Raw genomic sequence first — 72,089 nt, forward strand, 5'->3', positions numbered from 1 at the left:
ATACCCTATTAACCACCCAACAACACTCTAGCAACTAATCAGAACATTGTTGCATCTACCTAGCAACCACACAGAACACACAGTTGTCTAGCAAGCACTCAGAAAACCCTATAAATGCACAAATGACCACCCAGATCAAATAGCAACCACCTATCAATGCCCCAGTAACCACCTAGAACACCCACACAACCACCCAGCAACACCCTAACAACTGTATAGCAACCACTCAGAACACACCATCAATGCGACCACTCATATCATATAGCCACCACCTATCATTGCCCCAGTAACCACCCAGAACACCCATGCAGCCACTCAGCAACAACCTAGCAACTTCCCAGAATACACTAGTGACCACCTAACAATGCCCTAACAATCACCTTTCAACTACCAAGAACACCCTTACATTGTTCTAGCGACCACCCAGAACACTATAGCAATCACCTATCGGTGCCCTAGTAAATACCCAGAAAACTCTAGCAACTGCCTAGAAACCACCCAGAACAGTGTATCAATGCACTAGTTATCACCCGGATTACCACAGCAACCACCTAGCAATGTGCTATAACGACCTCTGAATAGCAATGCCCTTCAGAAAATATAGAAATCTAGTTCTGATAATGGACATTTTCAGTTTATTATGGAAGACAGTTTTTGGACAATTTTCTTCACTCTTTTCAGTATCCTCAATTGTTCACTGGAATTCTATCACCTTGGAAGGGTTTACTCCTACATGGACCACCAAGTGTGACCTCTTTGTGCTAAATTTTATTTAAGATATTTATGTGTACCCTGTACACAGGATAAGCGGTTGACGATGGATGGATGGATGGATGGATGGATATTTATGTGTTCACACCGTATATAAAATATAACGGATTCTTTTGGAATGGTGTACAAAGCTGGACTATGACAGGCTGGCACAGATGGGAGAGGAGATGTGGTCGAGATACACTCAGAGCACATTATTAGATACACCTGTACACCTACTTAATCATGTGATTATCTAATCAGCCAATCCTGTGGCAGCAGTGCAATGCATAACATCATGCAGATACAGATCAGTTAATGTTCATTACAGCCAACAGAATGGGGAACAATTTGATCTCATTGATTTGGACCGTGGCATGGTTTGAGTATTTCTGTAACTGCTGATCTCCCGGGAGATCAGCATTTACAGAAATACTAAAAAGCCCATCTAGCACCAACAATCATGACACAGTTGAAAATTTTTCCCCATTCTGATGGTTGATGTGAACATTATCTGAAGCTCCTGACTCATATCTGCATGATTTTATGCATTGCACTGCTGCCACACGATTGGATGATTAGATAATTGCATGAATAAGTAGGTGTACAGGTGAATTTAATAAAGTGGTCACTGAGTGTATACAGGTATTTTGACTTGATATTATAGGAGACTCATGGTTACGCGGGGTCAGATATCAGATTAGCGTACAAGGAAGCCGCTATGAAACCTGTGCGAGAAAAAAAATGTACGCCCTTGAAAATCACATTGAAGGTATAAAATATGCCGCATCCCAGTCCGAATGACATAATCATGAAATCCTGTTTCAGCAACAATTCACAGCATGCATCACACCATGTATCTTCACAGGTCAGTCCAATATGCCAGTTACTGAACTAGAAACTGTGACCACAGCAGATTTCCTGGAGGTGATTGCTCACACCAAACCACGTTATCTCAATACCACATGGACTGTTATTACAACTATATGAATTTATAATGCACATCTACCAACTCTATTTTATTAGGTGATTGTGTGTTCTGTTGCATTTGTTCACTGTCTGTAAAGCAAACCTTTTGGATGGATTTTAAAAGAGAAAATATGACTGCAAGCAACAGCACTGAGGATGAGCATATTAAAAAACTATTTCAAAATAGCTTTCCATCCTGTTTACTTTTACTATTTAAATTAATTACATGTCTACTGTGCATGTACAGACATTATAGGTGCTCCAAGGAATTATTATATTTTTTTTTTTTAGTGGTCGATTCTACAACTGCACCATCATGCAAATGTTTTTGGTTTTCAGTATCATTGCAGAAATGCCTTATTTGCAGGCGTAATTGTCCTCTACAATTAATTTATTATGCAACTGAAAGTGTCCAATAATAGGAGGGTTACAGAGTTTAAGTATTCGGCTGGTCATGTGATTTCAACATGGTGACCACCATGGTGAAGACCATCATAATGTTAAATAAAATAGCTTTTCTTAGCTACTGATATGACTGGATTCTTCATGTCAACATGAGTGTACATGTTTTTCAACTGTTTTTCACAAGTACTTATTTCTACAGGGGTAAAACTATTTTAAGTGCAACAAAAAAACACGATTAACGTCACAATACCAAGAGATTGACTAAGTGTCTTAGATGGGTATGGGTACAAACAAAAGATATATATATTTATAGTTTGCAATTCAAATGCATTTTGTAAATACTTCTGCCCAAGGGTGTAGTAGGATTCATATTCAGCCAGGGACATTTCATGTCTAGGGGGGTGAACATGATAACTGTAACGTTTGGTGTGCTGGAGTGGAACAGAGGAGACGCAGGAGTAGTAGAGTCTTTGAATCACAAACACAGGAGTAGAACATTCGCTGGAGTGGAAGCAAACGCATTAACAAACATATCCATTCAAACATAACAATTCAAGGACTGACAAAATTTGAACAAATCTAGAGTGTTTATATACACATAGACACTAATAAAGGAATGGAATAACAATGAAGTTATTGGCCTGGGAGGCGGCCACAGGGCAGGGACTGGGTCAGGAGGCTTGGGACACGGCCACAGAGCAAGGACTGGGTCAGGAGGCCTGGGAGCCGAGGAAGAGTCCGAGGGTGGAGCCGAGGGAGGCCCGATGGAGGCGGAGCCGAGGGAGGTGGAGCTGTGGAAGACTCAGGGGGCAGAGCCGAGGGAGGCCGAGCCGTGAAAGACTCTGGGGACAGAGCTGTGGAAGAGGCTACAGGCTGAGAGTGGAGAATGACCTCCGTGGTCGTGAGCACTGGCAGAGTCTGGGAAACGACCTCCGTGGTCGTGAGCACTGGCAGAGACTGGGAATGAACTCCGTAGTCGTGAGCTCTGGCAGAGACTGGGGAATGACCTCCGTGGTCGTGAGCTCTGGCAGAGACTGGGGAGAAGCCACTCACTAGCTTTATCATTTCTTCTCCTAGCAAGTACTGTTGCAATAGGCTGTAACAGTAATTCGTAACAGTATTGAAACAAGCACAGCAGCTCCTCCGTAGGCTACACTAGAGCAGAAGGGCTAAAATGCATTACCTTACCGTTTATGTGCTGAAACTTTGCTTGGTACAGAACAATCTGGAATAACATGAACCAATGCAACGGTCTTCAACCTTTTTACAGCCCGACCTTGTTCAGAACGTAGAATCTTTTACATTTTTTTTAAATGAAGCATACTGTATGATCTGGCCCCTAAGAACTGCCTTAAGTGCCTCCCAAGCCATGCCCACAGAAGATTCTGAGGACCAGTTGGTCTCCATATAGACATTCATTTCAGACTTTAGCATTTGTTGGAATTCAGGATTTTGCAACAGGGAGACATTAAAGCGCCAGCTATTTGATTTATTATTCTCCATATGTGGCAACACCTCTAAATTAACCAGGGCGTGATCTGAAACTAAAATTATTCCAATTGAGCAATCAACAACAGATGAAATGAGGGACTTAAATATATGTATATATAAAATCTATTCTTAAATAAATCTTATGGACTGATGAAAAGAATGTATCTACCAGTTGGGTTCAAAAGTTGGAAAATATCTTCAAGACCAAGATTTATACACATGCTGTGCAATGTCAATGTTGCTCTAGTGGGCTTGCACACTTTTGATTCACAATGATCAATGACTGAATCCATAAATAGATTAAAGCCTCCCAATATTATACCATGAAGGGTGCCAGTGGCTTGCAACATACCTTTAAGATCTAGAAAAAAGCCCTGATCATCAGCGTTAGGTGCGTATATATTAGCAAAGATCAACCTTTGCCCCTGAATTTCGGCCAATTTCCATAATGACTCTTCCTAATTAATTATTTGAATTTTAGATGTTTATTTAACAATATAATGAATTCTCTGCTTTTACTTGAGCCAGCACTAAAGAAGACATGTCCACCCCATATCTTCCCAAATTTTTCAGCTTCCTGCGGAGAAAGGTGTGTTTCTTGAAAAAACACATTATCATAGTTCTTACACTTAAGAAAATATAGAACCTTCCTTCTTTTTATGGGGTGCCCCAAACCATTCACTTTCCATGTGGAGAGAGATAATCCACTCATATTAACATTTGACATTTTGACATACTAGAACAAATATATTGTGTGTCAAAAACAAGATTTTACAGACCATATTCCTCATTAGTGCAATAATCAAACCCCGAACTTCACCCCGAACCAAACAAAGAGAAAAAAGAAAAAATGTGCATTAACCCTGCGCACGACAGCGGCAACAGGCGTTAATCCCTCTAAACTCAAAAGGTCCATGTACGCCTACGAGAACCCCCGTGACAACTTTGCCATCGGATTGGCACAAATTAGTGAGGCAAAATTACATAACTGAAAATACTTTTAAAACTAACCCAGCCAATAGCCAAATAAACACACAGAACATGTAAGTTCATTCACAAAACTGTCTCGAAGGTGTGATCCTCCACAAAACAAATTCCAACCGATATAAAGCCGTTCAGTTTCTTCGGACAGACAAACAAGTGTTCAGTGAGATGGCTGTCCACGAGTGCAGCAGATGACATAATCATTCCAATGTCCCGCAAAAAAACTCCACAAATCAAACTCCAGCAAAAAGCAGGCATAAGCAAAAGGAACGATTCATCCACAACTGTCTCGAAGCAGTGTATTCCACAAAGCAAACTCCAGCCGTTAGGCAGAACCAACACAAAAAAAAAAAAACAGGCGTCCGGGTTCCTCGGATGGTCAAGCGTCAAATTCACTTGCTGGCTGCATAAAACAAAATAAAAATACATAATGACTTACTCAGTCCGTCCACTTTATAAAAGACATCTGTTGTGTGGGCATTTTGCGGTCATCTGTAGTGTCTATTCTCAATCTGGCCGGGAACATCAGTGTAAAAGCAGTCAATGCAAAAAATTATTTAAGGAAAAGTGTTATTCCACAAAACAAACTCCAGCCGCTAAGTCTATGCAAGAAGAAACAAAAATGGCACCCAGCGAGTCGATCCACTTACATGAGAAACACCCAATGGTTTACTCACCCATTGTTTGTAAAAAAGACAGTGCTTGTTTGGGACATGTAAATACTTTGCGACCGTCCTTCGCATCTATTCTCAATCTGCGAGCCGGGACTCTGTGAGCTTGCTCGATTTCCAGCTTATGGCCTGTTACATCAAGCAGACTCAGGAAGATCTCTTCCAGGAATTTCATTATATCTCTGCCTCATTCATGCTAAGGAATTCCAACAATCCGTATGTTGTTCCTTTGGCTCCTATTTTCTAAATCTTCCCCTTTTTCCAAAATGCTTTCCACGTCTATTTTGGTCGCAGGCGGATTAGTGGATAATTCCCTTTCCGGTGACTCCAGATAATCGATCTGTTTCTCAGCATCTGCCACTTTTGTAACCAACTCAGAGAATTTTATTTCCATCGCCGTAATCGATCGACGTTTTACAGCGAGATCCTCCAAGTCAGCAACAACCTTCGTCAGCATCACTGACATGTTGGACAGTTGACGCTAAATTTCCCCATCCAAATCGAGTCCCCGGCCTGCAGGGCCATCAGAGATTGTCTTCCAGAGCCTGAGGATTTGTACTTTTTTGCCATGATTACCCTCAAAGAGCAAATGTGTAGCTGGGTGTATCGAATTTAACCAGATTATAGCATGAAAGCAATAAAAAAAGTATGCTTCTCGTATGGCATCTGATAGACCCTCTACTTTATAGCATTAATATTTTAATACATTGTAGTTTGGTTTTCCTTATGTGTTTGTGTGAGCTGGGAGCACAGACTTTTCAAAATAAGAGTCATCAGTGTATTTTAAGGCTTATTTAAAGTTGGACCAAATCTTATTTTTTGTTTTATGGTTATTTTTGGGATTTTGGTTGCAAAATAAACTGCATCTGGGATTTTATTCATTTTGTATTCCTGTAGCCTCTCTGTCTGACTACTTGTCAAATTATGGAAATTGACCAAGACATTTATTTTTTTCACATTCAGTAAATTGGGGCCTGGGTAGCTCAGTGAGTATAGACGCTGATTACCACCCCTGGAGTCGCAAGTTCGAATCCAGGGCGTGCTGAGTGACTCCAGCAAGGTCTCCTAAGCAACCAAATTATCCTGGCTGATAAAGTCACATGAGGTAACCTCCTTGTGGTCACTATAATTTGGTTCATGCTCTCGATGGGGCGCGTGGTGTGTGGATGCCGCGGAGAATTTTGTCTGCGCAGTAACGCGCTCAATAAGCCACGTGATAAGATGCGCGGATTGAGGGTCTCAGACGCCGAGGCAACTGAGATTTGTCCTCTGCCACCAGGAAAGGGGTGAGCCAGCTTATCTATCAAATAAAAAAAATCCACTTATCGGTCAACCTCTATTTAGCATCCAATCAGATAATAGTAATACAGTAAATGAATATGTTAAAGGGGTCATATAATGGTACATGCACTTTTTCAAGTTGATTGTACTGAAATAAGTGTTGGCTGTGCCTGTACACAACCATCCTATTATGATAAAAATCCATCCAGTGTTTTTGTTTTAATCTCCTTATATATTTTCCCCTGCCTCAAATCGAGCCGTTCGACCGTGTGACGTCACACGGTCGGACGCCCCTCCCAGGATTGTTGATTGACAGCAGTGTTTCAACACAGACCCGCCCTCGCTCGTGAGCGAGCTGTCAATCATAGTCCGTCATCATTGTTGATACACTGGAGCAGAATGGCGCCTAAGCGATTGTGGTGTTCTGTTCTTCGGTGTAATAACGAACACAGCAGTCATTTTGATGTTCCTAAATCTGAACCGCTGAAGACGCAGTGGCTGAGTTTTGTTTACGATGGGAATATTCCCCACGAGCAACGTCAATGCGTTCATGTTTGCGCGAATCATTTTTCACCAGACTGCTTTATAAACGAGGGTCTATAAAGCTAGATTCATAATGCATTCATGTTTGCGCGAATCATTTTTCACCAGACTGCTTTATAAACGAGGGTCTATAAAGCTGCATATAGACCCTTTATAAGCTGGTTTTGCTAAGAAGGGGCGGGGTGACCAAAGCTCATTATCATTTAAAGTCATATGCACTGAAACAGCGTGCTGAAAAAAGAGCTGTTTTTGAGCAGGTAAAATTAGTGTTTTCTTAAAATACTAATGAGAATTTTTTATAAAAGTATATTACAAAGTTTTCATTTAGACCAGGGGTCCCCAAACTTTTTTCTATGAGGGCCACATCATTTTTCCTTTCTATAATGGAGGGCCGTAGTCTAACAGAAAATGGTATGGGCCAGAGTGATTTATTGTGGAGATTTTATTATGATTTTAAATGGATTTACAGTATTATGCCTCCTAATGCTAGATTAATTTATTATTTATGCACCATACATATCAAGTGATATATAGCCTATTAAAAGAGCATTATTACTATCGTAATGACATTTTTTCATATTCATTGCTATTGAAATCAAATTATTTACTTACTCATGCGTATTAGGCTAATCAGTGTGAACTATGTCCCTTGAGCGCCAACTATACTAGGAGCTCCGTCAGTCGTGATGCTGGCCAGCTTAGACCAGTCTAGATCCAACTCTTCTATCGTTTGGCACACTTTACCAAAAATATCCTCCCCTGTCGTAGTACCTTTGAGACTTTTTAGGGCTGCCAGCTCCTCGGACACTTCAAAGTTTGAGCTAACTCCGCGAAGAAAAATGAGCAGCTGTGCCGTGTCCTGCACGTCATTACTTTCATCCAGCGCTAATGCAAAAAAATCTAATTCTTTCACCTTTTCCTTCAGCTGGGCATATTATACCCCATTTCTTCAATTCGTCTGGTGATTGTACTTGCGGACAGACTCACCGCATTTAAGACGTCTTTCTTATCGGGGCACACCTCCTCCGCAACAGCTTTCATACATTTCTTTACGAACTCACCATCACTGAATGGCCTACTGCAGGTTGCAATCAGTTTAGCTACCTGAAAGCTAGCTCGAATGGATGACTGGTTCAACTGGGTTTGCCGTACAAACGTATTTTGCTGAGCAGATAGTCCACTTTTTAGCTTCGACACTTTGTCTGCTCTCATTTGGCCTTGTAAACTCGCATACTTGTCTCTGTGGCGGGTTTCATAGTGTCGGCGCAAATTGTATTCTTTGAACACGGAGACTGTTTCTTGACAGATGAGGCAAACAGCCATTTCTTTGCATTGAACAAAAAAATAATCACTTGTCCACTTTTGGTTAAATACCCTGCATTCTGAATCAACTTTTCTCTTTCCCAACCGTTTGGCCATTTTGTTGTCACTTTAAATTTTCTTGCTGGATCGCGTGCACCCGCTCGATCACGATGGAACATTAATCCGGGTGAATCTAAAAAAAAATTTTTTCTACTTTAATAATTATAACTAAGGGAAATTTTATTTTGAAAGCCAACATGTATTATCAAACACAAATATGATATGATTAAAACATATTTAAAATTAAATTGTAAAAATATTTCTCTGCATGGCATTGTTCAGAGGGCCGGTCCAAATGTGGGGGCGGGCCGTATTCGGCCCGCGGGCCGTAGTTTGGGGACCCCTGATTTAGACCCTAAAGATTCATATTAACTTGTACAAAAATGGCATTATATGACCCCTTTAAGACCTCTATGTATGTATGTGTGTATATATATATATATATATATATATATATATATATATATATATATATATATATATATATATACACCATCACTCCAGCAGCCATCACTCCAACACCTCATCTTTTTTTTTTCCATCCCCTTTTTCTCCAATTTGGAATGCCCAATTCCCACTACTTAGAAGGTCCTCGTGGTGGCGCGTGGTTACTCTCCTCAATCCGGGTGGTGGAGGACAAGTCTCAGTTGCATGGATCTCTTCTGAGAGGGTCAATCCATGCATTATCACGTGGCTCGCTGTGCATCACACCATGGAGACTCACAGCATGGAAGGCTCATGCTATACTCCGCGATCCACACACAACTTACCATGAACCACATTGAGAGTGAGAACCATTAATCGTGACCATGAGGAGGTTACCTCATGTGACTCTACCCTCCCTAGCAACCTTGCCAATTTGGTTGCTTAGGAGACCTGGCTGGATTCACTCAGCACACCGTGAATTCGAACTCTCGACGCCAGGGTTGGTAGTCAGTGTCAATACTCGCTGAGCTATCCAGGCCCCCCAACATTTTATCATTAAGTAATCATGCTAAATTGCTAATTTGGTAGTAGAAAATAACTTGCCATTATATAAAACACTGCTGAAAGCTATTTGTTTTGTTAAATGAAGCTTAACATTGTCTTTGTGTTTGTTTTTGAGTTGTCACAGTATGCAATAGACTGGCATGTCTTAAGGTTAATATTAGGTTCAAAAATGGCAAAAAAAGAAACAGCTTTCTTAAGAAACTCATCAGTCTGTAATTGTTTTTCGGAATGAAAGCTATACAATGCTTGAAATAGCAGAAAATACTGAAGATTTCATTCAAAGGTGTAAACTACAGTCTTCAAAGACAAAGGACAACTGGCTCTAACAAAGGCCAGATGTACAACTAAACAAGAGGATAAGTACATCACAGTATCTAGTTAAATAAATAGACGCCTCACATGTCCTCAACTGACAACTTCATTGAATTCTACCCACTCAACACCAGTTTCAAGTACAACAGTAAAGAGAAGACTCAGGGGTTCTGGCCTGATGGGTTTTGTGGGATCAACTAGACTGTAAGGTGTATGAGAAGTGCCCGACAAGACAGCCACATCAATGGCAAGTGCAACAGGAAGCGTGGGGTGAAATGTCACCTGAGTATCTGAAAAAACTGACAACTAGAATGCCAAGGATCTGCAAAGCTGTCAATGCTGCATGTGGAGGATTTTGATGAGAACTCTTTGAAGTAGTTTAAGAAGTTTTTTTCAAATAGTCATAGTAATTTTTCATGTTATTAATGTTCTGACTATACTGTAACAGTCAAGTCTGTGTACATGTTTTTGTTTTTTTTTGTTGGTTGGGGTTGTAATTGCACTACACACCTTGAGGGGGCAACAAGGAGTAATACTTTCAGGCATAAAACAGGTGTAGAGAGTAGAAGTAGCAGATTGGTAATGGAGGAATAAGCATGCCTTATGAATACAAACGATCACCAGTCCTGATTGGGAAACTAAGAGTTTGATGCTCAATCGGAAAAGGACTTCACATTCTGTGGGGTTTGTACTTCTGTCGCTTATGCCTGATTGGGTTTGTTTGAAACTACATGAAGTGAGTTTAGAAGCCATATGTCTTACTTCTGTTGATCCTGAAATTGGATTATACCCGCACAGCTGTGGATCATGAAGCTGAATATACCACCTATGTGATTTTGGATCAACAATAAGGTGGACTCTGGAAAGACGTGGAATTTGTATTCTTGGATCTGAGGTTTCCTGGACATTGAGTTTGAGACATTGGTCAATGAACTTTCAACGTGATTATCTTTGGCATCGTCACCTTCGTCATTATCATCAGTCAAAAACAGATAAGACTTTCATTTATATGTAACTGGTTATTGAGTAAAAAAAACCTGTAAGATCTTTTGTGTGTCCATAAGAGGGTTCCAAAAGATAAAAGAAAAATATAATGAATGAGAAGTATTCGTTTATTATTTTCTGCATGTCACAGATGGTTTAAGATTGGTAATAAACATTTCCTGTGTACTTAAACAACATATAGTTAGTGAAACCCACCCTATAAAAACAGATTTATAACTAATTCTTTTGTGAGGTTAAGGAGACAGTTATAATACATTGTGATCAGTTGAATGCTATATATATATATATGTATATATAAGAAATATAAAATATGCTTTGCATGGGTTTGCCCCACCCCCTTTAAATTAATTCATTAAACAGAGGGCTAACAGTGGCATTGGCTCCAGAGCCGTCACATGAGGGGACTGTGAGGTGCCACATAGGTGCACCACATTTGGACAAACTGTGCTGTCAGTAAAGGGAAGTAAATATTGGAATAGCCTACCACTTGCAATAAGGGAGTGCTCTACATTTCCCATTTTTAAGATTCATCTCACACAATGGCTTAAGGCAAACCAGATCTGTGATCACTTTTAACTTGGCACAATGTATATTGCCCCTTTCTAGTTGTGTATTTGACTTTTTACCAATATACATATCAAATGAATCGCCCATGACCCATTTCAAGTCACTTTGGCATGTTGTATAATGTATTTTGCCCTTTTCTACTTAACTATGGTGTATCTGTAACCAGTGGTGTCAAAAGTACACACTTTTGTCACTCAAGTAGAAGTATAGATACTGGTGTTTAAAAAGACTCTGGTAAAAGTGGAAGTATCAACTCAACCTCTTTACTCAAGTTAAAGTGAGAAAGTACAGGCTCTAAAACATACTTAAAGTAAAAAAGTATAAAGTAACCCTAAGAAAAAAGAAGACTCGTTGGACCTCGTATCATTGACAACTGTTAGAAATAGAAGCTTAATTTAACAACTGATTAGTGCTACATGGATCCCAAGACACGGTGAAACATATCAAACAAAAACATAATGCTATCAAAGACAACAAACTCGATGGGCATGTTTTCCTCAAACTTTATTGGAATGCAAATAGACTTTCCAACTGAGGTAGTAATATTCAAGACATACCCTGGCCGGCAAAACTATCAGAACATTATTTTAGCAGCAAATGACTGTGACTTGAGTGTCTGTGTATTAAGGAGTGTGCTTGTCAGTGTGTGTTAAGGAGAGAAATATACTGCATACATTTGAGTGTGGGTGGACAAAAAGAGAGACAAAGACTTCAATCTGAGACTTCAAACCTATGCAAAAGAAACACCTTCAAAACATGGAGTAACATGGAGTACTGTATACAGAGAAACACTACCAAAAACAAAAGCAAAGTTTTGCACATGGCACTAGGAGAATAGGAGAGTGCAAGAATGTACATTTTGTATGTGCAGTGAGTGTATTTGTGGCAGTGGTATACATCTTTGTTGTGCATTATTCCCTGAGTCCCATCAAAAACTTGGGAGTAACTTACTAAAGCGTACCCTAGGTACATATCAAAACAGTCTCTGAAGCCTGAAGTGCTTGACTTGGGACTTTGTGCAAGAACAAAAGTGTATGTCAGTCCATGTGGAACAAAAAGAGAGTGTCTGTTGGTGTGACTGTGTGTGTGTGTGTGTGTGTGTGTGTGTGTGTTACGGCCCTTAATCTAATTCAGCTCGTTTAAATCACACAAAAGACAAGGACCGAACATAACAAAAATCACAGGTGATTGGGTAGCGTTTCTGATGTTAATCACACCATAAGCTTTAATGACAGAGACAAAACACCTCATGAGATAAACAAACAATAAATCATAAGTTAACCAAATAAACAACACAGGTAGGGCAGCTACAGGAAAAACAGGAAGCCTTAACTAACCCTATAGTTCCAGGAGAGATCTTACCTAACTCCCGAAAAGAACTAAAACAGGTGAATCTTCCGGCAGCTGCTTACCTTCACTGTACTAAATAAATAACAAAAAGTGTACTAAGAAAATAACACCACTACCTGGTTTAAACAAATAAACTAAAGTCAAAGAAACAATCGTTAGGATCGCTCCAGCATGGCGAGGCAACGCGAAGAGATTCAGCTGGCAATCAGGCGAGAGGGGAGGAGAGAGAGAGCGACCGCGACATCAACGCCGTCACAGCTTAAATAGCAGGAACGCCCATGACGTCACTTCACTTCCGCTGTGCAAGGAAAATCCCTTCTCAAATCTCCACCTACGAACTCAAAAGAAATAACACACACACTAATGGTTCAATATACCCACACGTAACAGTGTGTGTGTGTGTGTGTGTGTGAGCGAGAAAGAATTATTGTAATTATGCCTGTGTGGTGTACATGTCCATAATTCCCTTAAAAACTGGCTGTAAAAGTGGACAAATGCTACATATCAAAACAGTCTCTGTAGCCAGAAGTGCTTGACTTGGGACTTTGTGCATGTCAGTCTGTGTAGAACACAAAATGAGTGTTTGTGTTGATTGTGTGTGTGTGTGTGTGTGTGTGTGTGCGTGTGTGTGAGTGAAAGAGAGAGAGAGAGAGAGAGAGAGAGAGAGAGAGAGAGAGAGAGAGAGAGAGAGAGAGAGAGAGTGTGTGTGTACGTCAGTATTCCTGTGTTTGTGTATGACAGAAAGAATACATTGACGTACCCTATATAATCACCAGAACCTTCTGTTTAGCTTCAAAAGAAGCTGGTTTTCAAAGTTCTTAGAATCAATACGTGCCCTTTTTGGTCTGAAGATCAGTCCTGCTGAACTAAACAGTCTCTCGCAGGTTGCTGAGGCTGGTAGTGCTGTGTTAAGCCTCAATGACAGGTTGCATACTGCTGGGAAAGACTTAAGTATCTCTACTGTATCACCTGGGCATCCAAGGTAAGTCTCCAGCTGTTTAGCATTTTCTTGGGAACTGCCACTGGTCTGTTTGATTGCAGAAAAGAAGTCCTCCTCCTCTGAAGAATGGGAGCTCTCACCTTGATTCTCCACAGTTTGGTCTTTCAAGTAACTTTTGATATAGTCAAGGCCTTTGAAATAGAAAAACAAAATTAGGACCAAATTGAACCAATGAAATTACAACACTGAAAGATGGCACAATGATTTTGATCAACTTCATATGGCTTACATAAGCACACAGATTGCTATTTGGATTGCTTGGTATGTTAGAGATACTTCAAATGCAGAACTTTCCTCTGTTAATATAGCATAAAGCAAACAGTACAACACTTACCAAGTTTTATGATTTGTTCATCACTTGTCCAGCACGTCTTGAATTTGGGGACTAGAATAGCCGCCCGCGGCTATCAGCTCCGGATCGTTAAGCATTTTTCCAAATCGTTTTTCAAGTCCTGCTAAAAGTGCATCAATCAATGGCCTACAGAACTTGGAAGAAATGTGAAGGTGCTGGAGCTTAGTCTTGAGTAGGGTTATTGTAGGGACCAACCATCCCATTTGCACATTGGTCTCTCCTTGAAGTACGTCAAGAGCCTTTGCAACTGGGCTCATAGTCTTTGCATATTCGGACAGAAAGGCAAGCTCAACAGGAGTAAACTTGTTCAAACAAAAAATAAAAAAAAATACAAAACATCACATTTATTTCATGGAACAGCTTCAATTGGAAGGGCCTAATTATTTAAAAAAAATCATTAGAGACTACTTTTAGGAAGTTGCACTTGTGTTACAAATAAATAACATTTGTGTTTTACAGTTTTTCATATATAGAAATAAATAAATGTTGGCAACCAGATATAGTTCAGCTTTTAAAAAATTAAAAAGGGCAGGTACATACATGGGTATCTTCAGTGCACTGCAGACAGCTGCAATGGCCCGTTCTCCATGTTCTCTGGTAATTCTCACAATCCTTTCCACTGCTAAGAAAAGGGAGTTCCATCTTGTTGCATTTGGCCTCAAGAGCTGGAGTTTGCAAATCTCCTCAATGATCTCTGCTGCTGTGGTGGATCTTGCACTTTTATTCCACAGACTCCAGCACTTTGAGAATGTTGAGCGTGAGACCCTTTTGTAAGCCGTGTTAATATTTGCCTCCTCAACATCAGTTGTTGACACCAAGTTGAGAAGGTGGCAGGCGCAGCGATTGTGTTTCGGAAGCTGATATTCCAGGGAGTCATCCTCATCCAGTATGGCTCCAGCTTCAACAAACTCCATGCTGTCAGTGCTATCCTGCTCTTTATCGTCACCACCATCATCATCTCCTTTACCACTCTCTGCTGCTAAATTGTTATTTTCATCAGTCTGACCATAAACCCTAAAAGCTGAGCCATTGTGGTGCGGGTAATCTTTTCATGGATATTAAATTCACTGTGGATATCGTTCAGAGCACTGGCAAGGACAGCAAAAGTATGTGAACCTTTAAGCTGTCTGCAGGCTAGGGCAGCGCAACATCTCGTCATAGTCTGGGGGTCTATCCAATGTGCTTTGACACCTATGAATCCACGCCTGTAAGCTGTCCAGCAGTCAGTTGTAGTGGCAATGAACTGAAGTTCACTTAGAGCGGTTTTCAGATTGTTTTTCATTTCCAGGGAAGCCTTCTCTACTTTGTTCACAACAGTGTTGTGTGAAATCACTTTAATATTGGGCTGGAGAAGATGTACAAGATCTATGAAACCCTGTTGCCTGCAACTACATTAGGTGGGTGAAGGCCTTGTATGACAAAATAGAGGACTGATTTATCCAAAATGGCCTGGGACACTCTTCTGGTTTCCCATAACTTAGCTTGCTTGGATGAGGGGCTTTCATCTGGTTCTCCTTCTGGCTTTCTTCTTAGGGCGTTTGAAGTGAAAGTTTTGTATCTCTCCAGATGATTAGGGTGTTTTCTCTGTGGAAAAATATGCATCATTGAATCATTCACAAAAACACACATTATCAACCTGATACACTTTTTTGTATTTCTGGCTACATTTCTCCCTGTGCTTTCCAATTAGGAAACCAACAGGGTCGCTCAAAACAAATGTGACAAAGGGCTGATATGAATAGCACCTAACCTAACTAACACATTTCTTGTGGGTACCACTGATACATACTAGGGGTGGAACGGTACACAGAAGTCACAGTTCGGTTCATAGCTCAGTTCAGACATCACGGTTCGGTACAATGGAGGGAAAAGAAAAACAAAAATGCAGAAAGCTTGTGCATGTCTCAGGCTGTACCACCAAAGGAAAATAATTACTTAAGCCTTGTATTTTTTAAATAAGTTTTATTAATAAAGGCATAGAACCAGTTTATTTATAGTGCACTGACAATAGTTTTATATAATTAGTTTATTAATTAAATTAATAAAAAGACCTTGAGATATGTAATTTTGTACCTGAATGAATTGAAAATTAATTTACTACATTTCAGATTAATATATTTGTTTTCCTTAAAATTAATTAACAGTAACAAACACTTTGCAGTTTGAATGATGCCCTGTATAACAAAATGACGGAGTATGTTCTTATGTTCTCTTACGAGAGGTTCACTCGTATTGTGTAAGCTAGCTTACGCTACGGGAAAGATTCATCTTTTCTGAGATATTGAAGCCAAAAAATGATCTTTAATTTTTGTATCCATTGTCAACGCAGTGCGGCAGCTGCAGACCTTGAGCGGGCTATCTAGCGAGCTCATAGGTTGCTCTGCGGCAACTGCTGCAGCCTATAGACGAGCTTGGGCGAACTCGCATCCAATGAGCGTCCGCGCGCTCACTGCATCAAAGCCCGCCAAAATGGGCGTGACTAGAGTGCATATAAGCGTAGTTCGTAGGCTGGAACCCTGATTTTCATCTCTTCAGCGAAGCTCTTCGCATCACTGAACTGGAAGCCGCGTCGCCGTTCGAGGGGCATCAAGCAAGCGTGGACAGCGCTCGAAGAAGCCAGCCGTCTTCGCCACCTTCAGCCGTCCTGCGAGCTACGCCATCCGGCGACGTATCCTTTTAAAAGCAAGCTAGTTCTTAAGAACTTCACAAAAGAGTACTGAGCGTCTTTTTAAGATGCCTCGCTCCACTTGTGCCTCATGCCGCGCTCCTCTCAGCACCGGAGACCGCCACATCATCTGCGCTCTCTGCCTGGGACTGGGGCATGCAGAGCTTGCCCTCGCCGAAGGCGGATGTGATCTCTGCGAGGAGCTGCCGATGTCGACCCTGTGGGCTCGACTCGAAGCGCTCAGGACCGAAGCCACCGCGCCGCCTTCCCGCGCAGAAAAAAGCGCCGCTCTCAAAGGCTGCCGGAAACAATGGTAGAAGCGATTGCCTCGCCGGAGCCCATCCCTCGAGCATCGCCTTCACCCTCCCCGCCCACCCGGGACGCGCAGTTGCCCCTTTCTCGGCCAGGGTCCGATTCCATGTCTCCACCTCTCTTGCTTCGGTGGACGCCGCCACTGAGAAGGGCTACTCTTCCATCCCTCTGGTCGAGGATGCGGTAGCAGCACACCTTTTGCCCGCCCTCCGCGAGATGGCGGTCTAAACCAGTGCTCCCGTCTAAGGCCTGCAGAACAACTTCCGCCTGTGTTGGCCACGCCTATTCCGCCGCCTGCCAAGCTGCATCTGCTCTGCACTCTATGGCCGTCCTACAGATCCTCCAAGTGGACCTTCTGCGGGAGTGGGATGAGGAAAGTAGGCATCCAGAGGCGGTTGCAGACATACGGAGTGCTACGGACCTCGCCCTCCGCGCTACCAAAGCTGCAGCCCAAACTATAGGGAAGTGCATGGCCGCGCTGACTGTGACCGAGAGACATCTGTGGCTAACGCTAGCCGACATGGGAGAAGCAGAGCGCTCTACGTTCCTCAACGCACTGCTCTCTCCATCCGGTCTCTTCGGCTCCGCGGTGAGTGGTATCATTGACCGGTTTTCAGAGGTCCAAAAAGCCACACAAGCCATGAATCTCTTTCTGCCTCGTCGCGCTAGCTCCTCTGCAGGCCGCTCACGTGATCAGCCTCCTGCACGAGCCTCTTCACAGCCCCCAGCTCAACAATCTCAGACTTCTCAGCATCGACAGGGCGGCCGCCCTCGATCGCGCTCAGACAGCCGCCGCAGACCGCCGCCCCACCGCGGGCCTCGATTTAAGGTAACGCTGAAACCAGAGCAACCGAAGTCTTCCTAACTTTGTTGAACAAACGACGGCTCAGTCCGCCGCGGCCGGACCACCGTCAAAGCGTTGCCCCTGTCAGTCCCCTTCTCTCAGGCTACTACAGTGGTGAATTTAGCAGCCAACAAGCCGGTGACACTGCCCGCTTGCCTGCACTCAAACGCCGTTTTCACGGCGACCCAAATAAATCTTGTAAAGAGCAAACATGTCTTATGTGTAGAAAATGTGCCCACAACCCAGTGTTCGCCCCTACACACAAGCATAACACATCCCGTGCCCCTATCAGAGCACGCTCTCATAAAGCGGTTATGAATCGCTCGAGCGTCAGAGTCAATGAAGGCGCCCACAAATGCGTGCGCGCGCCCATTCTCTGGCCGCTCTGTTACACGGCCAGCAAACATTCCTGTGTGTGTAAGTCCCATGCCCATGACTATGCTTGCGCATCACGTAACAGATGTGACTCTTTCCCCATTCATTCCAATCGGGAAGTCACTCACAAAACAGCCTGTTCATGCTGTCTGCGAGCAATCATGCATGAACACACTAAACGCGCTCACACATTTTGTTCAGCGCTCTGTGTGCGGCAATCAGAGCGAATTGGCCATTCACCCTCTAGCGTTACGCTTCAAAGCGTGGGAAGCTATTCCATAGATATCCAAGTGGGTGTTAAGCACAATACAACAGGGCTATTTGCTACAGTTCGATCGCCGCCCTCCTCGCTTCAGAGCGCGGCTCGAAACCACTGTGAAGCCTTCTGTGCAAAAGGGCCATAGAGAAAGTGCCACCCTCTCTGAGCGAGTCGGGGCTTTACAGCCGTTATTTTCTTGTTCCCAAGAAAGACGGCGGCCTCAGACCCATATTAGATCTCAGGGTTTTGAACAAGGTGCTTGCAAAAAGACCGTTCAAAATGCTTACAATCAGGAAACTCCTCGCGCATGTGCGCCAGAGGGACTGGTTTATTTCTCTCGATCTGAAAGATGCATACTTTCAGATTCAGATAAATCCCGTCATAGGCCATTCTTGAGATTTGCCTCGACGGCCAGGTTTATCAATACACCATCCTCCCGTTCGGCCTGTCCTTAGCACCCGTACTTTCACGAAGTGCATGGATGCGGCGCTCGCACCCTGTGGAGTCAGGGTTTGCGAATTTTGAACTATTTGGACGACTGGCTGATTATGGCACAGTCACATATGGAGCTTCTGTCTCACAGAGCAGTTCTCCTCAGCCATCTGAACAGTTTGGGTCTTGCAGTCAATTGGACCAAGAGCTCACTACAGCCCAGTCAGACAATTTCCTTCCTTGGAATAGAACTAGACTCCGTGGCAATGACGGCTCTCTTATCTACACAGCACGCGCGCCGTGTTCAGCGACTAGCCACATCTTTTCAGATGAACAGCCTCAGGCCTCTGAAGAAATTTCAGAGAGTGCTAGGTTACATGGCCTCAGCCACAGCAGTACTTCAGCTGGGTTTACTGCACATGCGCCCGCTTCAGCATTGGCTAAACACCAGCGCGTCTCGCCGGGCTTGGGCCACAGGCCGCCAGCCCATCAAGGTGACTCAGACCTGTATATCAGCTCTGCAGCCCTGGACAGTGGCCGAATGGTATCAGCGGGGAGTGACAATGGGAGCTGTATCTCGCCGAAAAGTCATCTCGACAGACGCGTCCAACACGGGTTGGAGCGCGGTCTGCGAGGGCTCTCCGGTTTTCGGCCTATGGTCAGTTCAGGAAAAGCTCCTTCACATAAATTGTCTGGAAATGATAGCGGTCGAGTACGCGCTCATGCGCTTTCTCCCAGTCATTCAGGGTCACCACGTCCTGGTCCATTCGGACAACAGATCTGTGGTATCCTACCTAAACCGTCAGGGCGGTGTCAGATCCAGGAACCTCTTCCATCTGACGAAACGCATACTGAGTTGGTCCCAGTGCCACCTGCGCTCGCTGAGGGTGACGCGCGTGCCAGGCCACCTGAGCGGCGGCCCGGACAGACTGTCCAGAGACAATATTCCCCAGGGGAATGGTCCCTGCACGCTCAAACAGTCCAGACGTTATGGCACCTATTCGGCAGAGCAGAAATAGACCTCTTTAGCGTCCAAAGAGAACTCTCACTGCCCAAAATTTTTCTCGAGCGAGGACGGCTGGCCCAGGACTGGCCCAGGCGCCCGCTTACGCCTTCCCTCCCGTCTCGCTATTGCCACAGGTAATGCAGAGGATCAGGAAACGCGTCACTCGGTGCTCCTCATAGCCCCGCATTGGGAGAATCAGACATGGTTCCCGGAGCTTACGCAGCTGTCACTGACAGTGCCGTGGCCCATCCCAGTGAGAGCAGATCTCCTCTCTCAAGCTCGCGGCACAATCTGGCATCCCCACCCAGAGCTGGGCACTGCATGCGTGGGTGATCAACGACTACCCGTCGCTCTGCCAGAAGGAGTAATAAACACCATCATACATGCTAGAGCCCCTTCCACGAGAAGACTCTATGCGTCAAAATGGTCTGTGTTCTCAAATTGGTGCACCGACAGAGACCTGGACCCGCGGACATGTGGGGTGTCGTCGCTGCTCGTATTCTTACAAGAGCTGCTGGATAAGGGCAGATCCCCATCCACGCTCAAAGTGTATGTGGCGGCCGTTGCGGCGTTCGCTGAACCCCTGCACGGCCAGTCATGGGGTAAAAACGAGCTGGTCATCCGCTTCCTCAGGGGAGCTAGAAGGATGAACCCCGCGCCCCCATCGGTTCCTATATGGGATCTTTCTATAGTTCTCGAAACTATGAAAGCCCCCCTTTCGAACCACTTCAATCCGTGGATTTGAAATACCTTTCACTCAAAACCGTTTTTCTGACTGCCCTGTCATCAGTCAAACGTGTGGGAGACCTTCACGCGCTGTCTGTCAGCGCTGCATGTCTTGAGTTTGGACCAAGTGACTCAAGGTCATTTTAAAGCCTAGACACGGCTATGTTCCCAAGGTGATCGGTACTCCTTTTCAGAGCACAGGTCATTTCCCTATCGGCGCTGCCAGCACCCGATAGCGAACGCGACGCCAATCTCCTTTGCCCGGTCAGAGCACTGAGATTGTATACTGCGCGCTCCGTCGCTTTCAGACGCTCTGAGCAGCTTTTTGTTTCGTTCGGAGGGCGCACCAAAGGTCTCGCCGCCTCGAAACAGACACTATCTAGATGGATAGTGGATGCTATTGCTGCTACACACGCGTCAAAAGACCTGCCATGCCCGTTGGGCATTAGGGCTCACTCCACTAGAGGCATGGCATCCTCGTGGGCATGGTCCAGCGGGATTTCCATTCACGACATATGTGTGGCAGCGGGATGGACTTCCCCCTCCACCTTTGTCAGATTTTACAATATGGAAGTGCCCGCTCTGCAGGCAAAACTACTAGCGGTTTAATACGCTACAGCTCCCCTGGTGATCTGCACTGATGGGTCACATTCCACACAGACCGGCACCGCCGCTCTGTCGTTCCCTTCCCACTATATGCTTATGTATTACACAATCAATGACCCGCATTCTTGCCGGCCAAATATTATTTCCCCACTCATAAGGGCTCCCCCTTAATTCCCTGGGGCTCATACAGTGGATGCTTGGCGCGCACGGCGTTGACAATGGGTTCCCATAGCGTAAGCTAGCTTACGCAATACGAGAGAACCTCTCGTAAGAGAACGTATCGGTTACCAGTATTGCGTAGCCGGCCGTGCTCGCGCCACGAGCGACTTTTCGCTTCAGTCAATGAAAACCAGGGTTCCAGCCTACGAACTACGCTTATATGCACTCTAGTCACGCCCATTTTGGCGGGCTTTGATGCAGTGAGCGCGTGGACGCCTCTCATTGGATGCGAGTTCGCCCAAGCTCGTCTATAGGCTGCAGCAGTTGCCGCAGAGCAACCTATGAGCTCGCTAGATAGCCCGCTCAAGGTCTGCAGCTGCCGCACTGCGTTGACAATGGATACAAAAATTAAGGATAATTTTTTGGCTTCAATATCTCAGAAAAGATGAATCTTTCCCGTAGCGTAAGCTAGCTTACGCAATACTCGTTCCCTCATCTAGAGAGAACCGAGGTTACGTTAGGTAACCGATACGTTTCCACTGTTCAATCGCGCCCGCGCCTCACGCACACACACACACACACATAAATATAAGTAAACACTTTGCGACTTTTTGATCGCGTCTCTCTCTCTCTCTCTCTCTCTCTCTTGGAGCTACAGATTAGGTGTCCCTAATGAACCCCCGTATCTAACAGTAGGTCCGCATTAGATTAATTAATTTGCACGCGAGTTTTATTTATTTTTATACCGTGTATTCTCCATGTATATTCATGCACCGAACCGTGACGCCCGTACCGTTTCGGTTCAATACGAATACATGTACCGTTCCACCCCTAATACATACTGAATATTAATAGCTTAGTATTACAGGGTTTCCCGCAGCACTTTGCAGCAACACACGCCAGCATATTTTCAAACATGACCGAACTAATACAGGCTAACTGCTAACTTGGGACACTTCAGTAGGCCCCAAAGACGGCATACTAGTCAAGCCAAAGCAAACATTGTAAATCGACCAATATTAGCCTAGGCCTACTCTAAATGAATTAATACTATAATATAATATAATATAATATAATATAATATAATAATAACAAAGAAAACAGCTACATGTTTCTTCAAATTGGAAGGGGAGTTCTTGAAAGCCAAAAGTACATGGTTCTTTGGTTCACAAAGTTTGCAGTGCATTCTCCACGAGTCGTTTTTGCTCCTGACGATTTCGAACAATTCTTTGAGGTAAGGCCAGGGATGTGGAAGGTTTTGCTGGTGACCATCACTAGAACTACTACCAACGTTCTCGCCTGTGCTTTCAGACGCTTCGGACGTTTCGCCAGACATCATGCTCTTGCCAACTGAATCTCTTTCTGACACATTTTGCCGCGACATCATGCTCTTGCCAACTGAATCTCTTTCTGACACATTTTGCCGCGGTTTGAACGTGCACTTCGTTTCGTGCCATGCGCAGAAAAGATGGACAGCCCACACACCAATGACATCTCTGAATGTTATAGGGTTTTGTGCCTTATCCAATGACGCTCGAAATAAGTCTATCTGCCGTTGAAAAAAAAATCTGAAACTAGAGTAACAAGCTTGTTTTTAAAATGTAAGGAGTAGAAAGTACAGATAATTACGTTTAAATGTAAGGAGTAGAAGTAAAAAGTTGGCAAAAAAATAAATATTAGAGTAAAGTAAAGATACCTAAAAAATCTTTACATACTTCCATTAAATAAATGTGATTAATTTAATTAAAATTAATTAATTACATTAATTAAAATGTGGAATATATAATAATTAAAAATGAGTAACTGTGACTAAACTTTTGACTGTTAGTGTGTGTTAAAATAAATTATGCACTATCTGCTATTTTTCCATAGTTTACCGGAAAGCTTTGATGATCATCTGGTGGTTGAAGTGGTCTGGTGCTAACCCATCACAACTGCGTTATGAGATGTCTCCACACCTGCACTGATGTTTCATCCTTTCATTTATTTATTTTTAATGACAAATAAAAAGTTGATGAGAGGATATTCATTTTTGGATTAACTATTCCACTAAATCTGGTATCCTAACCTTTTCATGTCCTAGAAGTCATTCATTGTGTAAATGATGAAAGTTCAGAGATAAATACAATGCATGAGGGTAATTGTATAAGGGCCAGTAAGTACTGTATATTACCTACCAAATATAAAGTGTATACTACATGGTATATTTAAAACATAATATTTTTTTTAATAAATACAGTTTTACTTTTAAAATTGCATTAAAATGTCAGTATACTAGCTAGTAAGCCATGTAATTCTGCATCCTGTCCAGTAAGCAGTACACTAGTATCCCATTCCACTATCTCCAGTGTTCTGAAAACACATGTATGTCACAGTATACTACATAATGAATGTAGCCTATTTTTTATGTGATAGAATGTTAGTTTGCTATTTTGAACACTGCATAATAATAATAATAATAATAATAATAATAATAATAAAACAGCCAATCAGCAACTGTTTTCGGATTTAGGGCAACCACTATCTAACTTATACATGCATTTGACAAACAGCCAATTAAATTGACCTGGCCAGAGCCTCTTGTGCTCCTGGAACTGCAGCATCTTCAATATGAAGAGTTCCTACTTTCTGTGTGTGGCGAGACGCCATCACTTACACAGAATGACAGAAAAAACATTTATAGCATGTTACATTTTTTAAAGAAGGCACAACATTACAGATTGTGAAGGATATAAGTATGCTTTAATCAGATAATGTAGAATGCATGAGGATTTTTTTTTTTTTTCAACAAAAATAAATAAACAAAAAACAAATTTTGTAAAACAATTGTTGAGAAGATTTCAAGACTTTTTTGATTGTTTGCTTTATCTACAATTAGTGCTCTTTTTCACCATGGACTCTGAATTAAATGCAATGCTAACAAATCAACACTTCATCTCAGCATTTGTATTTGACATTAGCATTTCAACATCTCAAATGTATTGAAATGAGTGGCCTAATAAACGGACTCTGTATGATTCATGCTTTATTCAGGTGATAGAAAATACATTGGGGGCAGAAAAACAGTATTGCCTTTTAAGTATTTTGGATTTGTATGGATCATATTTCAGCCTTTGTACGTGCAATTAATGCTCTTATATTCACCGCGAACTCTGGATTATGCACAACAGTGGCCCACAGCACTTTCATCTGTATTTGACATCATTTGGATAACTTTGGATAAGGTAAATCAGATGGGCTTAACCGCTTAATAATACAGTGATCCGCGAAACATGTAAACAAAAGGATGATTTATGTGGTCTTCAGTGAATTACACAGCGCGATGGTGTGTTTAGGTTTAAAATGCATTAATAATGACATGACAGTCAAAGCTATAAGCACAGAGCACACTCTTAAGATTCGTTTACAAACGATAGAGATATTTAATCATTTGCATTTTAAGACCACTAAAATGAATGACGCCTATTAAAGCTTTCAACATCTTTCACCAAAACAACTTTATTTTTAACATTTCATTTGGTTTGTTAGTTTTTTATTATTGTTTGCTACAGTTGTATTGTTTTTATAGTTCGTTAGTAAGGTATTTTTACTTAGTTTGTTCGTTTTTGTAGTTGTTTGCTATGTTTTATAGTCTGTTTGTTTAATATGGTTTGTCAGTTTTTTGCAAAATTTTTGTTTTTATAGTCAGTTAGTTAATTAGTTAAACTTTGTTAATTTTTTAATTGCAGCTGTTTTCTACATTTAGTTTTCATAGTTTGATTGTAGTTGTTTGCTACATTATTATTGACATAATTAGCTTTTTTAATTATTATTATTATTTACCTTTTCTTATACTATTTATTTCTTCCAAAGGGAACACTGGCTTTTCCCGAATCTGGAAATTTATAATAATTTAAGAGGGATGTCTATTGGACAGATTATTCTCTCAGTGAATAAGAACGTGCTGGATATCTGCAGATTAACCAGTATTTAACATTAATTCATATAAGTGTTACCAAATTGTGTTTTACTAGTTCCTGCCTCACTATTAACATTTATTATGATATAGTATATGAGTACTAGATATAGCATTAATGATTGAATAAAAAATAACTAATTTTTTTTTTTTTAAATACCATAACAATTCATGCCATTAACAGTTGTGAATAGCAGTCTGACCCATATTGTTGATCCTGTCAGATCCCCTTTATTTTGGGTAATGATGAAAATAGCTTTGCTGACAACATTTAAAAACTCATAATTCTTCTCTTCCAGGGGATAAACCCTGGGATTGGAGAAATATAGTCACATCATCTACGATAATAACCATTAAGCATAGATTATAAAAGGGTTAGGCTGTAATAGCTGCTATGAACATACGGTTGAAATTCAACTTATTAACTGTGGTCTGGGCTACTGCTAATAAAAAGGTACTCTAATCCTTGTGGAGTAATCTAGTGTTGCTAATGGACTCCATATGCTTCTAATCACTGAACTAAACACGTCATGTCAAACAAGCAAACTGACCTCATTTTGATTGCACATTTTATTCAATCAAACATTTGATTGAATAAATGTCAACTGACCTCAATGACAAAATACCTAGCACATTCAATGAATAGTCCTGTCCCATTACTTTTCTTTTTTAAACATTAGTGGCATTACTTAACATAACAAAGAAAAGTCAGACAAGGCAAAATAGATGGAAAGACACATTATAAGACATATTAAATGTGTTGAATGACTCACAAGAGGCTACTTCAGCCACAACACATTTTGCACATTAAAGGAATATTTCACCACGAAAATGAAAATTCTCAGATACTTCATGGCATCCCAGATGTCTATGACTTTCTTTCTTCTCCATAACACAAATGAAAATTATATTTCAGCTCTGTAGGTCTATATAATGCAAGTGAATGGTTACCAAACCTTTGAAGCTCAAAAAGCACATAAAGGGAGCATACAAATAATCCACTTTTGGATTATTCAGTGGTAAAATCCATATTTTATGAGGTGTGTGTGAGAAACAGATCAATATTTAAGTCCTTTGTACCATAAATCTGCACTTTCAAATAGCCCTCCTAAGCCTCATCTCTCCAAAGAGTTTTTCTTTTTCTCTGTGATTCACATTCTTCGTGCATATCACCACCTAGTTGGAAAGGAAAATTTATAGTAAAAAAGGACTTAAATATTGTTGTTTCTCACCCACAACTTTCATATCTCTTCTGAAGACATGGATTAAACCACTGGCGTCATATTAATTACTTTTATGCTCCATTCATGTGCTTTTTGGTCCTTTAAAGTTCGGGCCACCATTAATATGCATTGAATGGATTTACAGAGCTGAAATATTCTTCTGAAAATGTTGTGTTCTGCAGCAAACTGCACATCTGCGATGGCATGAGGGTGAGTAAATGAGGGAATTTTAGTTTTTGAGTGACCTACTTCTTTAAAGCTTGATATCTTAACAACACTGCAATTTCATCCCAGCTAGAATATCTTTATTAACTTCAGATGCTTTCCCTTCGGTCATTAAAGAATGCAGACATTTCTTTCTTAAATTAATCAGGCACAACTTTAACCTTTCAAATGGTCTTTTTTATGCTAAAATGTAAGGAAAGAAAATATATTTGAGACCAAAATAAAACCTCAAGAAGACAACTGTGCAGCTTTTGGAAACCTGCCTGGCTCATTTCATAGTTGCTTGTTCTCATGGAATCCAGATAAAGGGAAACATTTCTAGACCCTGAACATGACAAAAATAGCACATACTGATAATCACATGTGATTTTGTAACATCAGGAACTAGTTACATAACATGAAAAACTGATATTTTAATATATAACTCCCAGAGGATTTACAGTAAATTTAGAATACAATTTTGAGACATTTAGAGAGCAACATATACACATATAACACGATCGGTGTATAACCACAGATACAGAATCTTTTTTTCTTCCATTGCCGCATTCGCTGTGTTCCACATAAGATCCTGTTCCATTGCAGTCCGTTCTTTCTTCATCCAAACAATAATAGTAAGACGATACACACTAAATTGACTGCTATCAGAGGCACTGTGGAAAGAGAAAACAAATTACTGTTTTATGTTCATTTCAGTGTAATGTTCACTTGCATAAAGAACAATACATAATTTATTCCAAATCCTGATTAAGATCATTGTAAGGCTACAAATAATTAGTACATCATGAATCTTCCATGAAATAGATTAACCATGAGAAATCAGTAGAATCACTACAAATAAGCATACCTCTCATGACAGTCCTGACAGATCGAATAAGGTTGAGAAGTTGTGCTTTAACCCCGGGATCATCTCCAAAACCTCCGATTCCTTGCTCTACTCCCCAGCCAACTGGAAAATTGGTCATCCGTTAGCTACAGAGCTCTTTGTGGTAATTTCTCAAGCAATAATAGCTATATGTATTTTACACTAGATATACAGTGAAGTGCTTATATATATATATATATATGTGTGTGTGTGTGTGTGTGTGTGTGTGTATATATATATATATATATATATATATATACACACACACATACATACACACACACACACACACACACAGTATCTCACAAAAGTACACGCCTCACATTTTTGTAAATATTTGATTATATCTTTTCATGTGACAACACTGAAGAAATGACACTTTGCTACAATGTAAAGTAGTGAGTGTACAGCTTGTATAATAGTGTAAATCTGCTGTCCCCACAAAATAACTCAACACACAGCCATTAATGTCTAAACCGCTGACAACAAAAGTGAGTACAGCCCTAAGTGAAAATGTCCAAATAGGGCCCAATTAGCCATTTTCCCTCCCCGGTGTCATGTGACTCGTTAGTGTTACAAGGTCTCAAGTGTGAAAGGGGAGCAGATCAGTTAAATTTGGTGTCATCGCTCTCAAACTGGTCACTGGAAGTTCAACATGGCACCTCATGTCAAAGAACTCTCTGAGGATCTGAAAAAAAGAATTATTGCTCTACATAAAGATGGCCTAGGCTATAAGAAGATTGCCAAGACCCTGACACTGAGCTGCAGCACAGAGGCCAAGACCATACATCGGTTTAACAGGACAGGTTCCACTCGGAACAGGCCTCGCCATGGTCGACCAAAGAAGTTGAGTGCACGTGCTCGGCGTCATATCCAGAGGTTGTCTTTCAGAAATAGACGTATGCGTGCTGCCAGCATTGCTGCAGAGGTGGAAGGGTGGGGGGGGTCAGCCTGTCAGTGCTCAGACCATATGCCACACACTGCATCAAATTGGTCTGCATGGCTGTCGTCCCAGAAGGAAGCCTCTTCTAAAGATGATGCACAAGAAAGCCCGCTGAACAGTTTGCTGAAGACAAGCAGACTAAGGACATGGATTACTGGAACCATGTTCTGTGGTCTGATGAGACCAAGATAAACTTATTTGGTTCAGATGGTGTCAAGCGTGTCTGGCAGGAACCAGGTGAGAAGTACAAAGGCAAGTGTGTCTTGCCTACAGTCATGAGTGCTACCGGCACTGGGGAGCTATAGTACATTGAGGGAACCATGAATGCCAACACGTACATGTTTGCATACTGAAGTAGAGCATTATCCCCTCCCTTCGGAGACTGGGCCACAGGGCAGTATTCCAGCATGATGACGACCACTGCCATGCTAAAGAAGCTGAGGGTGAATGTGATGGACTGCCCAAGCATGTCTCCAGACCTAAATCCTATTGAGCATCTGTATAATACACTCACCTAAAGGATTATTAGGAACACCTGTTCAATTTCTCATTAATGCAATTATCTAATCAACCAATCACATGGCAGTTGCTTCAATGCATTTAGGGGTCCTGGTCAAGACAATCTCCTGAACTCCAAACTGAATGTCAGAATGGGAAAGAAAGGTGATTTAAGCAATTTTGAGCGTGGCATGGTTGTTGGTGCCAGACGGGCCGGTCTGAGTATTTCACAATCTGCTCAGTTACTGGGATTTTCACGCACAACCATTTCTAGGGTTTACAAAGAATGGTGTGAAAAGGGAAAAACATCCAGTATGCTGCAGTCCTGTGGGCAAAAATGCCTTGTTGATGCTAGAGGTCAGAGGAGAATGGGCCGACTGATTCAAGCTGATAGAAGAGCAACTTTGCCTGAAATAACCACTCGTTACAACCGAGGTATGCAGCAAAGCATTTGTGAAGCCACAACACGCACAACCTTGAGGCGGATGGGCTACAACAGCAGAAGACCCCACCGGGTACCACTCATCTCCACTACAAATAGGAAAAAGAGGCTACAATTTGCAAGAGCTCACCAAATTTGGACAGTTGAAGACTGGAAAAATGTTGCCTGGTCTGAAGAGTCTCGATTTCTGTTGAGACATTCAGATTGTAGAGTCAGAATTTGGCGTAAACAGAATGAGAACATGGATCCATCATGCCTTGTTACCACTGTGCAGGCTGGTGGTGGTGTAATGGTGTGGGGGATGTTTTCTTGGCACACTTTAGGCCCCTTAGTGCCAATTGGGCATCGTTTAAATGCCACGGCCTACCTGAGCATTGTTTCTGACCATGTCCATCCCTTTATGGCCACCATGTACCCATCCTCTGATGGCTACTTCCAGCAGGATAATGCACCATGTCACAAAGCTCGAATCATTTCAAATTGGTTTCTTGAACATGACAATGAGTTCACTGTACTAAAATGGCCCCCACAGTCACCAGATCTCAACCCAATAGAGCATCTTTGGGATGTGGTGGAACGGGAGCTTCGTGCCCTGGATGCGCATCCCACAATTCTCCATCAACTGCAAGATGCTATCCTATCAATATGGGCCAACATTTAGAAAGAATGCTTTCAGCACCTTGTTGAATCAATGCCACGTAGAATTAAGGCAGTTCTGAATGCGAAAGGGGGTCAAACACAGTATTAGTATGGTGTTCCTAATAATCCTTTAGGTGAGTGTGTGTGTATAATAATATATATATATATATATATTATTAGACTCCACTAACTCAAAATTAACATTATAAGTGCTCAGTGTCTGATCAGTGCATTTAACTGCGGCTAATTTATGTCATTAGACTAGCCCTTACAATACTCCAATTTCATAAAATGGTTAAAATTATTAAGAAAATTGTTATGTTGTTGATTTAATTAATTTTACTATGGTATTGAATCATTAAATTATTATAAACTGTTTTGAGTGGAATCCTGATGAGTTTGTCCATATTTCATATCTACTGCCTAATATAAAGGAAAGGTAAACAGTTGACTTGCAACCCTGCTGGCAATACACACAAATTACTATATGACGTAACAAAACTGTCGTCACATTTCGAGGTAAAATAAACTCGTAAGAACTCACTTTTACAAAGAAATCTCTCTTCGTGAAGAATTGCGATGGCATTAGTGAATAAAATCGCTGTTTGAATCAGTGCATACAGCGTGAACGCCATGTTGGCACTATTGTGCTGACGTAACTGCGCAACCGACGCGGAGTTATCACGTCACAACCATGTCGTCAAGAATTTGACCGTTCAACACAAATCAAAACGCCCACAGTATCCACAGCAACAGCTAATTTTATTTCGACATCTACACAATTTGAACGCCCAACAGTCAACGGATGTAGAAAAGGAAGTCCTGAATTTCATGTAAAAGAGCATATAATATTTAACATTAAGACGTTACCTGTCACTCAACTAGAGAAAACGCATGCGCATTTGCAAATTCTGTTTACATGCATGGGGCCGGATTCACGAAATTTCTTCTTAACTACCATTTTCTTCTTAATTTGTATCTTAAGAAAAAAGATAAGAATATTTTGTATTCCCGAATAAACTTCTTAAGGTTGTTCTTAAGAAAAAACTTTGAGAATTCAAATTCTCGGGATTTTTTTAAATATCGTCGCAAATAACATATTTAAATAACATATTTAAATTAGGATAACCTCACAGTTGTCTTACATCCTAAAATGTAAGATACATTTACTGGGTTTTTCATATTGAGTTTGAAGTCGCAGTGGGTTGTTTACGTAGGATTTTAGATTAAATGTTTTTTTTTATTATTTATTTTTTTTATATATATATTTTTGACTGTTGTGTAAAATTATATATTTTTTTTTCAGCTTGTAAACCATTTAAATGTTATCAGCAAATTCAAACAATACATTTTGTTTTGAAGTTTTTTAACGTGGTGACGCACTGCATAGCGCGCTCTCTCTCAGCGATCTTTCGAGTTCATAGAAACATAATAATTATAACATTAGAAAGCTGAGACTTTCTTTTTCACCCCCATCCACATCCTTATCGGAGTTGGCCACAGCGTGAAAGCCTCCGCCACCCTTTCCCATTTACCCGCCTCCTACTTTCTGGCATGATAGGCCTATTATTATCAAGCTTCCCAAGGAGAACATTTTCCTTGTTGTAATTTCCTCAACAAGAACATCCAGCTCTTGTCTACTGAATTTTTTTATTCTTTTCTTTTCCTCCAAATTAAATTAAAAAAATCAAAGTTATCAAATGTTTAGCAGCAAGTAAATTCTCGGTTAATGACGATCTCACGCACTTTACATTCAAAAACATTATCACGAGTTGTTAACAAAAAATGTTAATAGATACATTTGTTATTACGATTTGCCAGTGTTGAAGTATTTAATTTATTGTAGTATATTAGACAAGGCAACTCCATTAGCAGGCTGATCAGACAATGTCAAAGCCTGTCTTTTTATAAGATGTTCTTAAGAAAATATTTTCATTTTTTTTCAGAACATTTTCGTGAATCCGGCCCCGGATCTTTCTGCGGCCATCTTTGGAACGCTCCCGGGCAACTATTTTTATACATGTTCATCTTAACCAACCGTTTTAGATCAAACATATTTCAAATCAGCAGTAAAAATGGACTACACTGGTATTATAAAGTCTACTTTACCTCAGATAAAGCAAATAAAAAAAAGTTTTCATTTTTGAGTTAACTGTACTAAGATTTATAAGCACATATAAAGTGCCCAAGTTCAATTAACAACAAATACATTGTGCACTTAGCATATCATTTAACAGTCTACTGATCACAATTTTTTTTATTGTTTTTATGTAGTAATTTTGTTACTCAAAAAAATGAATATTTCATTCACTTCATTTTTGTTGGGGCGGCTGTGGCTCAGGTTGTGGGGTGGCTGTGTCTCAGGTGGTAGAGCAGGTCAGCCGCTAATTGCAGGGTTGGCACTTCGATTCCCAGCCCACATGACTCCACATGCCAAAGTGTCCTTGGGCAAGACACTGAACCCCAAGTTGCTCCCAATGGCAGGAGCACCTTGCATGGCAACTCTGCTGTCATTGGTGTGTGAATGGGTGAATGAGATGCAGTGTAAAGCGCTTTGAATACAGCCAAGGTTAAAAAGGTACTATATAAGTGCTGACCATTTAAAATCTAGTAGAAACAACACCTACATTTGTGTCAAGTGCTCTCAAAACTTTCATGTTACTGTACTGGACTAAACTAAAACTTTTACGTGCAAGCCATTTCCACAAAAAATGTAAGTAGAATGAGCGAGTTTGGATTACAGTGTACATGTAACAAACAAAAAACATTTAATAAATAATATATTTATACATATTATATGTAATATTTCTTTATCACCAATATATCAAATTTTGGATAATACAAAATTGTTACACTATATTGTACTAAACAGTTTTGTATTTGTTTGTGACTTCTGATAAAATGAAATATTTTTCAGTGGGCCAATAACCAATACACTTAAAATGATTTAGAAAGCATGATTAGTCCCCTATATAGATTTTCATATGATAGACTTTAATTATCCACATAAATAGTAGAGAAACTACAAGAACATATTTAAATACATTTGCATGAACAGTTAATAATAACTTTTTAAAATCTTGTGTTTATGTAAATGTTATATTTAAACAGGCAACACAAAAAGGTTTACACATTTTCAGATTGCTCTCAGACTTAAGCCACAGTACAGAGCAATCCATACCTCTCACAAACTCATTTTTCGTCCATTTACAACCTACAGCTAATATAACTGTACAGTTTGCAGTTTTTAATAAATAAATGAATGCATGGGGTAGTAAATAAACTTAAATTCATAAATAATCAAAATGGGGTAACTGTACAGGAAATATGACAAATGAATTATAAATCATTGGTATGCATTTAATTGTTCTGTATATTAGTGGAACGATGTGTCATTTGGTTTCATTGAAGAGATGGGTATCGTTTGATGTGGTCTTTTCAATGACAGCATTTTCATTCCAGCGAAGGCAGCTCATGGGGCGGAGGACGTTGTTACTTCTGTTGTGCTGAATTGCCATGACGATTTGGATGATTTGAGCATTGTTGAAATGTTGAGACTGCTTGATTTTGTTTCAGACGAAGTCACCTAAAACATAACCATTTATACTGTCAATCACCATGATAGATTTTCAGAGATCACGGTCGAAATCACTGAGATCACATTTTTTTCCCATTCTGATGGTTGATGTGAACATTAACTGAAGCTCCTGACTCAAATCTGCATGATTTTATGCATTTTACTGTGGCCACACGATTGGCTGATTAGAAAATCGCATGAATAAGTAGGTGTACAGGTGTACCTTATAAAGTGGTTGGTGAGTGTATTCTGTGCTTTAGTTTTATAATGCTTATGTTAACATTCTAGTCAACAATAGATTTTAGACAATAGACACCTAAGTCACACTTAAAAATTTACAAATATTATTACTTAAAAGACTTTTTGGGGCCATTGTGAATCTCTTTCTAATGTTATTGGATTTAATAACTAAAATACTTACCATTTAGCTTTTGTTTAGATGTGTCCCAACCTTTTCTTTTCTAAAGATGTTTGCATAGGGAATCTAAAAAACATTAAGCAATCAATCAGTTCTCATATTTATATTTACATATTTATGCTTTCCACCAACAATGCAAAATCTCTCTCAGCTCACAAGAACATGAAGGAACCATTACATGTGTGAAGCTACAAAGAAACTCTTTGTCTCTAGAAAGCAGAGATCAAAAGCTTTCAGATTGTATTATGTGTTTGTGTTGTCAGTTTTATGCATTACTCAGGTTCAGTTTTTAATCTATCATGTTGCATTCTCTCATATATGAAAAGCCCCTGGCTTGACATATGATGTTGAATCGAGAGAACACACAGAGGCGGTCTGCCAGCATCATCCATGTTTTAAAACACAGATGCAAGAGTGATAGATGTCACACTGCTGTGCAATGTTGAACCAGTTCTAGACAATAAGAGATTATGACACACCAGATCCTGCTGGTTGTCTGTTTATAACTTTGCTTTCTCTGTAACATAGATCGAATGCTATAAAATATATTGTATCGTATGAATACCTGTACCACAGGGTCATTTCAATTAAGGTTTTTTTTTAATTATTATTCGTAAGCCAAAGTAAGACCTTATTTTATGCTTATACACAGAATCAATTAACAGAGGACTTCTTACCATCTGTAACTGCTGCACCATCTCTTCCCTATAGGCCAGTTCTCTCTTCATTTGGTCCTGAAAATTATCTGTAAAATAGCAGCAGACCCTCTTTGAATGACTTTATCCGTCCATCCATCCATGACTGCTATAAATTCTATAGATTTAACTCAATTTATGTAATTATGGAGTTATGCATAATTAATGGCCATACTTTAAAAACAAGAGGGTCTCTGGGTTCCTCATGCTAAATCAGGATGGTTGGACACGTGATATGAAGTATGGATACTTACGGAAAACTGGGAACGGGGAGCTGCCCTTCAGAGCGTGAAACTCCTGCTCCAGTCTCCGCCGTAAATCGATCTGCTCAAGGAGAACTTTCTGCAGTTCCTCTGATAGACAAATTACACAATGAATAGAGATCAGGCCCTTACCTGAGCAGTGCAATTCAAAATATGAAGCATTACATTTTGAGCAGTCTGTTAGTTCTTTGTTATAGGTTTGTGTCTCACCTTTTTCCATGTTCTCAACATCCTTCTTGAGGGATATGGGTGAGTTTGGGTCTGGACTTTGATCTGCGGAGCAGAAACATTTTTAATATTAGAAGTTGTCAATATATTGGATTCATAACCAATTGCAAGCATTCATCCATGCCAATTTCTAAAGGTTTATCAGATTTTCCTTTTGAGTACTGGTACAAATCATGAAGTACCATGAGTTGCCAATAGAGGGCAGTCTGACATCAGGATGCTTGAAATGATCGAAATGATATACTTGCGAATAAAGTAGATGTATTACTTTATTCGCATTCCTATTTGTAATATAAAACAGAAAATATATTTGGTGTATTATTTATGTTCATGACATTAATATGGTAAAATGGAGAATTACAGTAATTAAGAGTATAGTGGAATACCCATACAGATATCTCATATATTCTCACATACACACACGCGCGCGCGCTCGCGCACACACACACAATTATAGTTAATATATTAAAGCACATTGAGCATATTTAAATTACACTAATATTTGGTCAAATGTATGCTACATATATGATTTTTTTAAAAATATATAATTATTTTGCATAAATTGCCAGATATCAGATTTTTGTATGGAATGCCTGCATAGTTGTATTTATTTATTTAATTAATTATTTGATCAACATTAGGATTTTTAGGTTAAAATTAAGTACATTTTATAAAGTAAAGTAAATAGTCACCATTTCTTGTCAGTTTCATTTACTCCACTAACAACAAAATAAACATGAAAATGTGTCTGATCAGTCCATTCAACTGCAGCTAATTTAAGTCATTAGACTAGACTTTACAATATTCCAATTTCATAAAATGGTTAAAATTATTCAGAAAATTGTTATGTTGTTGATTTCATTAATGTTACTACACTATTGAATCATTAAATTATTATAGGCTAAACTGTTTTGATTGGAATCCTGAGGAGTTTACGTGTCCATATTGCACATCTATTGCCTGTAGTTTTGTGTCTATATCACAAATGGCTCAAATTAAGTGATCCAAGATATTTGTATAATCTTCCCCTCTCTCTCTCTCTCTCTCATTTCACGTCTTGCCTCCTTAAGCCGAACAACGTGTTCCTCATTTGGAAAGCGGTCTTGCTTTCACTCTCTGCCTCTCTCTGTCTCATTTGACAAGCAAATTTGCAGACAGTGCCTGAGGATAACAACCTCGTTTGACAGTCAATTAACCGTGAATAGTCAAAGCCAAGGCAGTTTGCATTATATAAATGGAAAATTAGATTATTTTTTTCTTCTCTCCCAAGAAACAGAACTATCTTTAAGACACTGCCTTTAGACTCTTTGGCAAATCAGAAGTTCTAATCACGTTTGCCAGTAGCCCTCAGAGACATTTAGCAATCAGGAAAAGGTGGTTTCATTTAATTTGTTTCATGTAATTTTTTCAAATATAGTATATGTTATGAGGAGATCATTATCATCTAGATAATATAAATGTTGTCATAGATATCATAAAACACTTTTAATGTCTTTCTGACAGATAAAAGGCAATAAGCTATGATCTTTCTAATAGAAAATTTTGCAGAGCAAAAGGCAATTATTTCCATTTGATATTGTTCAAATGGTGATTGTCACCTTCCCTGCGTTGAGCTGATTGTCTCGCTGAACTGTTATGGCTCCCTACAGGACACATTTTCCCAATGATATTGTGGAGAGAGCTGCACCATTTAAAGAGAGTGGCGAGAGTATATTCCATCCTGTATCTTTTATTTTTAGATTAATCCTAATATCCTTACAGGGATGGGCTAGTTGTGCTGTGCAAATTATTTTGCAGCCCGATCTTGCTGGATGTAAAATGGAGACAAAGTGTATGTGTGTGTACTTACTTGGAGTCTCTCGCCAGTATTCTGGTGCTGATGTTTCTGTTTCTGGGACAAAGAAACTGGGATCTTTCTTGTCATCTGAAAAATAATATTGCAAAATATGACATTAAATGTAAATGCACATCAAAAAAGAAGAAAAAAAACAACAACAATAAAACAGTAAATATGGTAAGGATGCATGTAATAATTTGTCTTGATTAATAATAACATGTGTATGAATTTAATTTAACAAGAGGAAATTATGTTTTTAATTCTATGAACTCCAGATAAAAGAAGCCAGACTTGAAATGCATTGTCTTGTAAAATAAATAATGAAATAAAAATAATACAAATAAAATATGTCAAAATAATGTCAGTTTACAGTATGTTTCTGAAATTATGATCTCCAGATAAAGGAAGAATATTTACTTTTTTTGTACATATCTGTATAGCTACAAGCATTTGCTATAGATGTAATTAAAAATACATATAACATGTAATGTTAGATATAGAGAAATTAGATAATATTTTAAAACATTTCAAAAATAAAATAAAAAACAGAATAAAAGATGAACGCAACAAATTAACCCATGAAAGATAATGTTGCATTACAATGTCCACATTTACTTGCAGCTGAGATTCCATTTCTCACCTGAGATGATTGTTTTGTTTTTGGTTGCATAGGCTGGCAGCCCATCGTCTCTGTTCTTGTGTGCCTGCAACCATAAAACACCAGCGATGTCTGATTAGAACTGATTCATAACACCAGGCCAAAGGTTGAACATAGAGCAACAAAATATATCAGTCAGCCCAAAAGCACAGAATTGATTAGCCTTGAGAATGACAATGCTGTTATATTTTATATATGATCCTGATGCTTGTTTGGCTTGTGGTGAGCTACTGGGTTTCTTTAGATAAATCAGCACACCACCAATAAGTTAATTTTCCCATGTGCATGTTTGAATGCTAATGCTAATTGCTAAAGAGCCCCTGCTTCCCCTTCCATCGCTAAGAGTGACTCTTCCTGTTCCATCAATTTATGTGGCATCAGTAGGTGAAAGACTAAAAAGGCTAATAGGCAGAAGTGACAAAGGAGAGCAAACATAATGTCGCTATTAAACAAAACATGACTGGACTTATTAGGAGGGATCAGAGAGCTCTGAATATTTCATTTCTGTAGGGAACTAGCAGACTATCAGTCTTGTTATGCATACGGCCTCTGCCAGCCTATGGCACACATTAAAATAATTAGCTAAAGTGCCTGGAGGGAATATTTACATTTTTGTATGCTGCACTTTCCTCCTGCGAGGCGTGAATGGGGCTTGGGACTTTGAGAATGGTGGGCGGACTGACAGCGAGGCTGGGCTTGTCCTTGGCTGAGGTCTCTTTGGGGATGGTGGGGAGGGAGGCTTTTTCTTTGGCCTGCTCTCCCACGCTGCTGTCATGAAGTCCACGTATGTGCAGGCCGCAGGGCTGCACTGTTTGATGTGGAGGGGTCTGTGGGCTTTGGTTGCTGAACTGCTCTTGTTCTTCATCTTGTTTCGTCTCCACGTCAACTTCTTGCTCTTCGTCACTTTCGCCGCTTTCGCTCTGGTAGCTGCAGCTGGTACTGGGAGAAAGGTGCCTCTCAGGCCCAAAGTCCTCTTGGCTGTCATGGAGCTTGGCGATGCTTTCCGTGTCTTTGACCACTGGACGAAAGGCGGAGTGGTAGCTGGCCTTGTGGGCTTGCAACGAGGGAGCATCCACCAGCTTTAGCCAGCCCTCTGAAGCAGGTCGCAATTCAGAGGTTATGGGTGGGCAGTCACTCTCAAAAAGCCCAGATCTGGGGTTGGTGTCCAAGCCTGAACTGGCATCACCCTGTTCAGAGAGATCCAAAAAAGCTTGCCTGAGAGATGGGCTTTCTGTAAGGGAGGAAAGGGAATTGGGTTGTTGTTGGAGATATGTGGGTACTGGAATGCCCCCTGTTGCCCTTGGGGGCCAGAACATACAGAAGGGCGGGTAAAAAGTGTCCTTGCGACCAGGCCAGAGAAGCCCTGAAAGGCTACTGTTTTTCTGTCCATTTGTTGCCTCATTGTCGTCCTTCTTCTGTGGACAAAGGCCAAATGCAGGGAAGGTGTATGGACTAGGGAACAGTGATGTTGTTGGGAACTTCTGCAACATACCGAAACCTTTGCTTGGGACAGGGATGACTGGATAACTGCGGGGGGCTTTACGGGGTGAGAGGCTGTTGGTGTCCAGATCATCATCATCCTCATACCTGCCCCTCTTCTGTGCGAGTTCCGTTGAGATCATGTGGGGCAGAACTGAGTTGATGGCCTTAACAGGACCCATAGGTGAGCAGTTAGAAGAGGGAAGTGCCCTTTTGCGGCTTCCTCCATTGAACATGGCTTTAACATCCTCCCAGGCAAACATAAGATCCTCTTGTGGCGTTTTATCCAGCAATTTAAGGTGTCGACGCCAGGAGTTGAAGTTGGCAGCATCTGGCTGCGTGTACTTGGCCTCAGGTGTGCGGTGCGAGTGGAAGATGAATTTGTTAGGAGAGAAGTACATATTACAGTAGGAGCACTTGATGCATTTAGCCCTGGAGCTGTTGTAGCGTGCTGGAATGAAACTTCCTCGACAGCCCCAAGCACATTCATGCATCACGTCAAAGGCAAAGTTGTCTGGCAGCTTGGGTGGCGAATTCTCACCCAGGAAAGACTTGCACAGTCGCTCGGCTTCCCGTTTGGTGATCATGCCACACCGGCGTGATGAGATGGGCATGGCGCCCGCCCGCCGAAGGATCTCTAGCTGGACTGGGGTGCACTGCACGCAGGTAATGCCCAGAGCCACGCGACGATTATGGATCTCATTGTAGCTGTAGTTTTTTAAGAGTGTGTTGGATATCTGAGCCAGGCATAACCGCTCTTGGTTGTCAATTACAAGTGAGACGATAGGCACCCCATAGAGGATGACCTGCCCAACTTGGTTGGGCTTGAGGGAGGATCTCGGGGGCGTGAGAGGCTCCTGCTGAAATGAACTCGGTGGGGTGGCCATCACAATGTTGCTTGGTCCAGGCAGAAGACACTTTTCCGTACTTTGGAGACCACTGACTGGAGATTTTAATCTGTAAATATATATATATATATATATATTAAAATTTTTAAAAAAGTAATGAAAAAAATGGAAAAGTGGAACAAAGAAGGAATAATCAATTGCTTTAATCCAAATCTGTTTTTAAAGCAGGATGTGAGAAGATTAGGTCAAAACAAAGTTGCAAAGTTGTCAAAACTGTCTGATACCTAATATAAGTGTACCACAGTTATTAAATAGAAAGTAGAATTCCATTGTACAATATGCACAAATTGAATATGATATAATAAAACTTTTAAACTTGACTTAATATCGAGAGAATAAGACGATGACTAATTAATATGATCGCAAATGAAAGAAAAATAGTAGCCAAATGTATATTGACTTAAAAAAGATTATAATAAAGAAATATTCAGAAAAAAGAGGAATAAATAACCGTATTCTTCGTATAAGCATGAGCGTTTATATATATATATATATATATATATATATATATATATATATATATATATATATATATATATATATATATATATAAACGCTTAATATAGCTAATGCTTTTGTAATTTTAATTTAAATGTTTTGAATTTCTTATTATATTTGAAATATATAGAGTACATTTTGTCAAACAAATTTTAAGTAATTCCGTTGTCGTTTCTTCCTTTTAAACTTTTTTTTCCAAACTTAATAATAATAATAATAATAATAGGCCGAATAGCGAATTTTAAATTATATTCATATTTACTCCGTAGCCTATTTTCCATTAATTCATTCATTTAATTCCAAAATACAAATTGTGCATCTAAAATTTCATCTTGCGTTTATGACAAAAAAAAAATATTATAATCATTAAACAAAACAATTATCATTGACTCATAAGTGTTTTGTTGTTGTTGTTGTTGTTGTTGTTTTTCGTGTCTTACCTCCGCACGCTGTCGGAGATGTCCAAACGCTACAGAACATAAATCATGTACGTATTCCACATGAATATTGGAAGTTCGCTTACAAAATACAAACGGTCAATACAGCGAACCCTACAAATACTGCACAAGCAAAATAAATGCTCGATATAAAGACAAGCTCTTTTTATCGCGTCCAGTTAACAGTAGTAGAGCAACAGTCGCCAGTGTGAGAGCGAATAACCGCACATCTCACACACCGGCTCTTATTCCCGGCGCTGGATGAGTGATTGGCTTGACTCTGCCCCCCCAAAGAGCCAATGACGTTTCACTAACTGCCACTCAAACACACGTGAAGCTCAAACAGGAAAAGCAGGGGCCCCGGGCTGAAATTTGAATGAGTGAGAAAACCACCAATGAACCGTGTGTAATCGGTTTAATAGTATGGATGGACAACACTATTTTATTTCATAAATTGTGTTACATTTAAATGCCAGAACAGAAAATGAACTAAATGAAGTATTTGTACACAGTTAAGAAAGCAAAACTCATATTAGCGAATTTCTATTATGACCTGAAACTAACGAACAACCTAAACGTAGGCCTAAATAGCATCATAAGTTCGATATAAAATAAAGTTAATATTCAAAAACGCAGTTTTATTATATATATATATATATATATATATATATATATATATATATATATATATATATATATATATATATATATATATATAAATGTATATATATTCTGGTTGTGCATCACATCGCGTCAATGTTTGAACTGTATAAAAGCCTCAAATGTAAAATATAAATTATGCACATTCACTGTAATGTGTAGTCATTAGCTTTTTATTTATGTATTTATTATTATTATTATTATTATTTATTGTCTCTCATTTCGTTCAACGTCTGTATTGTCACACACGGAAACTGTCACTGTCCAAACGGTAGGCCTATTTGAGCCAATTTCCACGCATTTATCATCATACTAAATCAAGAGAAAGAGGACAAATGTCGGCATGTCATTTTTTTCAACATTATGAGGACAACGCATGGGCTGTACATACTGAATCGACCACAACCGAGAGTAAAACGAATCATTTGATTCCGATGACATGTTGTCCGACAAACCACCTGATCAATAACATTTCTTTAATTGTCAGGTTTACTACTGATCTGAATATGAAAAATTAGGCTACAATTATGTTAAAAAATGGCATACAAATTATTTAGATTTTTTTATTATTATTATTTTTGTTTTGCAATGGCAATCAAATGTCTTCGCTCTAAATACTGTAATTGTTTAATTTCAGGATTACAAACGTTTTTACAATATCACGATGCTGATGACTTGCGCATTTAGAATATATTGAGTTTAATTATGACCTTTTGTATTTTGTCGCGGTAATAGAATTAATAGTAAAGGTCAAGTGTTTCCAAGAGCAAAGACACGTTGACAGGATAGAGAGGGTCCCATCTGCAGCCCCCTAAATTCATTTAGATTCCATCCCGCTGGTTTTTGTCACCCCATAGCTAAAGAGCACTGATACGACCTCTCATTTTATCACAGCATATATATAAAATATATAAAGCAAACATAGAGATACTTCACAAATAATGGTCTTTATTCCTGGTTAAATAAAGATTACTAACTAAACGTTCAAATAAATATAGCATGCCTTTAAAAATGTATTAAATATATATATATATATATATATAGAAATAGAAATCATGCTCAAAACATTAACACAGATTATGTTATCTATTAGTTAACTATCTATTGCACAGGTATTACATCACTGATTTTTACAACAAGGTTGGCTATACGGAACAGCTGACTGCCTAAACATTTAGGCCTTAGTGAATCATATTCCATGTCTGCTTGATGCATTAAACACCATCTATGTATGTTAACCATACTGTGAAATTAATCATGTGTTTAAAAAATTACTTATGTGACCTGTCGGGGTCAATACAGAAGGACAAAAAGAGGGGAACATAATAGCTAATAAAATGACATTACACACCAAATCCATCAGCAAATCAAATATAGCTACACCTCAGGCAAACTCTTTTTATTTTGATACAATTGAGGCGACTACAAATCGGGTATACTAAAAAACAAAAAACAAAAAAAATTATATATATATATATATATACATACTGTAATGCAACTGAAGACTCTTGTGTGATCTATTATTATCATGAACAAAAAGTCCCACTGCAGTCTGAAAAGGGCTGAGCGCACTGCCCTACATTATAATCCTTATTTAATGCTGGAGGTCTATCAGAAAATTGCAAGACTAAATGCCACTTCATCTGTAAAGACTTATCAAGCAATATCATTTAATACAACCCATCTCATCTGGCTTTCAACATTAAAAGTATGCCATAGATGTTTCCTATTAAGCAACACGCATAATTTGATCTTGATTGCAGACAATGACAAAGACGTGCATGAAGTTGTTACTTGGCTGTTATGACAACATTCAATGCACACAACATCATAACTTGCTAGCTTCTAGTATTCTATAAAATATTGATTATTATTGTACAAGGTAATTAGACTCCATGCGTCCCATGATTGAACGGTGATATAGAAAACAGTATCTTAAACATACCTATCTCAAATAGGTAAATAGGGCAACAAGTCAATACAGTGTGATGCCGTCAGGTTTGGAGAAGTCTTGAGCTGTGTCCAATAAACACTTAGCATTAAACATGTATAATTTATAGATTTTTGTAATCAGAATTCTTTTTAAACGACTACATTTTCGAGAAATATTATACCTTATCCAGTGCTCAAAAGAATCGTTTTCTTGTTCAGTTCAGCTCAGCTCACCCTTTTCAACATCAACCAAACCCTAAAATGGTTAGCATTAGCCTATATTTTAGCATTTAACACCAATAAATTAAAATGTTTAGTGTCTTATATGTCAAAGTTTGATTGGTCGTTCGATTCTAGCTCATAAAATAACAATAATCATTTGTAACACTACAGAAGAGAAAGTATTTCATTTTACGACTTTTATAATGTAGTTTATGCTACGATTTATCTATTATTTCTAGTTTAAATGAGCGACACCTGCGATAGAGAATTAGCAACTAGCGAAAGTTTTGTTGTAAGCCCACTGAATCCGAGATGTAGGCAAAAATATGGGCCCAACTTAGAAATTTAAGAATATAATCGTTCATAATTAAAAACATTTAAACAAAACATCCTCGCGAAGATAAAAAAAAAGTTTTGTAAGACTGCATTTGTTAGCAAAATATCGGACAAAAATGAAACGTGCGACAAATGAATATCTAGGCTATTATCGGAGAAGTACCAGTTAAGTTGCAAATTTAGTTATGGAAAGTTTAGTAATATATATTTGTAAATGTATTTATAAGCTACACATTAGCTACTGAATTTTCATGTCAGCACCTGAGCCGAAAAAGGTCACAGAGCCGTCAGTTTAAATAAGTGCATTATCATCAACAAATGCTTTCAATATTAATACAAAGATAAGAACCAGATAACGGCAAGCACATCAGCTTTACTGCGTTTCTAATAGCCTAGATCACGTACGTAGCCTAGGCTATAGTTGATATGCTCCACCAAGAAAAAAGACAATAAGTGCATACATGTAAAATGACCGAACTGTCCAGTAAAAGCCATAATTTTGAGTTTCACACAAACTTTAAATTACAATAAACAGTACACACTTTAAAAGCTCAATTGCAACTCACAGTATCGCACCATGCAATAGCGACGTGTCTCGCGCTCCTCTCGTGCTGACGGCAGCGCGCGCAGCCCCTCAATGGGATGATCCGTCTTGCGCGTCTTATCTCTTCTGGTAGGATATTCCAAGTGAAAGCTTCTGAAATGCTGCGCTATGTCTCATGATGGACTAATGCTGTTTTTGTCATTTGCTTTCCTGAATCATTTTCTGAAAGAAAACATGTAAACTGCACTGCATTGCTCTTGTGCATCGGAGACAAGCTTGAGAAATGCGCTTATTGCAGCCAGTGCTGTCACTGCACTTCACACCCCGAAGAATCCCAAAGAGGTGGGGCTCTTTACAGGATGATAACATAGATAATGGCAAATCAGTTTTGATCTTTCCTTGCCTGAAAGTTTTTGCAAGGGAAAACGTGTCTGGTTTTTACAGACTGGTGACTGAATGATGAGGTTGGCTGTATAAAATAATGTGAAAATTCCACACTCATAGTGTAATGCAATACAATTCTTAAACTTCGAACCATTCTTATATCATGAATAATATTTTTAAATAATAATTTCTTGACATTAATTATATTTCCACACTTTCAGGAATTACACATATTTGTGGAAAATGGGTTTGAAACATGTTTGTTACAAGCTATCCTAAAATCAGACATATAGGCCTTAACTACATCAATTACTACTTTGCTTTAATGCTAAAAAACTAACAAACAAACAAAAAAAATAATAAATATTTAACTTGAAATTACAAGTCTGAAAAACAAAGTACATCTCACTTTAAACTGTAGGCTACACATGTTTGGTCACATAACTATATAACATACATATTTATATATATAATATTTTTTAATTGTTTTGTAGCATCTAAATTAACTGTTTTTATTCAAGTAAAAAATATTATTTAACATATTTGAATAATTTTTTTAAGGGTTAGATCAGAAATAGCTCCTTAAGGTAACAGTTGCAGGTTACCACTTTTTGCAGTGTGGCTTAAGATAGTGAAATGGGCAGATATTGCTTATATGTTAAGCCAAAAGGTTCATACTTCCTGTCTTAAAAATAAATAAATAAATAAATAAATAAATAAATAAATAAAATATATCAAATATACAGGTCAGCTGCAGGTCAACTGTATTTACTTGTTAAGTATGTATGTGGAATTGGTGTCAGCTTGCATACCAAAGAGTTTTCTTGTGAGTCTAAGCCTATTACATGAATGTTCCCTTTGTTAAGGGTTTATAAAGGACTTCATTAATGAAGTCATTTACAAATGCATTATAAATCATTTATAATATCATGCATGAAAGGATGATTTTCATGCAGTACCTGCTAAATACTGAGCCAGTGTACCGTACATGTTTGATAACACTTAATAACATTTATTCAACAATAGTTACCTATAAAAATTTACCTTAATGTGAAGTGGACACATATGAAGCATCTATTAAGACATTGCCAACAATATAACCTTTGTACATAAAGTTCAGTTTGGTTTGATAGTCATCAGTCTTTATTATATGATATCTTGCATTGCTGTGAATGAGCAAGAAGAGTTGAAGTGTTTTTACAGAGGACTTTAGGTAAGACTGGGTAAATTGGGACAGCACTCAGTCACACTATTCTTTTGTCATCAATGTGACAACACAAGTGAGTCAAGACATTCAAATAATGAATAAACAAAGCAGAATGCTGCAAATTGATATAATTCCTTCTTTTAAGTCTCTATTTTTGCTGCATAGTGACATAAATCATGAATTAGTGGATTTTATGATTTTATCAATATATTTACAAGTGTATTTATTAAGCATTTATAACATGAAGGTTGAAATGTTCACTATTTGCAAGTATTGCATGAAAGTTGGCCTTTTATTTATGTTATTATAACTGCATATCAATGCTTCATAATGCATTTATGAATAACTTTATAGTCATTAATGAACCCCTTTATAAACCTTTAACATAGGGAACATTAATGTGGTGTTGCCAAACTATTAAATGGGAACAAAACAGACCATATTTAACCAATAAGCCTATATCTAATTTTAAAGTGTAATTAGGCCTGAAATAAAAAAAACAATTTAAACATTTACTGATCACGTTTTCACTAAATAGCAGTTTATTTTATTTATATTTGGCAGACTTTTATCCAAGCGACTTACAGTGCATTCAAGGTATACATTTAATCAGTATCTGTGTTCCACCAATACCATAATTGTGCTCTTGTTAGGGTCATTCACTACTTGTTAAGTGACAGAAACACATAAAAGCTGTGCTTTCTGAAATATACACAAACTCGTCTCCAATTCTGAGAAATTCAGTTCAAAGTTAACTTACTTTGCACTCATTTTTGAAAATTATTATGGCCAATAATTTATGAGTATGATTTAACATTGCAATTACAAAGATAGCCTGGGAATTTTGAAGATAGAGCAATTACCAATTGTCATCAAGTAAGAAGCCAAAGTAAATCCAATGGAAAGTATGCGAATATCCATCATCTGAACTTCATATGTTGTCCGTTGATCACAAAGCGTGAGGATGCAATGGTTGTGGAGCCTGTACTGGGTGAATGGAGATCACATTTAAGCAATCTCTCCTAACTTCAACTTCCTTAATTACTATGCAGTTTGAGAGCCAGGCCTTATTTTTGCCTTCATTATTAGCTCTTTGCAGCAGATTTGGACAGGCTTCCTTTAAGGAGTTCATTGACTCATTGATCAGCAGGCATCACTCTTAACTGGCCTGCAGCATGTGAATGGGACGAATCTCGGTCTGTCTCTCTCTGGCTCGTTAGTGCTCTCCTTCTCTCTTCCTCTCACCACTGACTTGTAAAGAGCTTTTAATGTGGCTATTAGAGGAAGTGAACAGGATGTGTGTTGAAAACACAGCCCTTCATTATTTATGAGGAGGTTTAATCGGTTGCTTAATCACCATTCTTTATGCAAAGCAGGTTTGGCATTAGTTGAGCACACTGAGTAAAGATGAGGCTTAGGAGACATGAGTACAGTGAATTGATTGTTACTTTTGACAATTAGCATGTTGACATAGAAAATCGATTCTTTGGATGTCAGCATTGATTGTTTCAGAATTGTTCAATTAAAAAAATTAAGTAAATAGTATTGTTTGATTTTAGTAAAAGTGCAATGGAGCTAGATGTTTTTTAAAGGAATATTGCAGGTTAGGACTTGTTGCCACTCTTTTTACTTAGGTGAATGTTTCTCATAGTAGGTTTGTTTTTTAAAGTTATTTTTTTCATGGCCACATGCCTTGAAGTCTTGGCAAAAAGGTACTGAACATTTTCAATGTTTTGGCCCAGAAAGATACAGTTCATTGAACAAACTTTGACCTTTTGTGACAACATGTTGTCACTTTTTAAATGCAATATCGGCATGTTGTTTCCGAGAGTTCTGGTACTCAAGGATTGACCACTTTATGCAGACACACTGACAAGCGGCATCTGTTTTCAGACATTTTTGCATCGGCTCCTGCATGTTTACATTTCTCGTAGGTGTGATCAGGGTATGTAGCATCTGCAGTCTGGGATTGGGTCCCACATTGAAACCAGGAAGTAATTTCATTTGCATATTCTGTGATGAAAGCAATTTGGAGGTTGCATTTTTCCCTTTAACATGACATTTTTACATATTTGTGATTTTGGCTGGGGTATACAGTTTATAAAATATGCATGGCTATCTACTGTATTACAGCCTGTACAGCTAAAAGCAACTCACTTCACAACTCGCTCCAGAAAATGGAGCTCACACGTGCCCAGACACCTAATAACACTTACCACTTTGGTCTTCCTACTGTTTCCAAATTCACTGTGAGAATTGTCTGATATGGGGTAAGCTGTCACATTGTGACTTGCCATAAAACCAATGGTCATAGGTTTCATGTGAACACATTTGATATGGGTGTGGGGGACGTCCTGCTGTCATCCCCCAATCACCCCCAATCACCACCACCAAAAAAATAAAACTGTCTTCCTTTTCTACGCTTGCAGCCTTTTATAAACTTTTCAGAAGAAAAAACAAAACAAAACAACAATTATTAAAACGTTGTTTTGGCCAGCAAATTTTTTAACAGATTTTTTTTAAATATTTATAAACTTGTGGTATTTAAAACCTGCACTAATAAAAATGTGACAACATGCCCCAACCTGACATATTAAAGAAACCTTTTCCAAAGAACTCATTTGAAGGTATAGTTAACTCAAAAATTTAAATTCTCTCATCATTTACTCAACCTCATACCATCCCAGATGCGTATAACTTTCTTCCTTGTGCAGAACACAAACAAAGATTTTTAGAAGAATATTTCAGCTCTGTAGGTCTATACAATGCAAATGAATGGAGGCCAGAACTTTGAAGGTCCAAAAAGGACACAAAGCCAGCATAAAGTTCATGTCTTCAGAACCAATATGATAGGTGTGGGGGTGAAAAACATATAAATATTTAAGTCCTTTTCTACTATCTGTTTCTCACCCACACCTATCATATAGCTTCAGAAGATGTTGATTTAACCACTGGAGTCATATGGTTTATTTGATGCTGCCGTTATGTGATTTTTGGAGCTTCAGAGTTTTTGGTCACCATTCACTTGTATTTTATTGCCTACAGAACTGAGATATTCTTCTACAAATCTTAATTTGTGTTCAGCAGAAAAGAAAGTCATACACATCTGGGATGGCATGAGGGCAGGGCTGGACTGGTAATCTGGCATACGCAGATTACAGTGGGCCAATGCACTTTTGGGCCGATCAGGGGTGGAATGTTCATCGGGAGAACCGAGCAGGCCTGTGCTTCGGACGCAAAACGTGCTGAATGGGCTGCAATAAGCAACAATGAGCCACCGCGTTATGCAGAACAGACCACCAAACGGTGCCGCGATATCCAGAAAAGGACAGTGAACAGTGATTTATATTTTTTGACAGACAGTGTGCAATGGGGCAAGCATGTTGCAGTTGCTGTCGATACATCTTAACTTGATTTATTGAATATTTCTTTAAGATTGTTAAACCTGTTTTCCTGATTTCATAATATTTGGGCAAAAAAATGGGCAATGTTGTTTTTTGATGTTATGCCATATGAGGTTCGGATGTGTGAACGGCGAGCTGTGCGATTTGATAGTTTTAATACTTTTTATGTCATAAGATTTGACACACCCTGATCCTTAACTGTTATAGGAAGAAAATATGACAAAGAATTAAAAATCCTCGGGCTGTGGAGACATTTAAAGACACTTATGTGTTCAATCTGATACCCCTGAGAATCAGGCCGCAAGCACGTGAGTTTATTTGGCTGGAAAAGTGAGGGAAATTTGGCGAGAATTGTTGAATATGTCAGAAATGTGTTTACAAGAGTGGGGAATGTCGAGAAATGGATCGATTATCTGGAGTCATTGGAGAGGGAATTAGCTGCTAATCCACTAGCTACCAAGGTGGATTTGGAGCACGTCTGGGAGAAGTTGGAGGATATAGAGAACTGTAACCGGCGGAATAACGTCTGAAATGACAAAGAAAGTCGGGATATGGTGAAATTCCTGGATGGGCTCTTCCCAAGTCTGCTCGACTTAACAGGCCATAAGATGGAAATCGAGCAAGCTCACAGGGTTCTGGCTTGGCAAACCACTGAGGAAGAAAAGCCACGAACAATTCTGGCCAAATATCTGAGATCATCCAATAAAGATCTCGGGTTTCGCGAGGCGAGGAGTAAAGGAAGGCTTTCTTGGAAGAACCACAACATTTTCTTGTTCCCATACTTTGCAAATTTGACAAGAGAGAAACATGATCGATTCAAGGATTGCAAGAAACTCTTACATCAATGGAAGGTCACTTTTGAACTGATGCTCCAGGCCAAATTGAGAATAGATGCTAAGGATGGCTGCAAAATATTTACAGATCCCCAGCAAGCAATGTCCTTCATAAAGTCAATGGACTGAGTAAGTTATTTTGTGGTACTCACATTGCAGCCAAGTTGACCGACTCACTGAACATTCACTTGACTGTTCAAGGAAACTGAGTGCCTTTTTTTTTCTGAGTGCCTTTTTTTTTCTGGGTCCGCCTAGCGGCTGTAGTTTTGTGTAGTAGCACTCCTTTGGGACAGTGTTGTAGATGAATCTGCACGTTCTTTGTGTTTATTCCACCTATTGGCTGGAGTTTGATTTATGGATTATCTTCTGTTGTGTAATTCTGTCTCAAAATTTGTATAAAAACACCGGACTTCAGTAATCCAACAGCAAATTTGTCGCAGGGGCTCTTGTAAGCATATGGACTGTTTGAGTTTAGAGGGATGGACGCCAGTTGGTGCTGTCGTGCGTGGGGTTAATGTGCATATTTTTCTTTTTTCGTTTGTTTGGTTTGGGGTTTGATTGTTGGACTACTGTTGGAATGTGGTTTTATAATGAAATTTTTGACACACAATAAATTTTTTCATAATATGTCAAAATGTCATAATGTTAACATGAGTGAATTGTCTCTCTCCACGTATAATGTGAATGGGTTGGGGCACCCCATAAAAATAAGAAAGGTTATTTCTCTTATTAAAGTAAGAAATATGATATAGTGTTTCTTAAAGAAATGCATCTTTCCCTGCAGAAAGCTGAACAATTTAGAAAGATATGGGGTAGACATGTGTTCTTTAGTGCTGGCTCAAGTAAGAGCAGGGGAGTCAGGCTCCGGGGCCAGACGACAGAACTGGCTCCACTTTTGTTTGAAGTTTATACAGAATCATTTAAGAATGGAAAGCTTCCGGATCAGTCTGCTTCTTAAAAAGGACAAATGTCCAAGTGAGTGTTAGAGTTAATGTCCAATTTCCCTGATCCTGCTAGACATAAATATATTGTCCAAAATCTTGGCTAACCGATCAAGTAAAGTTATGACATCTCTTATACATATAAATCAGGTGGGGTTCATTTGGGGTTGCAGCTCTTCTGATAACATTAGGCATTTCATCAATATCATGTGGTCAGTGGCGAATGATCAGACTCCAATCGCTGCCATCACACTTGATGCGAGAAGTTATTTAATATGGTAGAATGGGATTATCTTATATACGAAATATACAACACCTGGTAGCAGCGGTACAAACAAATGGATTCATATCAGATTATTTTACTCTGGATAGAGGCACCCGGCAGGGTTGCCCTCTTTCCCCATTATGTTTCTGTCTTGCCCTGGAACCATTAGCAAGGAAGATGATTTTCCAGGTGTGGTGGCAGGAGGTATGGTGCATGAGCTTTTGCTTTATGCAGATGATATTTTATTATTCGTCTCCGACCCCACTAGATCTATGCCTTGCCTCCACAGAATTATTAATTATTTTTCTAAATTCTCCAATTGGTCAAAATCAAAAGCTTTGGCTCAGCGTACTGCCCAGTAACAGATTTTCAGCTGGGCGACTTCCAGTGGACCAAATAGGGCATTAAGCATTTGTGCATTTTATTTCCAGCAAATTTGTGTGACTTAGTTAGAGTTAATTTTGACCCCTTAATAAAAAGGTTTTCAAGCAATTTTGGAAGGTGGGCCTCATTACATTAAATTTATCTATGTTTGGGAAGGTTAATGTTATTAAAATGAATTGTCTTCCAAAATTCAACTACCTGCTACAATCTCTCCAAGTAGATGTCCCCCTCTCTTATTTCAAGCAATTTGATAGCATAGTGAAGTCCTTCATTTGGAATGGTAAATGTCCCAGATTACATTTCAATAAATTACATAGGCCGATTGACAAAGGTGGGCTAGGCCTACCCAAGATTTTGTATTATTATTATGCATTCGGTCTCAGACATTTGGCTCATTGGTCTCTTCCACCTGAGAGAGGCCCTCCCTGGTTTTGTATCGAACAGGAATTGCTTGCCCCTATTTCAACACCGCAAAGCCTTTCTTTCAATCTAATCGGAGACGTTACACCCTGTTATCTCGCATTTGCTCTCTGTATGGACAAAAGTGTCCAGAGTGTTTAATTCGGACATTTATTTAAATTTTGCCTCGAGCATATGACTGATTCCAACATTATGTATTAATAAGTCCCCTTTCTGCTGGTCAGAGTGGATTGTGAGGGTGGTTAATACACTCGGTGACCTATTTGAGAGTGGAGTGTTGAGATCCTTTTAAAATTTGGTTAAACATTTTGTGATTCCCTTATCTCAGTTCTTTAGGTATTTACAGCTGTGCCATCTGCTCTGTACTATTTTTGGGAGTAACATACTGTAATGATTACCCTGTCTTGTCTCTCTGTTACCCTCTTGTTTTCCATCTTGTCACTTTTTCACTTAGTTTTCACTTTGTTCCCTTATTTAACTCCATAGTCCACCATGTCTTGTTTCCCTCTTGTTTTCCTTATCTCTTTTAGTTGTCACTTTAGTCCCGTATTTGATTCCATAACCCTCTGTTAGCGTTCGTGCTCACTGTTCATTGTTTACACCTGCACTTGTTAATTTGCCTTTGGTTTCTGTTAATCACCTTGTTATCCTGTTTGAGTTCTGTTCTTTCATTGGCCACCTATCCTATGTTTGTGTATTTATACCCCGTGTCTTTGTTCTGTCTTTGTCGATCGTTGTTTGGTGTAAACCCGGTATGTGTTCCCTGCCCAAGTTCTCCGTTTGATCCTTCGTGTTTTAGTTAACTGTTTTATGCTTTATTTCCCCATCGTGGGTTGTTTGTTTGTGTTTATCTTCTGTTTATTCAAATAAAGCCTCAGCTGTGTTTGGATCCGTAACTCCTCGTCTGCCTCGTTACTCCAACATTACAGAACGATCGACCGCACATGGATCCAGCAGCTATCCGAGCCAAATGTCGGCTGCTCAATTTGCAGCAAGAGCACTACCCGCTCGTAGACCACGCTCGCTACTTCCTCCTCCTGGCCAACGCTACTGACTTCCCGGACTCTGCACTGATGGTCTTCTTCAGGGATAGCTTAAATCCCTCGCTGAGGGAGCAGGTGCCACAGGCAACGCCCGGCAGCACTCTCCGCGACTACCTGGAGATGACCCTACTAGCGTGCAGCTCACCGCACCCTGCCACACCAGCCCCACCTGTCAGCGAGCCTGCCCCCACGCCGGTCGCCTTCCATGAGCCAGCCGGCCCACTGCGTCTGCCCGGAGGAGGAAAGAAGACGGGCTTCCGCCTCCCGGCCAGCGCCAACCCCGGTCTGCGAGCCTGAGCCCCCGCATGTCACGGTGAGCGAGCTAGAGCCCCGCATATCACGGTGAGCGAGCTAGAGCCCCCGCGATGTCACGGTGAGCGAGCTAGAGCCCACGCATGTCACGGTGAGCGAGCTAGAGCCCCGCGATGTCACTGTGAGCGAGCCCGAATCCTCGCCAACCACGGTAACCCAGCCAGAGCCTGTAGCCCCAAACGTCAATGAGCCAGTGCCGCAAGCCCCAAACGTCAATGAGCCAGTGCCGCAAGCCCCAAACGTCAATGAGCCAGTGCCGCAAGCCTCAAACGTCAATGAGCCAGTGCCGCAAGCCTCAAACGTCAATGAGCCAGCGCCTGTAGCCTCGACCGTCCCTGAGCCAGCGCCTGTAGCCTCGACCGTCCCTGAGCCAGCGCCTGTAGCCTCGACCGTCCCTGAGCCAGCGCCTGTAGCCTCGACCGTCCCTGAGCCAGCGCCTGTAGCCTCGACCGTCCCTGAGCCAGCGCCTGTAGCCTCGACCGTCCCTGAGTCAGCGCCTGTAGCCTCGACCGTCCCTGAGTCAGCGCCTGTGGCCCTGATCGTCCAAGAGCCAGTGCCCAAAGCCACGACCGTCCCCGAGCAGGTGCCAGTAGCCACGACCGTCCAAGAGCCAGTGCCAGTAGCCTTGACCGTCCAAGAGCCAGTGCCAGTAGCCATGACCGTCCAAGAGCCAGTGCCAATGGCCGTGACCGTCCAAGAGCCAGCGCCTCTCGAGCCTTCCAGGGCTCCTCCTCCCGAGCTTTCCAGAGCTCAGCCATCCGAGTTTCCGAGCTTTCCAGAGCTCAGCCATCCGAGTTTCCGAGCTTTCCAGAGCTCAGCCATCCGAGTTTCCGAGCTTTCCAGAGCTCAGCCATCCGAGTTTCCGAGCTTTCCAGAGCTCAGCCATCCGAGTTTCCGAGCTTTCCAGAGCTCAGCCATCCGAGTTTCCGCGCTTTCCAGAGCTCAGCCATCCGAGTTTCCGCGCTTTCCAGAGCTCAGCCATCCGAGTTTCCGCGCTTTCCAGAGCTCAGCCATCCGAGTTTCCGAGCTTTCCAGAGCTCAGCCATCCGAGTTTCCGAGCTTTCCAGAGCTCAGCCATCCGAGTTTCCGAGCTTTCCAGAGCTCAGCCATCCGAGTTTCCGAGCTTTCCAGAGCTCAGCCATCCGAGTTTCCCGAGCTTTCCAGAGCTCAGCCATCCGAGTTTCCCGAGCTTTCCAGAGCTCAGCCATCCGAGTTTCCCGAGCTTTCCAGAGCTCCACCTCCCGAGCTTTCCAGAGCTCCGCCTCTCGAGCCTCTCGAGTCTTCCAGGACTCCGCCTCTCGAACCTACCAGGGGTCCGCCCCTCAAGCCTCTCGAGCCTCCCAGGGCTCCACCTCCTGAACCTCTCGAGCCTACCAGGGCTCCGCCCCCTAAGCCTCCTACGGCTCCACCCCCAGAGCCTCTCGAGCCCCCTGCAACTCCGCCTACGGGGCCTCCTACGGCTCCGCCTCCAGAGCCTCCGATTGCTCCGCCTCTCGATCCACTCAAGTCTCTGACGGTTCCGCCCCCAGAGCCTCTTGAGCCTCCTACGGCTCCGCCTCTCAAGCCTCTCGGGCCTTCCGGAGCTCCGCCTCTCAAGCCTCTCGGGCCTTCCGGAGCTCCGCCTCTCGAGCCTCCCAGGGCTCCGCCCCTCAAGCCTCTCGAGCCTCCCAGGGCTCCGCCCCTCAATCCTCCCAGGGCCCCGCCCCTCAAGCCTCTCGAGCCTCCCAGGACTCCGCCCCTCAAGCCTCTCGAGCCTTCCAGGGCTCCGCCCCTCAAGCCTCTCGAGCCTTCCAGGGCTCCGCCTCTCGAGCCTTCCAGGGCTCCGCCTCTCGAGCCTTCCAGGGCTCCGCCTCTTGAGCCTTCCAGGGCTCCGCCTCTCGAGCCTTCCAGGGCACCGCCTCTCAAGCCTCTCGAGCCTTCCAGGGCTCCGCCTCTCAAGCCCCTCGAGCTTCCCAGGGCTCTACCCTTCAAGCCTCTCGAGCCATCCACGGCTCTGCTTTCCGAGCCTCCTCCTGAGCCTCCTACGGCTCCGCCTCCAGAGCCTCCAGGCTCGCCTCCAGCTGCTCCGTCTCCTGAGCCTTCCTTGGCTCCGTCTCCTGTGCCTTCCTCAGCTCCGTCCCCGGAGCCTTCCAGGCCTCCGCCTCAAGAACTGTCTACTGGCGCCACGCCCTCGGCTCCGCCTCCTGAGCCTCCAGAGCCTCCCTCTGCTCCGCCTCCTGAGCTTTCCAGGGCTTCGCCCCCCGAGCCTCCTACGGCTCCGCCTCCAGAGCCTCCAGAGCCTTCTAGGGCTCCGCCTCTAGAACCTCCTTCGGCTCCGCCTCCTGAGCCTCCCTCAGCTCCGCCTTCTGAGCTTTCTACGCCATCGCCTCCCCCGGCTCCACCTCCCGAGCCTCCCTCGGCTCCGCCTCTCGAGCCTTCCACGGCGCCGCCTCCCAAGCCTTCTACGGCTCCGCCCACAGGGTACACCATGGCTCTGCCTGCCTCTGCTCCGCCCCCAGGGTCTCCTGCGGCCCTGCCTATGCCTCCTGCGGCGCCGCCACCCAAGTCTTCGACTGCCCCGCCTCAGAGGTCCTCCTTGGCTCCGCCTCACGCGGCTCCGCCAGCTCCCCCAGTAGCCACACCTCCCAGGTCCCCTGAACCGGCCATTGGCCCACGACCACCTCCCAGGCCACCGAAGCTGGCCTCTGTCCTGTGGCCTCCTCCCAGGCCTCCTGACCCGGTCCCTGTCTTGTGGCCTCCTCCCAGGGCTTCTGACCCTGTTCCCGTCCTGTGGCCTCCACCCAGGCCTCCTGCCCCTGTTCCTGTCCTGAGTCCTCTTCCCTGGCCTCCTGACCCAGTCCCTGCCCAGTGGCCTCCTCCCAGGCCCCCGACCCGGTCCCTGTCCTTGCCAAGTGGCCAGCTCCGGGCCATCTAAACCGGCCTCTGTTCTGCGGCCACCTGATCCTGGTCCCTTGACACACCCCCATAGACTGCTTGCCTGCCCTCTCGGCCTCCATGGTCTATCTATCTACCCTCTCCACCTCCCTGGACTGCCTAATGGCCCCGCGGACTTCCTGCCTGCCCAGTGTACCCCCCTGGTCCGCCCATGTGCCCACTTGTCTCTGTCTGTTTGCCCCTGGTGCCCTCATTTTGGTTTTTCTTTGTGGGTCTTTTTCGTCTTTTGTTGTTTTGATCGTCTGGAATCCGATCCTTAAGGGGGGGGCTATGTAATGATTACCCTGTCTTGTCTCTCTGTTACCCTCTTGTTTTCCATCTTGTCACTTTTTCACTTAGTTTTCACTTTGTTCCCTTATTTAACTCCATAGTCCACCCTGTCTTGTTTCCCTCTTGTTTTCCTTATCTCTTTTAGTTGTCACTTTAGTCCCGTATTTGATTCCATAACCCTCTGTTAGCGTTCGTGCTCACTGTTCATTGTTTACACCTGCACTTGTTAATTTGCCTTTGGTTTCTGTTAATCACCTTGTTATCCTGTTTGAGTTCTGTTCTTTCATTGGCCACCTATCCTATGTTTGTGTATTTATACCCCGTGTCTTTGTTCTGTCTTTGTCGATCGTTGTTTGGTGTAAACCCGGTATGTGTTCCCTGCCCAAGTTCTCCGTTTGATCCTTCGTGTTTTAGTTAACTGTTTTATGCTTTATTTCCCCATCGTGTTGTTTGTTTGTGTTTATCTTCTGTTTATTCAAATAAAGCCTCAGCTGCGTTTGGATCCGTAACTCCTCGTCTGCCTCGTTACTCCAACATTACACATACACCCCCCTAAAGCGGCAGATACTGTGGGAGTAGTGATTACTGCTTGTAGAAAAGGTCATGAGGCATCACTGTATTACTCCCTGTTAATTCAGAGTCTGGGGGATGGAGCATTAACTTCTATCAAGAGATTATGGGGGAAAGATTTAAATTTGGTACTGGAGGAGGAAGTGTGGGCTAGGATTCTAAAAAACATCTGTATCTAGAGATACAAGGGTGCACCTTATGCAATTCAAGATTCTATTGGACCCCCTCTAGATTATATAGGCTTGGTCTTAAAGACACACCCACCTGCTGGCGATGCCAGTCAAAAGATGGAGACACAACCCATGTTTTTTGGTGGTGTGTTAAGGTCCAAGAATGTTGATTGAAGGTTATGTGTGATGTATTGGGAACTCAAATTTCATTTTGCCAGACTCATAATCATAACAATCATAATCAGGGCCAGGATCAGGTCAGGACCAGTGTTATGATTGGCTGATTATTTAATAAAATTTTTGTGTGTGTGTATTTATATGTGACCACAAGGATGTTCGTTAAAGGGTCAGGGTGAGGTTGGTGATTGGGGAGGGGTAATAATGTGTGTTAAATGTTGATTCAGTGTATATATGTTTTGTTTTACTTTGTTATATGTACGAATCAATAAAAAGTGTAAATCGTAAAAATGGCCAATGTTCTTAATGTTGAAAAGAAAAGAATCATATGGTTTCCTGTGCCCTTGTGAAAACCCTTTTTCTGCTTGGAGTCTTGTAACCAGATGTCAGTACCTGATGTCAATGCTTATTCAAAAAAACAGTGCATTCACACTAAATGAAACGTAACACCTTACTGTTATGAGTTGTAATTGTCTGTCACATCAAAATGCCTCTGCAGTCTCTCGGGCTGTATTAATTGTGTAATCCACTAATCCATCTTTAATCCACAGAAACATATAGTGGCAAATATGGGAGTGCAAAGATTAAATTGTTTACAGCTCATCGTTCACTGAGAATAACAAACCAAATTGCATGAAAAGGGAAAATACCTTGTTTTTCATAACAAGAATGAGCAGTAACTGCCGCTCTCAATGATTGCCACCCTTCTTGTTTGACATGCTGAAAAATTTTTACAATCATGTTAATGCGTTTAACTCATTGTTTTGATGGAAGCTAGACACCACAAAGATAGACACCACAACTGTTTTACTATAATGGTGGCTTAAAATTTATAAAAAGCCCTTTGAAGGCAAATATGGATGCCTGATATAAAAATGTCTCACTAATTTGATATGTTCAGAAATGATAGATAGATAGACAGACAGACCGTAGACCAATAGATAGACAGACAGGCAGACAGACAGACAGATAAACAGACAGACATACAGATAGGTAGATAGACAGACTGACAGATAGATAGATAGATAGATAGATAGATAGATAGATAGATGGATAGATGGATAGATGCCTGACAGATTTCACTAATTTGATATGTTCTAAATATAAAAAAAATACAATTCTACAGGAAAAATGTGTATGTGTATAATACATTTTAATGAGGTGTTTAGGTTATGTGCTTGTTTTTGATTAAACAAAATGTGTTACATATATACCATAAAGCAACTTTTTAATAATAGTTTAAAATTAACTATTATTAATTTAGCATTTGATGACTGGTCATAAACAAATAACCATTTGCAAACTTAATTCTTTCATCAAAAGAGCATTCAGATCTCTCAGCTTTTTAAATAATAATTTCCATTAGCTGTCTGCCATAAACAGCAACAATAACAAACACATTTAATTAATCTGCCCTTAATTTATTTTGACACAGTGTGTTGAACTTCTGCTCAAAACAGAAAAAAAAATAAAATAAAACTACACTAGAACAAGCATATGTAGCAATAAGGATAAATATAAAAAATAATACCCATTACATTTTCATCCAATGATAACGTTAGGACTCTTTCACATGTACCACAAGCTACCAAAAAATACTGTGCGGTTGCAGAGAGGATTAAAGTTATGACAGGCGCTGTTGTTTTTGATAATCACACAAACAAACATGCTGATGTCATGTGCTGGCAAATTGTTTTTCATATTTTCCTGTCATTAAGGAGATTACATGTGCAGAAATGTATCTCTACTCTAAATAACATACCTTAATCTAATCTGATATGAGTTTGTTTATGGATGATGTAAAACTGTGTATTTACATATACTGCAGTATAACATTATACATAACATTATTGAATCATGACATTATTGTCTAAATGTAATGATATTTCAGAGTATTACAGACTGGTCAGCAAATACTTATAGGGCATAACAACAATAGGATGTAACATAACATTAAAGTCCATATAAAGCATAATAAACAAAATGTGTGTGTGTGTGTGTGTGTATGTGTATGTGTGTGTGTGTGTATATATATATATATATATATATATATATATATATATATATATATATATATATATATATATACACACACCTCAAAACCATGATTGACGAGTTTCTTGAGAAAGAACCTAATACTGACCTATGATTTAGCATGATTACTCAAGGATAAGGTGTTCAAAAAGAGTTGGAGTGATAGCTGCTGGAAATGGGGCCTGTCTAGATTTGATAAAAAAAAAATACTTTTTCAAATAGTGATGGTGCTGTTTTTTATATCAGTAATGACCTGACTATACTTTGTGATCAGTTGAATGACACTTTGGTGAATTAAAATACCAATTTCCGAAACAGCAATATCTGTACATTATTCCAAACGTTTGTCTTTCTAAACATTTGTGTGTATATATATATATATATATATATATATATATACTATATATATATACACATATATACACACACACACACACACACACACACACACACACACACACACACACACACACACACACACACACACACACAGAGTATATACACAGATGAGACACAACATTAAAACCACCTGCCTAATATCGTGTTGGTCCCACTCATGCTGCCAAAACAGCTCTGACCCTTCGAGGCATGGACTTCACAAGACCTCTGAAGGAGTCCTGTGGTATCTGGCACCAAGACATTAGCAACAGATCCTTTAAGTCCTGTAAGTTGTGAGGTGGGGCCTCTATGGATCGGACTTGTTGGTCCAGCACATCCCATAGATGCTCAATTAGATTGAGATCTACACTCACACAGTTTGTCAGCTGGGTTCACTCTGTCTCTCTGGGGTTTTGAGCAGCCTTTTATCACCCTGCCTCTCACTATGAAAATAGAAATCACAATTAGTATGCAGCAATTAATCTCAGGCGAAAACCCTTACTGCTTCCTCTCTCCCCAGATTAATGCGTGGAGAGGGAGTCTGTGACAGCCAGCTGCAGCCCCGGCCTATGGACCACTACAAACTTAAATCGCTGGAGTGCCAGATATCAACGAGTGACCTCGGCGTTGGCATCCTTCATGCGGTGGAGCCACTGGAGCCACATGGCCGAACAGAGGGTGAATGCTCATCCCAGCAAATAGAAGCAAAGAGTTAGGACCACCCACATACATTTACATTTATTCATTTGGCAGATGCTTTTATCCAAAGCGATTTACAAAAGAGGAAAACATAAGTGAATCATCTTAAGGAGACAGTGGTACAAAAGTGCCATATTACAAAGTTTCACTAGCATCAGAATAGTATTCAAAACATATGCAATTTTTTTTTCTTTTATTTTTTGTTAGTGACTAGTTAAGTGCTCTTGGAAAAGATGCATTTTAAGTTGTTTTTTGAAGACAGAAAGTGAGTCTGCTTCATGGATGGTGTTGGGAAGGTCATTTCACCAACGTGATATGATGAAGCTGAAAGTCCGAGAAAGTGTTTTGGTGCCTCTTTGTGTTGGTACAACAAGGCGATGTTCCTTAGCCGACCACAGGCTTCTAGTGGGCGTGTAGCTCTGCAGAAATGATTTTAGGTATGTTGGAGCAGATTGTTCTGTATGCCAGCATCATAGCCTTGAATTTGATACGTGCATCAACCGGTAGCCAGTGGGGTGAGACAAGGAGTGGTGTAACATGTGCTCTCCTTGGTTCATTAAAGACCAGATGTGCTTCTTCATTCTGGATCATTTGCAGAGGTCTAATTCCACATGCAGGGAGGCCTGCAATGAGAGTGTTACAGTAGTCCAGTCTAGTTATGACAAGTGACTGAACAAGCAGTTGTGTGGCATATTCAGATAGAGTGAATATTTACATTTATGCATTTGGCAGACGCTTTTATCCAAAGCGACTTACAGAGCCCTTATTACAGGTACAATCCCCCCGGAGCAACCTGGAGTTAAATGCCTTGCTCAAGGACACAATGGTGGTGGCTGTGGGGATCGAACCAGTGACCTTCTGATTACCAGTTTACCAGTTATGCCATTTAGACCACTACACCACCACTCACTCGATAGGAAGGGTCTTATTTTTGTTAAAAATTTTGTTTGTTATCAATGGTTACCCCTAGATTTCTGACTGTTTTTGAAGAGGTTACTGTAGTCGAACCCAGCTGCACAGTGATGTTGTGTTCAACAGCAGGGTTGGCTGGAAAGTCCAGGGGTTTGGTTTTTGCTGGATCGAGTTGCAGGTGGTGTTCCTTCATCCAGGCCAAGATGTCTGCCAGGCAGGCAGAGATTCGAGCCGTCACGGTGGTGTCATTGGGCTGGAAAGACAAATAGAGTTGTGTGTCATCACCGTAGCAGAGGTATGAGAAACCATGTGCCTGAATGATGGGTTCCAGTGATGTTGTGTATATAGAGAAGAGAAGTGGCCCAAGCACTGATCCCCGAGGTACCCCAGTAAGAATTTGGTTTGGCTTGGATACCTCACCTCTCCAGGCTACCTTGAAGGACCTACCTGAGATATAGGAGTTAAACCAGTCAAGCATAGTTCCTGTAATGGCCAAGCACTCCTTCTCTATGTTGCTGGTGCTTAGTCTCTCTCATAGAGAGCTTCTGACTAATGTACATCACTGGGTGCTCCACCTGCTCCACCATCTGGGACAGTACAGCACCCCCCTGTTCGATGCGTCCGTCTGCAAAACAAAAGGGAGAGAGAAATCAGGGGAATGCAGAAGCGGCCCGCCAAAAAGTGCAGCTTTTATTGCGTGAAAGCCTGTTGGCACGGCTCCGTCCACTGGACCGGGTATGGAGCTCCCTTTTTAGAAAGATCAGTCAGCATTGGATATGCATAAAATTTCGACACCTCGTTAACTTTCCTATAATCCACACAGAAACGTACCGAGCCATCGTTCTTAGGTACCAGAACTATCGTGATGGCCCAATCGCTTTGGGATTCTTCTATTATCCCCATATCAAGCATGACCTTTGATTCTTCCCATACTACATGTTTTTTTGTGTTCGGGTAACCAGTAGGGAGAGGCCGTCAGAGAAATTATTTTGCAATCTGGCAACCTCCTTACGTTGTGAAGGCGAGAGGTGGTCTCCACAAGGGATTGGGGTGAACTGATTGGCTTTTAGGCTCACCTCTGGACCGTGCTATTCACTCTCCGGAACTACCTTAGATCACTTTTGGTAGGTACAAACCACTGCATATCGGGAACACCCCATAGGTTTTGGAGATGACCCAGTCCTCTAGCCATCACAATTTGACCCTTATCAAAGTCGCTCAGATATTTACGCTTGGTCATTTTCTCTGGTTCCAACATGTCAAATTCAAGAACTGACTGTTCACTTGATGCGTAATATATCCCACTGCTTGACAGGTGCCATTGTAACAAGATAATAAATGTTATTCACTTCACCTGTCAGTGGTTTTAAGGTTGTGGCTGATCAGTGTATATACTGTATATAAACACAGGGTTGGGAGGGTTACTTTTTAAATGTATTCCACTACAGATTACTCAAGGTCAGTAATGTATTCTAAATAATTTGGATTACTTCTTCAGCAATGGTAGAGTTTTTTCACTTGTTTTGACTATAAAAACCCAGTACAGTAAGACAAAATACACAAAATAAATTCTCTGAAAAACCTAAATATCTTATTTTGTATATTTTTACAAGAAAACAATACAAAAATTATTATCAAGAATATTATTTTTACCCTAACATCAAAGGTCTCATCCAATGTGAATTTTCATGATAAAAAAATATGATCATGTCTGGTAACATGTGCATGTAAAATGTCTAGAACCAGCATTTTAGCTTAGTGTAAAGCTGACAATTTACACAAGGTTTATTTCTATTTCTTCTGCTCCAAACTTACTTCAAACGTACTTCTCTGTCTGCTCGTTTGAATGTAACACATCATAAGAAAATCTTTCATCACTGTTCAAATGCACTTTGGATCGCATCATTTATATGTATAAATGTTTTCCATCTGAAAGGACTAAATATTAAATGAATCAAATGACAATAAAATGCAAAGTAATACTTTTTGAATGTAACTGTATTCTAATTACCAGTTATTTAAATTGTAACTCTATTGGAACTGTATTCCATTACTCCCCAACCCTGTATATATGTTGTTGTTTTTTAATCAAAGTGTCACTTTGATTTTACATATGTATTGTATATATTTTTATATTGTTTATATAAGATTTTGCTTTTACCTTTCTCGTGTACAGCACTTTGTGATTTTATCTGTGAAAAGCGCTTTAGAAATAAACTTTACTTACTTACTTACTTTACTTACTTAACATCCCAAAATAAATAACAGTTATATGCGCACTGCATGCAAATCTGAAAAATAGACAGATGCTTTGTTTTTTAAGGTAGCTTCTGGGTATTTTAATGTTCTCACTAGTACTTGGGTTGGAGACTGACTTATCCATGTGGATTACTGTACAAGCTCAGTTTATCACACTTAAGTGAAAGTGTGCTGGAGAAAGGTAGAACAAAAAACATGTTTACACAATAACAGTGAAAACATATGTGGTATATTAGTGGCCCTCCAGATGTTGCCATGGTAATCTGATGTGATGCACTCTGATTGGTCAGAAAGTTGCAAAAATCATGCAAAAAATCATGATTTTTTTTTCAGTAAACTGTTAATAAAAATGCTTTCACTCTGATAGGAAACTAAAGGTCAGGCTTCTTAAAGGGGGTAAAGCGCTTTGGTTTCCAACGTGCCACAAGCTGTCTTTACATATTCCAGAATTATTTTTAAATGCACAGATTTAAAGTTTTTAGTTTAATATTTTTTATTATTCACTAATGTGTGCTTCACATGGTATTTATAGGACAAAGACGAACTGTATGCATAACATTAACAATAAGGTGGTAACACTACATTAATGTTCCCCATATTAAGGGTTTATGAAGGGGTTCATAATTGAGTAATGTGTTTTTTTACAGATGCATTATAAATCATTGATTTGCAGTTATAACAGCACAAATAAAAATAAGGGAGACTTTCATGCAATATGTGCCAACTATTGAGTATTTTAACTTACATGTTATAGAATTTTAATAAATACACTTACTCGTAGTTTGTCACGGACCAAGTAGTCCGGCAATGAGGAAAACAGGAGTTCCTTGTTGAAAAATGGTTTTTTTTTTTATTTACCCCACAAATACTAAACAATAGAAACCAAAAAGTTAACAACTAGACTTATAAAAGAGGTCAAAACAAATATAACTTATACTCAAAACAGCATACAACAAAACAGAATATGAACTGAACAAACTGACCTAACTGAATGAGACACAAGGGAACATATATAGTGGCTTGGCCAAACCAATTTACACAAAGGAAAAACAAAATGGATGACAAATACAAACAACTACAAAGTAAAACAAACTAACCCCAAAATCCCCCTCCAACATGGCAGCACATGGTATGGCTTAATTGGCAGGTCACAGAATATCACAGTCCTCCACCTTTGGCCACGCCTTTCTTCCCCCAGGAAAAGACCTCTCTCCAACATGGTAACAAAGAAACAATAATTAATAGAACAAAAAATGTTTACATAACCCTACAATGTGAAAATGTGTGCACTCCATTTAAACAGTGTATGGCTAAAGCAAATAAATACATATTATACCTGAAATAAACTATGTGATATATCATGAATTGTTTGGGGTGTGGCTAACTGCAAAAATAACTTCACCTGTGTACTTAAAACATGGCTTGTGTGCTGTATTACCCTTGCTGATTATTCATCCTGTGTGGCTTGGGCCATCACATAGTTACATTACTCAAAAACCTTACTTTTACTAACTATAATTTGCCAAAATGCAGCAAAAATAGATTAAAAATCTAGATTAAAAATAGGCATTATGTCATTTTGCAGTCGTTTTTGCTTCAATAAATAACATTATAATTAAAAAAATCTATTTTGTGTTTACTCAGATTGCCTTTGTTTTATGTAAGATTTAGTTAAAATTTTTGAAACTATTTAGTATGAGATATACAGAATAATTCAGGATGGGGCAAATATTTTTTCAGAGCACTTTTAACCTTTTAGGGTTTTAATATAAAATATTAAGGTTTTTTTATGCATGTAAAACTTTTAAAGCTTGTAATAAAATTAGCTAAAAATACAAAAGGTCAAAGCTTTCCTTATAAGCTACTGTAAATTGTCACTATCGAAACACATCATAAGGTTTTGGTAGTGACAAAATTTTATCTTCAACCATTCATTTAAAAGAAATAATCATAAACTGTGAAAAGTTTAAACAATATTTTAGATTAAAACCCCAAAACGTTTATTTAATTGCAGTAAATGTGTTTGGTAGTGATCATTTTTAAAGTTGCACACTGATTTTCAGACTTTGGAGCACATTTACTTCAAAATAATGGGATCAAAACTACTCTCTGTGTGGCCATGATTGAAAGGGATGTAGTTTCACTTCCTGGTTGTAGTTTTCTTTTAGATGTTGGATCTGTTTATTTTGTTACAGAATTTTTTTTTAGGATACATTAGTTAAATTGCTCAGAAAGTCAGACAGCTAAGGCTTAATATTAATGTTATTGTTGTGCTTTTATATCCTTAAAATGAAACCGCTTGAGTCATTTTAAACTATAAACTAATTTTAAACAAGTAGGATGAGCAAGTAGTCCTTTAATTCATCCACTATTCAATGTAGTGTAGGACCTTTCAAATACAGATAATGGGAACATCTATTATGTCCTTAATTACTAAATTTTATTAACATAATACATTTTCGTTTGTAATGTTTTAAGATTTCCTTTTTTTATAAATTTTTTTTTTAAGTTAAGATTAAAAAATAAACTTGAGGTTATATAATATAAACTTGCCAGCAAAATATTCTGGTCACTAAAAAAAACAGTACAGTCACTACAGAAACACAGTGTCATGTTACAAATTAAGTAAAACTGAGTTGACTAGAGGAAAGATGGAGGATGGATTCTCTAATCATGTACTCAACCTCATACCATCCCAGATATGTATAACTTTCATCTGCTGAACTCTTACTTTTATGATGGCTATATCTACTTTTTGGAGCTTAACATTTTTGGTACCCATTCACTTGCATTGTAAACAGAGCTGCAACATTCTTCTATAAATCTTCATTTGTGTTCTGCAGATGAAAGAAAGGCATACACATCTGGGATGGCATGAGAGTGAGTAAATGATGAGAGAATTGTGTGAAAAATTATACATTAAATAGCTAAGCAGCCTTTTAGGTTGTCGATATAGGACTCATCTTACTGTGGATGTAGATACTTGTCTACCTGTTCCCCTTCTGTCGCTCTCTCCACGTTGTGTCAGAGAAGCGACACTAGGGGTCTCTCTTGAGCGCCGATATTCACCTCTGAACTATGAAAAAAGGCCAATGAGAGTTGGCAACCAGTATTTGCATGTCCCGCCCCCAGACATACGGGTATTTAAGCGGCGCAAATACGGGAGTTCATTCAGAAAATTTCTTCGGAGCCGATGGTCGTGTCTGCAATTGCTGCTTGTTACACACCGAGTTCCTGTCATTCCTCTGCTGCATGCTGTTGGATTCCACGGCGCACAACAGCGGCTTTCTCCTGTTTGCACGGCTGTGCATTCCTGCCCCTGGGCGCTTCGACAGTGCAGATCATAAAATAACTCTCACGAGTCCTTTTTTCATAAAAGAGTGATTTTATTTAAAAGAGTAATTTCCTCTAAAAGAGCAAAACACAGCGGCGTTGAACGTCCTTTAAGGACGCGTCTTTATAAAGATGCCTTTCCGCCCCTGTGTTGTTTCTGGATGCGGTAGAGTGCTCTCCGCTTCAGACGGCCACAGGCGTTGTCTCGTGTGTCTGGGTAGCGATCACACCGAGGCTGCGTTTGTGGATGGTTCATGTTCTCACTGCGAGAACATGAACATGACAACGTTGCGGTCGCTGCTTGCTTACAACCGTGAACAAGCCACTCCAGCCGCCCCCCGAGGGCGATGCGGCTGGCGATGGAGGCGATTTGGGGATGGCAGCGGGTGCAGCTCCGCCGGGTACGCCCCCTCGGACCACCCGCACCCCAGCAGGCTCGTTGATTCCCGTCCGTGCTCGAGGCGGCGGCGACTTTCGGGCCTGCACGCCCAGGCTGAGGCCGACGCACAGATGACCGACATGCTTTCCCGGGCAGCCAACAGCGTGGGCTTGGACTGGAACCCTCCATCCTCCCCAGAGCCATCACGGCTGGACGACTGGTTCCTGGGGTCTGGGCGCCACTCACAGCCTCGCCCCCCCCGCCCGGTACCGTTTTTACCGGAAGTGCATGACGAGCTGACGTCTTCGTGGAGAGCACCCCTCTCCACTCATCACACCACCACAGGCTCGTCCGCCCTCGCCACCCTCGACGGCGGAGCGCGCCACGGGGTACGCGGCGATTCCCCAGGTGTATAGGGCGGTTGCGATCCATCTATGCCCCGGAACCCCTACCACCTGGCGAGGTCGCCCCCGTACTCCCTTCCCGGACCTGTAGAGCAACCTCCTCGCTGACAGCGAAGGCCTACAGCGCCACCGGACGCGCTGCTTCCGCCCTGCATGCCATGGCTCTCCTGCAGGTCCACCAAGCCAAGGCACTACGCAACATGCACGGGGGTGGCCCTGATCCCGACACGCTGCAGGAACTGCGCTCAGCGACCGACCTCGCCCTGAGAGCGACGAAGGTCACAGCGCAAGCGCTCGGGCAGGCGATGGCCATGCTAGTGGACCAGGAACGTCAACTGTGGCTGAACATGGTCGAGATGCGTGAAGCCGACAAGACTCGCTTCCTCAACGCCCCTGTCTCCCAGTTCGGCCTCTTCGGCGACACCGTCGAGGACTTTGCCCAGCAGTTCTCCACGGTAAAGAAGAGGGCATCCTCCCGCGGCCAGAAGACAAGCTCCTGCTCCACCTCAACCCGGGCCCAGCTCTCAGCCCCAGCGTCGAGCAAACTGCGGGAAGCGCACGCCCCCTGTCTCACGGACCCCCTCGAGGACCCGGAAGGTTCCCAGGCGCTCCTGAGACAACGCACCCAGAGCCCAAGAAGTTAGCTCCGGAGGTGGTCATGGAGGAGAATCCTTTGTTTTTTTAATTTGCCAAATTCCTATTTCCTTTGTCTCTGGGGCACATGGCCCGCAAATGCCATTCTCACAGCACTCTGCTTTCAGGCCTCAACAGTCCCGGCTCCATGGACGCGGTGTCCCCGCCTTCAGCCTCACGACTGTTCCCCGGCCGGCCGGTTCAGACGAGTCCAGAGGACGCCAGCATCAGACCTCCTCCTCAGTCACGAACCCGCCCCCTGCCGGGTGCGCGGAGCAAAGTAAGTGCTTTGAGTTTATTCTCAGCACCAGAGCCTCGGGACGCCACGTTGCCTCCCGACGCCACGTTACCTGTTCCGCACCGCTGCGAAGCCCCGCCGGGTACGTCCAAAAAACTCGTCCCCTTGGTGCCCCTAGCACGGAGCTTAGAGGCTTGGCTTTCACTGCCCAACCCGTCACGCTGGCTGCACCGGACCATTCGACTCGGTTACACAATTCAGTTTGCCAGGTCTCCGCCCCCCTTCGCGGGCGTACATTTTTCCGCAGTACACGGCCAACATGCCCATTCTCTGGGCGAAGAAATCGCCTCCCTTCTATTAAAGGACGCGGTAGAGCCTGTCCCTCCAACCGAAATGAAGAAGGGTTTCTACAGCCCTTACTTTGTTGTACCCAAGAAAGGCGGCAGCTTACGACCGATCTTGGACCTGCGAGTTTTCAATCGGACCTTGTCCAAACTTCCGTTCAAAATGCTCACCCAGAAAAAAATTATATCTGGCATCTAGATTGGTTCGCAGCGGTAGAACTGAAGGACGCGTACTTTCACATCTCAATTCGCCCTCGACATCGACCCTTCCTACGGTTCGCGTTCGACGGCTAGGCGTATCAGTACAAAGTCCTCCCCTTCGGCCTGTCTCTGTCCCCTCGCGTCTTCACGAAAGTCGCAGAGGCATACTCAATTACCTCAACGACTGGCTCATACTGGCCCACTCCCGAGAGTTACTATGCGCACACAGAGACCAGGTGCTCAGCCACCTCAGCCGTTTGGGGCTTCAGGTCAACTGGGAAAAGAGCAAGCTCTCCCCGGTCCAGAGCATCTCTTTTCTCGGTCTGGAGTTAGACTCAGTCTCAATAACAGCACGTCTCTCCAACGAGCATGCTCAGTCAGTGCTGAAATGCCTCGCTTCCTTCAAGCCAGGCGGCGTGGTCCTACTAAAACGTTTCCAACAGCTCCTGGGGCATATGGCATGAAGGAAGCGTGCCATATGAGAACACTCGAGTCCCGAGACGAGCATGGCGCTGCAGCATGCACAACGTAAAAGTTACTTCTGCCTGCCGCCAAACCTTCAAACCCTGGACATACCTCTGCTTTCTAAGGGCAGGAGTACCCTTGCAGCAGGTGTCCCGATGCGTTCTGGTCACAACCGACACCTCCAAATTGGGTTGGGGCTCCGTGTGCATCTGGCGCGCAGCCGCAGGCCGGTGGAACCGAGGCCCGCTGCGCTGGCACATCAACTGCCTAGAGCTGCTGGCTGTTTTTCTGGCCCTGCAGAAGTTTCTCCCATTAATTCGGAACAAAAACATCCTAGTCAGGACAGACAGCACCACGGTCGTAGCCTACATAAACCGCCAAGGCGGAGTACGCTCCCTCCACATGTCACAGCTCACCCGTCGTCTCCTCCTTTGGAGTCAGCAGTGACTCAAGTCACTGCGCACCACTCACATCCCCGGCAACCTCAGTGTGATAGCGGACGTGCTGTCAAGACAAAGCTTGCCTGGCGGAGAGTGGAGGCTCCACCCCCAGTAGGTCCAGCTGATTTGGGACCGGTTTGGTAAGGCTCAGTTAGACCTGTTTGCCTCCCAAGAAACCTCCCACTGCCCGCTCTGGTATGCCCGGACAGAGGCTCCCCTCGGGGCAGACCCGTTGGCACACAGCTGGCCTGCGGCGCTGCACAAGTACGCATTTCCCCCAGTGAGCCTTCATGCACAGGTGCTATGCAAGGTCAGGGAGGACGAGGAGCAAGTCATTCTGGTAGCCCCTTACTGGCCCACCCGGACTTGGTTTTCGGACCTCACGCTCCTCGCGACAGCCCCTCCCTGGCGAATTCCCCTGAGGAAGAACCTTCTTTCTCAGAGACGGGGCACGCTCTGGCAACCGCACCCAGACCTCTGGAACCTCCACGTCTGGCCCTTGGACGGGATCTGGAAGATCTAGCCAGCCTACCATTGACCATCATAGATACAATCAATCAAGCCAGAGCCCCCTCTACCAGGCATCTTTACTCTCTAAAGTGGCATCTGTTCGCGGACTGTTGTTCTTCCCGAGCCGAAGACCCGCAGAAGTGCGCAGTTAGGTCAGTGCTCGTGTTTCTTCAGGAGAGGCTGGAGAGGAGGCTGTCCCCCTCCACCCTCAAGGTGTATGTCGCCACTATCGCGGCCCACCATGACACGGTAGACGGCAAGTCTCTTGGTAAGCACGACTTCATCGTCAGGTTCCTAAAAGGTGCCCGGAGGATAACTCCCCTCCCGGCCTAAACTGTTCCCCCTCCTGGGATCTCTCGGTCGTCCTTACGGGACTCCAGAGACCCCCCTTCGAGCCGCTTGACTCAGTTGGACTCAGGGCCCTCTCTCTCAAGACTGCCCTGCTGATCGCGCTCACTTCCATCAAGAGGGTCGGGGACCTGCATGCGTTCTCTGTTCGCGCCGCTTACATGGAGTTCGGTCCGGCAGACACTTTCGTGATCCTAAGACCACGACCGGGCTATGTGCCCAAGGTTCCTACCACACCCTTCAGGGATCAGGTGGTGAACCTGCAAGCGCTGCCCCGGGAGGAGGCAGATCCAGCCCTTT

The 72,089-nt window shown here is 41.5% G+C and overlaps 2 protein-coding genes across 2 annotated transcripts; both read right to left on the reverse strand.

Moving 5' to 3' along the window:
• Positions 1–26,877: 26,877 nt before the first annotated feature.
• On the reverse strand, positions 26,878–30,868 carry LOC127636069 (immediate early response 3-interacting protein 1-like). Its single transcript, XM_052116445.1, has 3 exons — positions 30,751–30,868; positions 27,667–27,768; positions 26,878–27,472 (listed from the first exon to the last, which is right to left on the reverse strand). The coding sequence occupies exons 1-3, from the start codon at positions 30,839–30,841 to the stop codon at positions 27,417–27,419; spliced, it is 249 nt and encodes an 82-aa protein (XP_051972405.1). The 5' UTR covers positions 30,842–30,868; the 3' UTR covers positions 26,878–27,416.
• A 2,814-nt stretch (positions 30,869–33,682) lies between these two features.
• On the reverse strand, positions 33,683–40,278 carry LOC127636061 (SKI family transcriptional corepressor 2-like). The gene is made up of 8 exons (XM_052116436.1): positions 38,491–40,278; positions 37,865–37,928; positions 37,237–37,311; positions 35,370–35,432; positions 35,151–35,249; positions 34,879–34,946; positions 34,205–34,267; positions 33,683–33,792 (listed from the first exon to the last, which is right to left on the reverse strand). Exons 1-7 carry the CDS (start codon positions 40,246–40,248, stop codon positions 34,208–34,210), a joined length of 2,187 nt encoding a protein of 728 aa, XP_051972396.1. The 5' UTR covers positions 40,249–40,278; the 3' UTR covers positions 33,683–33,792; positions 34,205–34,207.
• Positions 40,279–72,089: the final 31,811 nt, after the last annotated feature.

Source organism: Xyrauchen texanus, chromosome 43, assembly GCF_025860055.1.
Source record: "Xyrauchen texanus isolate HMW12.3.18 chromosome 43, RBS_HiC_50CHRs, whole genome shotgun sequence".
Taxonomy (NCBI): domain Eukaryota; kingdom Metazoa; phylum Chordata; class Actinopteri; order Cypriniformes; family Catostomidae; genus Xyrauchen; species Xyrauchen texanus.

Coding starts and splice junctions, on each gene's coding strand:
- LOC127636069 (XM_052116445.1), bottom strand. CDS start 30,841: ATGGCGTTCACGCTGTATGCACTGATTCAAACAGCGATTTTATTCACT. Junction 27,769..30,750: donor AGAGAGATTTCTTTGTAAAA/GTGAGTTCTTAC, acceptor CCAATTTTCCAG/TTGGCTGGGGAGTAGAGCAA. Junction 27,473..27,666: donor TGTCAGGACTGTCATGAGAG/GTATGCTTATTT, acceptor CTCTTTCCACAG/TGCCTCTGATAGCAGTCAAT.
- LOC127636061 (XM_052116436.1), bottom strand. CDS start 40,248: ATGGCCACCCCACCGAGTTCATTTCAGCAGGAGCCTCTCACGCCCCCG. Junction 37,929..38,490: donor AAAGTGCAGCATACAAAAAT/GTAAATATTCCC, acceptor TTATGGTTGCAG/GCACACAAGAACAGAGACGA. Junction 35,250..35,369: donor TGTTGAGAACATGGAAAAAG/GTGAGACACAAA, acceptor TTTGTCTATCAG/AGGAACTGCAGAAAGTTCTC.